This window comes from Felis catus, chromosome D4 (assembly GCF_018350175.1).
Source record: "Felis catus isolate Fca126 chromosome D4, F.catus_Fca126_mat1.0, whole genome shotgun sequence".
Taxonomy (NCBI): domain Eukaryota; kingdom Metazoa; phylum Chordata; class Mammalia; order Carnivora; family Felidae; genus Felis; species Felis catus.
This window is the reverse complement of record NC_058380.1, coordinates 45,744,492-45,815,955: the sequence shown is the minus strand read 5'-3', so window position 1 is coordinate 45,815,955 and position 71,464 is coordinate 45,744,492. Positions and strand designations below refer to the sequence as shown.

At 45.7% G+C, this 71,464-nt stretch overlaps 4 protein-coding genes across 5 annotated transcripts; 1 reads left to right on the top strand and 3 right to left on the bottom strand.

The window, feature by feature from the left end:
- Positions 1 to 5,546: 5,546 nt before the first annotated feature.
- On the bottom strand, positions 5,547 to 6,293 carry IFNA7 (interferon, alpha 7). Its single transcript, NM_001009197.2, is given in 1 exon segment — positions 5,547 to 6,293. A coding segment is annotated over 1 exon segment (585 nt). The 5' UTR covers positions 6,286 to 6,293; the 3' UTR covers positions 5,547 to 5,700.
- An 8,313-nt stretch (positions 6,294 to 14,606) lies between these two features.
- LOC111557596 (interferon alpha-like) lies at positions 14,607 to 15,755 on the bottom strand. The gene has a single exon (XM_023243269.2). It carries the CDS (start codon positions 15,493 to 15,495, stop codon positions 14,803 to 14,805), a length of 693 nt encoding a protein of 230 aa, XP_023099037.2. The 5' UTR covers positions 15,496 to 15,755; the 3' UTR covers positions 14,607 to 14,802.
- Positions 15,756 to 37,280: 21,525 nt separating this feature from the next.
- Positions 37,281 to 57,416, bottom strand: KLHL9 (kelch like family member 9). Of its 2 annotated transcripts, XM_045042844.1 has the most exons (5): positions 57,129 to 57,416; positions 56,506 to 56,585; positions 53,603 to 53,716; positions 42,979 to 43,124; positions 37,281 to 41,936 (listed from the first exon to the last, which is right to left on the bottom strand). In XM_045042844.1, exon 5 carries the CDS (start codon positions 41,085 to 41,087, stop codon positions 39,234 to 39,236), a length of 1,854 nt encoding a protein of 617 aa, XP_044898779.1. In that variant the 5' UTR covers positions 41,088 to 41,936; positions 42,979 to 43,124; positions 53,603 to 53,716; positions 56,506 to 56,585; positions 57,129 to 57,416; the 3' UTR covers positions 37,281 to 39,233. The 2 variants fall into 2 exon arrangements, with proteins under 2 accessions (XP_044898779.1, XP_044898780.1); XM_045042845.1 differs by having other exon boundaries at positions 37,281 to 43,124; positions 56,506 to 56,696.
- A 1,070-nt stretch (positions 57,417 to 58,486) lies between these two features.
- On the top strand, positions 58,487 to 63,279 carry LOC105259601 (interferon omega-1-like). Its single transcript, XM_023242362.2, has one exon. It carries the CDS (start codon positions 62,289 to 62,291, stop codon positions 62,877 to 62,879), a length of 591 nt encoding a protein of 196 aa, XP_023098130.2. The 5' UTR covers positions 58,487 to 62,288; the 3' UTR covers positions 62,880 to 63,279.
- The last annotated feature ends 8,185 nt before the right edge of the window (positions 63,280 to 71,464 follow it).

The following is a 71,464-nucleotide window of genomic DNA, read 5'->3' as shown; positions in this document are numbered from 1 at the left end:
TCAGGTGTTCATTCAGTCTAGGTATTTCTGTTTAGTTTCTTAGTCTGTTCCTCCCTCTCATGCTCAGAATGAAGGGGGTGAGGCCGAGGCTGTTATGTCAGAGAGAAATGTCTTTTTTCCTTTATTTATTCGTGATCTTTCATTTTAAAATAAATGAAGATAACAACAAAAAGAATTCTAATAACTTAGTTTTTACACAGTGGTGACATAGTCTGTCTTCCTCCTCCTGCGTCGTGTTCTACATCATCCTGAGGTTAATACAAAGGGAAGTTAAAGAAAGGCCAAGGGGCTGCCCCATTTTTCTCTATCATTTTCAAAACATCAGTTGTGTTGTTTCCCATTTCAACTTTCCTAGAAAGCAAAACATGACAGTTCTGCATGGGCAAAAACAAACAAACAAACAAACAAACAAACAAAAACCTCACAAAGGTTAAGTCCAAGTGTCACGAAAGTGAAAGAAGTGACCTTTCTGCTGACAAAACGTAAGTGAGCACGATTCGGTGCAGCAGAACCGGGGACTGGGAGCTCTGGCAGAGAGAACGAAGGCCACCCTGAGTTCCCCCAAATCAGCAAAAGAGGTGTGTCAGCCAGAGCCTCAGAGAAGACCAACTCCTGGATCCATGGACGGCCCTCAGCTCTGCAAGACCAGCCACCTGATTTTGCTTTCACTTAATCCACATATGATCAGCTCTGAGGAGAGACGACAGGGGTGGCATCAACCAGCTCACAAGAGACTGGCAAGCAGACCCCACCTGCTAACCCCGTGTGGAAGGATCAGGATCACAGATATTTGCCTTGCCTGAGCACGCTACCTCGTTAAGATAGCCACTCACTCAATGGCAGTATTGCCCTGAGAAAGGGAATTGGATGGTCCTAAAAGATTCTGCTCTTCATCTGCATAATAATAAGGATGATGATGTTTTATGATGATAACACCGGGGTTGACTGGATGCTAACTATTCTAAGATCTTTGAAATTATGAATTCAGTCTTCTCAATGGAACCATTGGGATCGCAGTCGTTTATACAACGGTTTAGAGAGAATATAAATCTGGAGGAATAAATTATCCTGATGGGACGAAAGATCCAAGGTCAAAACCGTAAGGAGAATTGAGGTAATGACTTGTCTGGAAGCGCCTCTTAAGGGAACGAAGGATAGAAATGGACATTGGAATTCAGAACCAGGAAAGGCTAGGGCATGAAATCAGTATGGCAGGGAGGGTGAGGTGATCAAGGATTCCAAATTCCACTTCAGATGCCAAAGGGTTGTCGTCTATGTTTTGGAAGGCAACAGGGGCTGTGGTATGAGTCACCTAAATGGACTGACTTGACATTCTAAGGACAAGTTGACAAAATCCCTATTAAATAGTCATAAGGCAGTAGATTTTTCTGCCAGTTGAGACAGAAGTTTGCATCTGGCACTGGAGTAGCCCCCCCTCCCTGCCAATACCCTGCAGGCTGCTGTGATGTCATCGCCACCCCTGCTGGGGACACTGCTATTGGCCACGTCCACACAGGAGAAGTCTGTGCTCCCAATGTCCACTTGAATCTTCTCAGGGTCCGGAACTGAAGAATCTGGAGAGTCTGGCCTCAGTGCTGCCCTTTGGTGTTGTTCCACCCCCTGAGGACATGTCACTGATCCCACGGACCCTTTTACATTTCTCTTCTCCTTCCATGTTCGCCAGTGGCTGCGGACTTTCGACACCTTTACGTTTTCAGATGTGCAGCTGCGGTTTTTTGAAGAAACGAGCCTCTTGCACCTGTAATCAGAACGCAGTCATGCCCAAACACAGGCCCGGATGAGCGCCTGGGTGTGGATGTGTGGGCAGGGTTCCCCGAGTTTTGTGTTTCTGTGCTGGACTGGGCATCTGGGGGCCTTGACCTCCGCAGCCCAGCAATCAGCCGGCAGAGGGTGGAGCTATGGCCCGATGCACACTCTGACTTCTGAAGCCGGAGAACGTTGGCTGCTTCCGCTGCTGCTGCAAGTGATCTTGCCAAGCCCATCAGTGGGCACCTGGCAACAGGCCCTGCCTCCTCCGTGTCCCCTGTCAGGTGGGCCAGAAGTGCCTGGGGATGGAAAGTTGGCTGGTGGGGGCTCAATCCCCTGGCCAGCGCCTCTGGCCCTGCAGCTAAGTTCTCCAAAACTTTTGAATATTTAATATTTTGAATATTTGAGTCCTTTAAGTCCTTTAAGTCGTAGCTTAAAGGGACAATTTCAGGAAGAAGTCGAATTTCTGCATGCATCCCAAACCCTTCCCCCAGTTTTGGTCGCCGCCCCAGTAGCACATGGCCACCAGGGGGCGGCCTTCCCTGAAAGGAGCTTCATTCGCCCACCCTTCAACGGGATCCCGCTTTCTGTTTCCTTTTAGCCTCAGTTGCTATTACATCACATTCAATGGAAATTAAAAGAAAGTCTCTCTTGCAGGTGTTTCTGCAAAACCTAGACGTTTCATTTGGTTTTTGCTTTCTACTTGTGATGTGCTGCTCTTAAGGGAAACTTTAAGCTGAGACCGCAATGGAACAGAAATAGGCTGACAGGTCAAGGGATTGAGCGACCACGGTGTGTGGGAACTTCCGTCTGGGACAGGGAGGAAACCCATAGGGCAGGGGAAAGTGTCCTGGAATGCTGGGGGAGAGGCAGGTGCCAGAATATTAAAGAAACATCATGTTCTTCTGAACTTCCACCTAGATGTTTATTCTCGACGCTCAGATATTAACACAAGCCACCGTTTCATCACTGAATATAAATACGACACTTTTTCGAAATGAGGAATGAATATAAGGTAGGACAGGAAAGCTTGCTAAGAATTGTGTAGAAAGAGACAAACGCTATTCTCATACATAGCTGTCTGAAGAAAACTAGGAAAATACCGGCCATGTTTTTAGTCATTACTCTCAGGAAGATGCAATGCTCGGTGCCTTTCATGTGCGTGACTTCATGCATAATATTCTACTATCATAAGGTTTTTTTTAATGTTTATTTGTTTTTGAGAGAGAAAGAGAGACAGAGTGTGAGCAGGGGAGGGGAAGAGAGAGAGAGGGAGACACAGAATCCGAAGCAGGTTCCAGGCTCTGAGCTGTCAGCACAGAGCCCAACGTGAGGCTCGAACTCACACACCGCGAGATCATGACCTGAGCTGAAGTCAGACTCTTAACCAACTGAGCCACCCAGGCGCCCCCATAATATTCTACTATAATTACTCCTGAATTATATACGACGCTCTTGTGCTCTATGGATTTTCCTTCTTCGTGTTGTATTTTCAGCTGATTTTAACTAAATTTTTCTTTGCCTTAAGCATTAACAAAGAGAATGCCTGACCCAGCCTCCCACTTTCATTTTAAGAAAATCTGTCTGTCTTTATGTCCATAATAATTTTGCTATTTGGGGATCCACCAATGATTGTAGTAGTTACAAAATTAGGGAAAATTACCGGTGAGTAACATAAGAGAATTCTTATCATATCAAACTCTCCTAGAAAATGGAACATGGCAGAAAACTGCTGCAGTAAACCAATGTCACAGTGATCAAAGTTAAGTAACTGAATTCATAAAGCCAATAATTCCAGGAAACATTATTGTGTCAGTGGTAACAGATGTTTTCATGAAGGGTTGAATTAGTTATCTATTCCTGCCCTAGTGAATTCTTAAAGATGAATAGCTTGCTGATATACAAGGTAGTAATAACTCAGGATAAACCATTGAAAGTAATTAAGTAAATCATGAATCAAAATAAATGCAATATTAAACACATTAACATGCCAGTGCATCAATGTCATGAAATCACCCAGAGGAAACCATATGGCATAAAAGGCAGAACGACGCACAGAAAAACTACCCCACAACATTTTCCAGATCCCACGCTGTCTTCTCCACTTCAGAGGCACTAACTTCTCTTATTAAGGCTTCCATCCACTCCGGTGTGGTTTCTGCTTATTAATTCCACCAAACCAGCTCTCATGAAGGTCACCGATGGTATCTATTTTTCTGACGTAGCAGGCAATTAAATCCACATCGTCCATGAATCCACTGACACTCTTCTAAGCACAATGTATTTCCTCAGATACGCTCCTCACCATCCTCTCTTGTTATCCTTCTACTGAATGGTCAGTATTCTTGTGTATCCTTTGTGTCTCTTCTCTCTCCTCCCTTGAATGCTTGAGGATCCATAGAATCCAGTTTATGTCTTTTTCTCACACTACACTGTCTCCCCCCATGTCCACCTCTGTTTCTGGCTTCCCATTGTCACATATGGACCTCTAGGCATGGCGTTACTTGTAAAATGCAAGCTCACTTGTCCTCTAACAATGGTAATTTGCACTCCGCTGTCTCCCAGTCAACTGTAGAGATGGACAGCTTTTATTTTTATTTCTTGACATACTTCGTTCTAGCACCAGGTGAGAGAATTCACTTATTTGCCTTCTTCATTATCACATTAAATATGATTATTGTTTTTATTATTTTTAATGTTTATTTATTTATTTTGAGACAGAGAGAAAGCATCAGCAGGGGAGGGGCACAGAGAGAGGGAGACAAAGGATCCCAAGCAGGCTCCATGCTTCCAGCCCAGAGTCCGACACGGGGTTTCATCTCACAAACCATGAGATCATGACCTGAGCCCAAATCAAGATTCAGATGTTTAATTGACTGAGCTACCCAGGTGCTCCTGGTTATTGTTTTTAGATCTATCCCTAGAAAAATGAAAGATAAAGACATTAGAAACTGTATCTGTGGGACGCCTTGGTGGCTCAGTCCCTTAAGCGTCCGACTTTGGCTCAGGTCATGATCTCACAGTTTACGAATTTGAGCCCCACGTCGGGCTCTGTGCTGACAGCTCGGAGCCTGGAGCCTGCTACAGATTCCGTATCTCCTCTCTCTGCCCCTCCCAGACTTGTGCTCTGTCTCTGACTCTCCAAAATAAATAAATGTTAAAAAAAAAAAATTAAAACAAAACAAAAAAAGAAACTGTATTTGTTAGGTCCTATATCCTCTGGACAAAGTACAACTTGTCTTATAGGCAGTCAGTTGCTACTTCTGATGTTAACATAATATAATAGGTAAATGCATTTTGCCATCCATTTTTTTTAATGTTTATTTTTTTTTTTTTGAAGGAGAGACAGAGTGTGAGTGGAGGAGGGGAGAGAGAGAGAGAGACACAGATTCTGAAGCAGGCTCCAGGCTCCCAGCTATCAGCACAGAGCCCGACACAGGACTCAAACTCACAAACCGCGAGATCATGACCTGAGCCAAAGTTGGACGCTCAACCGACTGAGCCACCCAGGCACCCTTTGCCATCCATTTTTAAATCAAGTTACAAAATTAGGTCTGGATTTCTTTTTAAACACACTTCCTATAATAAAATTGAATAAACAAAAAACAAACACTAAATTGACAAAATATAAACAATACATTTTATTATATTATCACAATGTAAGTGTGCACATATTATATGAAAAAATTTGATCTTACAAATAGTTAAATAAATAAATATATAAATAGACAAATAGACATCAGCATGGTCATTGATAAGTGGCTAGTGCTTGTAGAGTTGACATGATGTCATTTAATACTCCTGAAAACATTGGACAAATTGATTCCATTCATGTCACAGCAGAATGGAGAAATGAGAGTCTTTGACATGGCAGGACAGGTGGAAAGTGTGGTGTGATGAGTCAGTGAGAATCATTTCCATGTTGAACAGGTCTCATTTCTCGCTCCTTAATCTTTTCTGCAAGGCTGTTGATGAATAATACAAGGATCTCATGATTTCTGCTCTGACGATCTCCCAGGCACAAGGGCTGTATTTCTTCTCTTGCAGGTAGAGGGAGAGTCTTTGGAAGTAGTTCCTCAGGATGGAGTCCTCGGGATGAATGTCCTCGTTCGTCAGGGGAGCCTCTCCCTCCTCCACCTCCTGCAGGACACAGGCTTCCAGGCGGGTCAGCTGCCGATCAAGTCCCGTGCAAAATTCCTCCAGGAGGGTGGTGTTCCAAGCAGCAGACGAGGACGCCTCTGTGCAGAAGAAGTGGAAGATCTTCTGGTTCGTCACGTGCACCACCGAGAGGGCTTGGGCCTTGTGGGACTGGTCTCCACCGAACACGTCCTGGGGGAAGGCGAAGTCATTTCTGTCCTTCTGACAGGAGCTGGCAGGGAGTCTCCTCATTTGTCCCAGGAGCGTCAAGGCCCTCCTGTTCAGCAGGCCGTGGGTCTGAGGCAGGTCACAGCCCAGAGAGCAGACGGAGTTGCAGCCCAGCGCCACCAGGGCCACCAAGAAGGAAGAGGGCAGCGCCATTGGGGATCTTGCGGATGCTGTTGGCCTGGCTGGGGTGGGCGACTCTGTGACCCGTGGCTCTAGGTTCTCTGAACATCTTCCCTTGTGCGTGTGGCTTAAGTAGGGAACATAGCAGTTTTCACTTTCTGAACGTTGTCCTTACTTTCTACTTCTGTTTTTGCTTTCCTTTATGCACCTTCTACTTGGGTTTAGAGCATGGGTTCCACAACCATTTTTTTTTTTCATCATTACCTCTTGCCTCCAGAGTTTTTGTACATATTTATCTAACTGAACCTTCTAAGAAAATTTAATAACACAGATACACATTATGTGTAATTATGTACTGTATATTTAACTGTACTTTATACATAAAAAATCATAAAAAAGGAAATATAAAGTTTACTCTATTGATCCAATGCAGGGTTAAGAATTACTAAAAATTTTTAAAAGTTAAAATTTAAAGCCATTGATGCTTAAGTATGGACCTAATTTTGATTTTTTTAATGGTTGCATATTTATTTATTTATATTTTTAATATGAAATTTATTGTCAAATTGGTTTCCATACAACACCCAGTGCTCATCCCAATTGGTGCCCTCCTCGATACCCATCACCCACCCTTCCCTCCCTGCCACCCCCCATCAACCCACTGTTTATTCTCAGTTTTTAAGAGTCTCTTATGGTTTGCCTCCCTCCCTCCCTAACGTTTTTTTTCCCCTTCCCCTCCCCCATGGTCTTCTGTTAAGTTTCTCATGATCCACATAAGAGTCAAAACACATGATATCTGTCTCTCTCTGTATGACTTATTTCACTTAGCATAACACTTTCCAGTTACATCCACGTTGCCACAAAAGGCCATATTTCATTCTTTCTCATTACCAAGTAGTATTCCATTGTGTATATAAACCAAAACTTCTTTATCCACTCATCAGTTGATGGCAGTTAAGCTCTTTCCATAATTTGGATATTATCGAAAGTGCTGCTATAAACATTGGGGTACAAGTGCCCTTATGCATCAGCACTCCTGTATCCCTTGGGTAAATTCCTGGCAGTGCTATTGCTGGGTCATAGGGTAGATCTATTTTTAATTTTTTGAGAAACCACCACACTGTTTTCCAGAGTGGCTGCACCAGTTTGCACTCCCACCAACAGTGCAAGAAGGTTCCCATTTCACCACATCCTCTCCAACATCTATAGGCTCCTGGTTTGTTCATTTTGGCCACTCTCACTGGCCTGAGGTGATATCTGAGTGTGGTTTTGATTTGTATTTCCCTGATGAGGAGCGACGTTGATCATCTTTTCATGTGCCTGTTGGCCATCTGGTTGTCTTCCTTAGAGAAGTGTCTGTTCATGTTTTCTGCCCCTTTCTTCGCTGGATTATTTGTTTTTGGAGTGGAGTTTGGTGTGGAGTTTGGGTGTGGAGTTTGGTGAGTTCGTTATACATTTTGGATACTAGCCCTTTGTCCAATATGTCATTTGCAAATATCTTTTCCCATTCCGTTGGTTGCCTTTTAGTTTTGGTGATTGTTTCCTTTGCAGTGCAGAAGCTTTTTATCTTGATGAGGTCCCAATAGTTCATTTTTGCTCTTAATTCCCTTTCCTCTGGGGATGTGTCAAGTAAGAAGTTGCTGCGGCTGAGGTCAGAGAGGTTTTTTCCTGCTTTCTGCTCTAGGGTTTTGATAGTTTCCTGTCTCACAGTCAGGTCCTTCATCCATTTTGAGTTTATTTTTGTGAATGGTATAATAAAGTGGTCTAGTTTCATTCTTCTGCATGTTGCTGTCCAGTTCTCCCAGCACCATTTGTTAAAGAGACTGTCTTTTTTCCATCGGATATTCTTTCCTGCTTTGTCAAAGATTAGCTGGCCATACATTTGTGGGTCCAATTCTGGAGTCTCTATTCTATTCTAGACCTAAATTTAATTTGTGACTTATAACTTATTTACTTATATAAATTTTATATAAAGTACGTAAGTAAATTAAAATTTCTATAAAGACATAAAGATTTCAATGTACTTAAATATTTAAAATCATTCCAAATTGCTAAAAGCAACAAAAAATTGTAATTATTCACTTAAATTATTCCCTGATTTATTTTCAGTGTACTGAATTTTAATGTTGCCTCATGACAAAATAATTTTTTTCAGTTTATTTATTTATTTATTTGGGAGAGCACAATCAGAAGAGGGGCAGAGAGAAGGAGAGACAGAATCCAAAGCAGGCTCCGCGCCATCAGCACAGAGCCCGACACGGGACTCAAACTCATAAACCGTGAGATCATGACCTAAGCCGAGATGAAGAGTCAGACGCTTAACGGACTGAGCCACCCAGGCGCCCTGACAAAATAATTTTTAACTTAACCTGCTGCTAGATACTCTTGAAGGTATTGTCACAATATTTTTTCTGTTTCTCACTAGATAATTGCTGATGTGTTGAATGAGTTTTGTAGAATTAAATCATAAAATATAATATATTTGTATTTAATTCCCAAAGCCCATATCACATTGAGGCTCAGACAAAAGCAACATGCACAAGACGGCCAATAGCAGCTCACAAGTGAGCAAAGGCCACCTCTCCCAGAATGACTTTGAGATCCAAGAAACAATGGAGAGAAACTCTTCCAATCACAGAGACGGGTTAGCCCCAGGTTTGTCACACTGATCTTGCAGATGTTTTGTGTATATTCCACAAATTCAATGTCCGTACTTCTCATATGATACCCAAGAAAATCCAATGAGAGAAAATAAATATTAAGGAAGAATGTTTTGTTAGACTGGCCCAATGTTGAGCTTTGGAGTGCCACAGACCACTGCAATATATCAGGCTGCTTCACAACCCTAGGAACTTACTGTTATACCCTTGGAAGCAATTGTAACAACTATTCCACCTGGTGTGGCAATGCTGATAATGGGGGAGACTATTCATATACAGAACCGGAGAGTATGTGAAGCCTCAATATCTTGCACTCAATTTTGCTGTGAAGCTAACGGCTCTTGGGGGCTCAGTTGGTTGATCATCTGACTTCAGCTCAGGTCATGATCTCATGATTCATGAGTTCAAGCCCCACATCAGACTCTCTGCTGTCAGCACAGAGCCTGCTTCAGATCCTCTGTCCCCAGTCTCTCTCTGCCCCTCCCTTATGTGCTCACTCTCTCTCTCAAAAAAAAAAAAAGAACACTTGTGTTTTTTCAAAACTATATCCAAGGTAAGGAAATTGGCTTATTATGTTATTGGAGTCAGTTCTTTCCAGGAAAGAGTCATTTTTCTCTGTAGAAAAGACTCCTGCCTGGGAACAGACTTCTGTAGACCCCAAGCCAGGTCTCCAGATCCGGTCATTGTCTTTGTCCATCTTGGCCAGTAGGTGGCAATCTTCCTTTGTAAATATTTTAACAGACCCCTGACTAAAATGATCCTGCTTTCTCTTTCCTTTTTCCCTACAGCTAGTTGCATCATTGTAGGAGGAACATTCCCTCATGGCCAAAAAAGGTCACGAGAAGAAAAAGAAGAGAACAAGAACTCTCCTATGAGAGTTTCCAAAAACCTAGAACTTTCACACCACTCTTGATTTCAGTTAGTGACTTTTGTACTTGGCCGGAAACCACAGCAGAAAAGGAAGCAGCTGTGTGAATGGGCAGGGCAGGTTCAGGAGGAGAGACTGAGGAGAGCAGAGCTCGCTGGGGGTTTCTACACTGGGGCAGAAGGAAACACTGTGAGATGCACGTGAAGAATGAGATCTGGGGAAGCGGGAGGAAAGGGGAACGTGCTAGAGTCAGAATACATAGTGCACGTGTATATACACAGTATCTATGTGTACATAGTATATTAGTATGTATATAATTACATTGATGAGCCACTTGTTCCCAATTCTGTTTTTTTAGACTCTCAGCATTTTGCAGTCAGTTACAGAGAGAGGGCTAGGAGAAGTTACTTATGCTCTTATAGACCTCTATGAATAAATAAGAACATGATGGTAAGCCTTCATTCAGTGGAAAATACTCCCTAAGCACTTCTAGATGTTCTAACGTGACCACCCCGCTAAGGGACACAGGAAAGTTAGAGGGGCTTGCAGTTTTGCCCTTCCTGTCCCCCGAGTGGAAGAGGAGAGAGGGCTAGACTTCCCTTCCCCTGGTGGGGGCGGGGGGAGGCTCTAGGAAAATCATTTCCCTGGAGAGCAGGCCTTTGTTGAGGGGAACAGAAGACTGAGAGGATTCCCAGCCAGTGATTTCTCTTTCCTTTCCTCTGCTGGAAGCACCAGGAGTTTGTTTTCTCATCTTCACAGTGAGAACCTGGTGAAGGTTTCTCCCGAAGGTAACACTCACAAAAGCGTGTGGCCCCCAAAGACAGGATATCTTGCAGTTTTTCGATCTCAAGCTCGTCCATATGGACCTGCCAGTAATTCTTCCATTTCGGCTTCAGTGTTTCTACCAATACGAGCTTCAGCTGTGCTTTAAACTCTTGCATTTCTGCTCCCAGTCATCCAGGGTCTCTGTCTGCATCCCCCTCTTTCTGCAGAGCTAAGGGCGGCAGCTGGCACCTCGACCCCCAATTCTCTGATGGATCTAAGAAGAGTTGTTGCTTTTCAGTTTGTTTGGCACTTATGTTGTAGTTGATGGAAGGTCAAGGCTGACGACCAGCCCAGCTGATTACATATTGGATGGGAACCGGAACGTCCGCCAATACACGAATACGTATGTCACATCGTTAGAGGTAAGTGTCTCCCAAGGAAAGAGGCCCGAGAGATAATCACTGATGAAGAACATTGGAGCACACTTTTGAACAATTTAACTCGATGCATTCTAAGACGGAAGCAGAAATAAAGTCAGTGAAATGACTAAATACCTGGGAATGTGACTTCATGTATTAAAGAGAATCATTTTGGGGTCTCCTTCCTTCCTCCTTACTAATTGTTACGAATTTGAATATGCAGACAACGATCACGTGATTTGCACTCAGGCATCTTTCTAGAGGCACAATCACTCCATTGCTTCTCTTTAGACTGAGATGAAGTCCCCGGATGGAACTTTTGTCCTCTAGTGAAAGGTTCTTGCAGGAGTGTCTGGGTGTGTGCATTTGAGGCAGGTGTCCTGGGTTCCGGCTGTCCCCGGTGCCCCGGGCAGTTTGTCCAGCAGGATCGGGTTCTAGGCAGCAGATGGCACTTTGTGAGGAACTTAGAAGGTCTGCCGGAGCAGCTCCTGGGGACAGAGGTGGCCTGGGCCTCCTGCAACTGGCAGCCACCCACCCTCTCCCCGGGGGAGATGCCCCTCAGTCAAGAGAACTGAGACGTCCTCCTGATCTGTGTCAGAAGCAGTAGGTCTTCCTGTGAAGCCGCCCTTGGCCGGGAGGCAGGTCAGAGCCCAGAAAGGAGATGCGGCCACAGGGATCCAGCAGGAGGCCCGCCGAGGGGGTGCGCGCTGGGCACCTGAGGGGTCTGGTGGCCTGGGTGACGAGCGAGGGGGGCGTCTTGGGCCCTAGTTCCTCTCAAGTTCTTTCTCCGCATGTCTTTTTTTTTTTATTTAATTTTTTTTTTCTCAACGTTTTTATTTATTTTTGGGACAGAGAGAGACAGAGCATGAACGGGAGAGGGGCAGAGAGAGAGGGAGACACAGAATTGGGAACAGGCTCCAGGCTCCGAGCCATCAGCCCAGAGCCTGACGCGGGGCTCGAACTCACAGACTGCGAGATCGTGACCTGGCTGAAGTCGGATGCTTAACCGACTGTGCCACCCAGGCGCCCCTCCGCATGTCTTTTAATACAAAACCGTTTTCATTTTCTGAATGTTCCTGTATACGTTTTATTCTTCTTAAGTTTTGTTCCTTTCTTTATGTAAGCCTTAGATTAGAGTAGATTAGATCAGAAAACATTAACCCTATGAATTACTCATTTCACTATTTCAGTGAAGTTTAATTTGCCGCAGTGTTTCAAATGTTTCAGCGTAAAGGGATCCAAAGCTTTCAAACGACGGAAATCTTTTGTGTTACGATCAAAAGTAGGTAGCTGTTGTTCTCCTTGCTCAGGACATACTTTTACCTCCGAGCCTGAGCTCTGTGGTTGTGATTTTTATTTTTTGCGCATCAGTCAAGATGCCTGGTCCCTTTGGGTCAGCGTGCCCATAGCCCTGTGTGTGACACCTGGCTCCCCTCGCTCACTCTCTCTTTCTCTGTAACTGGCCGCCAGGAGTCAGCTCATCAAACTTCCAGCTTTGAGCAAAATTTTATTGGAGGGTGGCTGCTTTGTCCCCCAAATAATCAACTGTCCGCGACCCAGGCTTGTTTCTGTGACCAATTCCTTCTCTTTCTGTCAGGTGCTCAAGAGTCAGATTTTTCCATAGCTTCCAGAGGACACAAACGTTCTGCACTTCGTGTGTGTAGGGGGCACTGGTGTGGGTAAACGATCCTTTTTTTTTTTTTTTGTAACCTTAAGTAGCAACAGGAATTTTATTTTGCTAAATGTTGATTTCTATGTGGAGTTCAGTCTATTAACCTGTGGAGTCCTTCTCATGCTCTCAGTTTCTGAGGCCGCAGGGGACTCAGTGTTGATTTTCCTGCTGCTGGAGGCTTGCACTGAAGTAACTGATAAGGCTTCCTGGGTTAGTGAGTCAGTTCTTTTCTCCTGAGCTATTTGGTTCATCGTGATCCATCTCACAGCCAAGATGTGGAGCAGGGAGGCCACATACTAGAGAAAACTAACCCCTTTCTTTACTAGCTTGGAGTTTTTTTAATTGTATATGTTCTTTTTAATTTAGTAATTTTATAGGCACGGGTGGACTTCTCTTCTGAATTCCTTTCTACTTCATCTTGAGGTCAGTACCAAAAGAGGGAAGCAAGAATGAAAACGGGAAGGGCCCCTACCATTATTTCCCATCAGTTTTGATACAGCATCTTTTTCTTTCTCCACTCAGCTTTCCTAGAAAGCTGTCACGGCATTGGGATGCACCGAGGCACCAGGAAATCAAAGGCAAATCTGACCGTGAAGGCCATGGAAACACTAGGGTGGCTCCCAGGTGAGGGGAAGCCAGCGGGAGCCCTTGGCTTCTGCTACCACCTTCCACCTGCTCACTGTGGTGCCTGCTTGCGAATTCCACCCAGCCCTCGCTAAGGTCAGTTCCATCTGCTTCCCCACATACTGGATGGTTTCCGTCCACAGAACAGCTTCCTGACCTTCCGCATAGTACGCATCAAAATGATAATAGATTATCATGGTAAGGAATGAAAGGTGCCATGCTTTAAAATAAACACAACATTAAGCATATGAACAGGATTTGCCAATACATCCAATCCATGTATCTATCCAGAGACACACATAGCGCAAAACGGAGAACTCTGCAGGAGAAAAAAAAAACTTCACGTAATTCCCAATGCCCATTCTATTCTCCTGTTGCATTTCAGCAGGCACATCTCTCACAACTATTTGCTCCTTATACCTGAACTTCTCTTCTCTTATTCACTCATTCCCTCCCACCCTCCAATACGGTTTCTGTGAGTTCTTCCAAACCAGCTCTCACCAAAGCTTCAATGCCCCCTTCATCCCAGTGCGGCGGGCACTTTACATCCACATTTTACAATGATGCAATTCTTTGAAGCCATTTCAGTCCTTGAAATCGACTTTCACCGATATTCTCTCTTACCCTACTACCTCGTGGCCATTCCGTCTCTGTTTCTGTTGTGGCTCTTTTCTCCCTTTACCATCTGAAGTTTCGAGGAATCGATCTGAAGTTCTTTGCTCATGCTCTCCTCTTCCCGTGTGACCGCTTCTGTTTTAAGGCTTCCAGTTAATGGAGTTGCTTGTAAATTGCAGACTCAAATATCCATTTTCCAAAGAATATTCGCACTTGGAAGTCCACCAGTCAATTATAGGAGATATCTACGGCTTTTGTTTCTGTTTCCTGGCATGCTTTCCTGCAGATTCTGCTGAGAGAACTCCATTTTCCCCTTCTCCTCATTATACTGTTTAATATAACTGATATAAATTCAGTGTGATTATTGTCTTTAGGTTGTTTTCTCCACAAAACTCACTGGTGCAAAAGCAGAACTGGATTTGTTATGTCCACCCCTATCCTGTCAGCCGCATACAGACTGGCTTAGAGAAAGCCTATTTTTAATGTATAACGTGAATAATGTAATGAGTAAGTGAATTGCACAATCCATTCTTTCATCAGAGTTGTTTCTTTTTTAAATGATAAACAAAGACAAGAATTTTTCTATAGAAAATATTTAATAAAGAAAATAATAAGTTGAATAAATATAAAGAATATATTTTTTCTCTTAACCACAAACTGAAAGTACATCATTATTATTCAAATATGATTTAAATCTTATAAATAGTTAAGTAAATAAATAAATTGTGAAATAGATCAGCAAGGTCATCGGAAAGTGACTAGTGCTTGTAGAGTTGACATGATGTACTTAATACTCCTGAAACTATTGACAGATTGATGCCATTCATGTCACAGCAGAATGGAGAAATGAGAGTCTTTGACATGGCAGGACACGTGGATAGTGTGATACGATTAGTCAGCGAGAATCATTTCCATGTTGAACAGGTCTCATTTCTCGCTCCTTAATCTTTTCTGCAAGGCTGTTGACAAATACAAGGATCTCATGATTTCTGCTCTGACGATCTCCCAGGCACAAGGGCTGTATTTCTTCTCTTGCAGGTAGAGGGAGAGTCTTTGGAAGTAGTTCCTCAGGATGGAGTCCTCGGGATGAATGTCCTCGTTCGTAAGGGGAGCCTCTCCCTCCCCCACCTCCTGCACGACACAGGCTTCTAGGCGGGTCAGCTGCCGATCAAGTCCCGTGCAGAATTCCTCCAGGAGGGTGGTGTTCCAAGCAGCAGACGAGGACGCCCCTGTGCAGAAGAAGTGGAAGATCTTCTGGTTCGTCACGTGCACCACCGAGAGGGCTTGGGCCTTGGGGGACTGGTCTCCACCAAACACGTCCTGGGGGAAGGCGAAGTCATTCCTGTCCTTCTGACAGGAGCTGGCAGGGAGTCTCCTCATTTGTCCCAGGAGCGTCAAGGCCCTCCTGTTCAGCAGGCCGTGGGTCTGAGGCAGGTCACAGCCCAGAGAGCAGACGGAGTTGCAGCCCAGCGCCACCAGGGCCACCAAGAAGGAAGAGGGCAGCGCCATTGGGGATCTTGCAGATGCTGTTGGCCTGGCTGGGGTGGGCGACTCTGTGACCCGTGGCTCCAGGTTCTCTGAACATCTTCCCTTGTGCGCACCTCCTAAATGGGAACACATTAGTTTCCATTTTCTGAATCTCCTCTTCTTCCTACTTTTGTTTTCTGGTTTTCATTTTGCATTCTCCAAATGGGTTTAGAGCAGTGCTTCTCAACCGTTTTATTTAATTATTGCCCCCTTCCCCTGACCCCTGAGCCCTTTTAGATTGTTTTTGCTAATTGAACCCCTCATGAAATTTTAATGACACAGTTATACTCTATATCTATTTATGTACTCTCTCTCTATCTATCCTTTATACATAGAAAAAGAGAGTGCCAAACTTCTTTTTTTATCCAAGGCAGGGTTAAAATTGATAAAAATTTTAAGCTAAAAGTAAATTTAAAGTTATTAACATTTTATTTATCTCTATAGCTAAGTTTGCAGAGCAAATTTTAACATATTTACGTGTATAAATAGTAATGTATTAAGTACATATTCAAATTAATAATTATACAAACAATAATAATATACATGTAATGATATACTTAAAACGATTTTAAGAACTTCTAAAAACAATTGAAAAATTACAGTATTGTCTTAACATGTATTTTTAGGTCTTAACTTTTAATTTTGCTTCATATCAAAAAACAATTTTTAATTTCACTAGCAGCTAGATATTCATCAAGATATTCTCAACATCGATTTCTTTTCAGCAATTGACATAAATTATAAATGAGTTGAATAACTTTAGTAGAATTAAATGATCAAATAGAAACTACTCGCATTTAGTTTTAGAGCCCAGTTCACGCTAAGGCTCCAACGTAAGCACCGTGGCGTCTTCTGAGTAAGGGAAGCCCACCTCTCACAACACAGCTTTGAAATCTAGCAAATGATGGAGGGAGAGTCCTCTGGTGATCCATCTACTGGATGTAAGTTTTATTGCTCTTAACATGCATACATTTTGTATAACATCCATGAACTCAACATCAATACTTCACATAAGATACCCAAGAAACACCGAGAAGATACAAGGTGATGAGATCATAAATCCTAAGGAATAAGATTTGGTTGAATAGGGTTGATTTGAAGAGCAACGAACCATTGTAATACGTAAGATTTGTTCACTCCCCAAGAGCTAATTTTTGCACCGTTGGTAATGATATGGCCTATGAAAATAGGCAAGTAAGAAAACGTATTCGCAGGTGCCTGGGTGGCTCAGTTGGTTAAGCGTCTGACTCTTGGTTTCAGCGCAGGTCATGATCTCACATTTTGTGAGTTTGAGCCCCTCGTCAGGCTCTGCGCTGACAGTGCAGAGCCTGCTTGGGACTCTCTCTTTCTCCCTGTCTCTCTATTCCTCCCCGCTTGTGCTCCCTCTCTCTCTCAAAAGAGATAATCTTAAAAAACATATATATTCAATTTGAATTTTCTTTTATATTTGCATTTAATTTCAAATTTCCCAGAGGACTTTCAGAAGTCCCAAACCAGATCTATTCTTAAAAAAAAGAAAAGAAAAGAAAAGAAAAGAAAAGAAAGTTGTTTGTCCTAAATTCAGAAGTTTGTAAATATTGATTATTATCATGTGAAGAACTTTCTCTGAGCTCCCATCCTTAACTCTTTGGATTCTGCATAGGAAGTTACCCGGCCTAAGCCCTCCATAGACCAACTCTTTAAATGGAAGCTGTGTACCCATCTTGGACACACCAGCTCTTAGTCACGGACTCTGTTACATTCACTCTGTTGTCCTCAGCACCGGGCCCTGAATACTGGCTCAGTAAGTCACTTTTACTGCAGGCGTCTCACTGATTTTCTCCACCAACCAGAAGGCATTCGTGAATGACCATGCTAGTTTGCTTCATCAGGGCCATAGGTGCTGAGCAAGACTGTAGAGACAATGGCTGAAATTTCTGCTCTAGTCTCCTGCTACCCACGTGGCCTACTGAGATTATTGCTGAAGCCACTGGGATTTTATTTGCTTTCCTGCACACAGGGCTCTGGGATTCAGGCTGCCAAAACAGCACTATTTTCAGCCTTTGCCCAGCACGAGGAAGAACCCCCAGGTGTGGCCTCATCTCAAATCGCCCCTCAACGTGGTCATCACAGAAAACTAACCAGCCTGGTGTCCCACACAGCACAACACATCGAAACTCCAACTCTCCCGGACCCCAGAGCTCACAGTCACCGGACCGTTGATCCCCGGACTTGGTGGTGGGTCTTTACCGAAGCGCCAACGATCAAGCCTTCACCCTGAGCTTCTCTGGAGACAACTCAGAAAGAACATGAACCACTAGCTGCATGCTCCTATCTCCATCTATTTCTGTGGGAGAGTAGGCTCCGTTTCAGTTTGATATGTAGAATTCGGGGAGGGCAGGGTGGGTAATAATCAGAGCTTCCCTTCCCGTCAGAAAGCAAGGCTTTGGCTTCCTAATTCTAGGCGCCCTGTCCTTGCCTGCCAACCTGCCTCCTCACTCTTGTCACTCGGCACGGCTGTGTTCTCTCTTCTAAATGGCGGGCATGGAGCCTTTAAGGAGCCGCTATGGTCAGACTGTTTGGATGTTATCTGTTGAAGTCCTAACTCCAAAGTGATGGTATTAGGTGGTGGGGCCTTTGGAAGGTAGTGCGAGAACAAGAGTATAGCCCTCATGATGGAATTGGGGCCTTTATAAGAGACCCTCTACTCTTGGATTTCCAGCCTGTAGAACTGTGACCAGTAAATTACTGCTTTTTAAAAAATTTTTTTTAATATTTGTATTTTGAGAGAGAAAGAGACACAGACAGGGGTGAGTGGGAGAGAGACTGAGAGAGAGGGAGACACAGAATCTGAAGCAGGCTCCAGGCTCTGAGCTGTCAGCGCAGAGCCCGACGCGGGGCTCAAACTCACAAACCACGAGATCATGACCTGAGCCAAAGTCGGACGCCCAACTGGCTCAGCCACCCAAGCGCCCCAATAAATTACTGCTTTTTACAAGCTACCCAGGGTATGCTCTTTTTTTAAGGCAGCCCAAACAGATTGAGCCCTGACCTGCTCTGTTTTCTCCTTAGAATACCTCCCTCCAGGGGTCTGGAAAATACTTAAGGGGAGAGACATCATCTTAGCCGGCTGTTTTTCTAGGCACCCAGTCTGGCCCACATCATTTCCAGAGCACAATCAATATTCATGAGGAAAACAAGCATGGTAATTAAAGGAGAAAGAATACTACCAACAGAGGCTACAGAGATATGAATCATGTGATTTGCAAGGACAATAGATCTGAAGATCCTATATGAATTCCTCACGGTCCTACAGGGAACTTATAATGGAATAGCCTGTGAAGCATTTAAAAACAAAACAATACAAGAAGAAGAAGAAGAAGAAGAAGAAGAAGAAGAGAAGAATGAAAGAAATGAAAGAAAGAAAGAAAGAAAGAAAGAAGAAAGAAAGAAAGAAGAAAGAAAGAAAGAAAGAAAGAAAGAAAGAAAGAAAGAAAGAAAAAGAAAGAAAGAGAAATAAACATTTCTGTGTGTGGAAATTTCCTTCAAGTTTGTATTTTCAGTATTTAGAATATTAAGACGAGAATCACGGGCCTGGTCATCAATGGAAGACTCACTCTCCTCTTTTATTTCAGAGAGCCTCAAGTACCTGCAAGGAGCTACCTCATCATACCTTGCTCACCTCCCTCACATAATGATAACTGAATTTTACAAAGTGTTCCAAGACCTCATCTCCACGCTTATGGCCACTTTCCAACATCGGCCTCTGGCAATCGATTGCAATGCTTCTTTCAGTGGATCAATGATGCTGTTAAGTCTAAAGAGTGACATCCATTGGACTGAATCTCCCCCCGGTTTAAACTGTGAAGTCAGACTTTGGGTCAGTCGTTTTGAGCTTTTCAAGAAAAAGTGTGCTGCCAACATATTGGCTATTGTTCCCCTTGAGAAAAGCATCAGACAGGGGTGCCTTAGTGGCTCAGTCGGTTAAGCAGCTGACTTCGGCTCAGGGCATGATCTTGCAGTCCGTGAGTTCGAGCCCCGCATCAGGCTCTGTGCTGACAGCTCGGAGCCTGGAGCCTGGTTTTTCATTTTTTTTTTTTTAATTTTTTTTTCAACGTTTATTTATTTTTGGGACAGAGAGAGACAGAGCATGAACGGGGGAGGGGCAGAGAGAGAGGGAGACACAGAATCGGAAACAGGCTCCAGGCTCTGAGCCATCAGCCCAGAGCCCGATGCGGGGCTCGAACTCACGGACCGCGAGATCGTGACCTGGCTGAAGTCAGACGCTTAACCGACTGCGCCACCCAGGCGCCCCGCCTGGAGCCTGTTTTAGATTCTGTGTCTCCTTGTCTCTGACCCTCCCCCATTCATGCTCTGTCTCTCTCTGTCTCAAATATAAGTAAACGTAAAGAAAAAAAAAGCATCAGTACAAATAATGTAACAGTGAAAACTCACTTTCACTGAACTCCTCTCTTCCACAGTCACCAGAGTAGAGTCTGTTTCCCAGTGGACGCACTTGATATTGACACTTAGGCAGCCCATGAGAATACATTCGGACCAGACAAATGGTGGTGGAAGTGATACTGTCCTGTGGGGTCTAGACTTGACCCTTGAAAACCTCCCATGTGATCTTCCATATTGTCTCCCTTTACAACTAACTGGAATAGACTCAAGCATCCCACACCCATTTGGAGTCCTGTGCTGAATATGGTCAAGTCACAGAATGGAAGGGCCTCGTGTCCTTGAGTCACTGTTTGAAGATGAGCCAACCAGAAGAGACATCTGAGCTGGAACTCCTGCACGGTCTCTTCTAGTTTTCTATAGATCTGGTACAACAGCTGGCATTCACTTACTGACAAATGTCTTTCAGAAAATACTATCCCCAAACACCTCTCCACTTAAAATTTGGACTTTACATTTTGGAAATCGCAAATACGCCCCAAACCTTGATCAGATTTTAAAATTACATCACAAGATCATTTACTTATGGAAATAGATCATGTTCTTCTCCTAAACATGTCTTCTATACTATTTTTTTTTTTCAGTTCATGATTTTGGAGACCCTAGGTGGCTCAGTGGATGAAGCCTCCCACTCTTGGTCTCAGCTCAGGTCATGGTATCAGACTTGACTTCCAGGTCCCCCTCTGGCTCCGTGTGGGCAGGGCAGAGCTTACCTGAGATTCTCTCTCTCTCCTATTCTCTATGCCCCTCCCCTGCTCCCGCTGTCTCTGTCTCTCTCAAAATAAATAAATAAACTTATTTTTTTTTAAGTTCACGGTTTTGGTTTCAGATATTTCTCACCTGCTACCCAGGTAGAGCGACTGTGTGTCTTTTCCTTCATATACAGATGGATGCTTTAGAAATACTTCTAGGCCACAATTCCCAAACACGGGCCGGGTTGTCTTCTTCCGGGGGCTCCAGGTGTTCCAGGCTGCGATCCAGGTTAGACGGGAGAGTAAGGAGGTGGGCGTCGCCCCTAGCAGCGCGGCCGTTGTCTGTACTGAAGAGGCTGAGATCTGCTGGAGCATCTGATGGTGGAAACAGGTGGTTTGTGCCTTCTGCACTTGGGCGATACAGTCTCTTTCCCAAGGAAGCCTGAATCAGGAGGTTCTGTCATTCAGGCATGTGTGAGAGGGGCTCCTTTTCAACTGTCTCAAAAGTAGGAGGATGTCCCTGTTTCCTGGGCTCTGGAGCCAAGGCAGGTCTCCAGCAAGGGAGCAGGCAGGGATGCTGCAGAGCTTGGCTAACCACAGACCTGGGCAATTGACGATTTCGGTGGTTCTCCAGGCGGCCGGCAGGTGGCGCGCGGCCGTCCTTTTCGGAAGTGGCTTTAGGGCAAAGAAGCTGTGACTTTGAAACAGAAAGGGGAGCGTCGGGGCAGCTTCTGGGCAGCTTCGGGGGACTCCAGGCTGAGCCCTTCCAAGAGCGCCAGGGCAAAGCGAGGGCTGAGGCGCTGTGGGCGCCAACTGTGTGCTGCTTTTATAGTCCCCGCAAAGCCCTGCTTCTCCCCGCCCTTAGCGCCTGGCGGGCACCTCCTCTGTGCTTCCTCCGCCAGGAACATCCTCCACGGGTAGGGAGGCGTGGACCTTGAGTTTTCTGGGCTCCCTGTGTCCCGAACTCTCCTTTTGCGCCGAGAGTGCAGCCGGGCCATTTTTTCCAACAATCGTTTCCTAAACGAACTGGAGGCTCCGAACCCACGTGAGCGCGTTGAATCGCCCTGTCAGCCTAGGGTGGCATGTGAGCCTGAGGCCGCGGCCGAGACCGGCTGGGACAGGATTGGGGGTAAGAGGGAACGGAGGACAGGGCCCGAAGGCAGGAAGATGGGAGGGTGGGAGGAGGGGGCAATGGAGCGATGGGATGAACGGACAGTGGGACGTTAGCGCGATGGGACGACGGGGTGATCAGGCGTCGGAATCAAGGGACGACGGGACTGTGGGACGATGGGACGATGGTACGATGGAGCGATGGGGCGGTGGGACGATGAGGCGATGGGACGATGGGCGATGGACCGAAGGAACGATGGGCGATGGGGCGATGGGACGATGGGCGATGGCGATGGGGCTTTGGGACGATGGGGCAATGGGACGATGGGACGATGGGACGATGGGGCGATGGGACGATGGGACGATGGGCGATGGCGATGGGGCTTTGGGACGATGGGGCAATGGGACGATGGGACGATGGGACGATGGGACGATGGGACGATGGGGCGATGGGACGATGGGAGGATGGGCGATGGCGATGGGGCGATGGGGCGATGGAACGATGGGACGATGGGACGATGGGGCGATGGTAAGTTGGGACGATGGGACGATGGGAGGATGGGACGATGGGAAGATGGGACGAAGGGACGATGTGACGATGGAACGGTGGAGCGATGGGGCGATGGGACGGTGGGACGGTGCGGCGGTGGGGCGATGGGACGATGGGACGATGGGCGATGGCGATGGGGCTTTGGGACGATGGGGCGATGGGGCGATGGGACGATGGGGCGATGGTAAGTTGGGACGATGGGACGATGGGCAATGGGCGATGGGGCTTTGGGGCGGTGGGACGGTGCGGCAGTGGGGCGATGGGACGGTGGGACGATGGGACGATGGGACGATGGAAAGTTGGGACGAGGGGACGATGGGTAATGGGCGATGGGGCTTTGGGAGGATGGGACGATGGGAAGATGGGACGAAGGGACGATGGGACGATGGGGCGATGGAGCGATGGGACGATGGGACGGTGGAGCGATGGGACGGTGCGGCGGTGGGGCTATGGGAACATAGGACGATGGGGCGATGGGACGATGGGGCGATGGGACGATGGGACGATGGGACGATGGGGCGATGGGAGGATGGGGCGATGGGACGGTGGGATGATGGGACGATGGGCGATGGCGATGGGGCTTTGGGACGATGGGGCGATGGGAGGATGGGAAGATGGGACGAAGGGACGATGGGACGATGGGGCGATGGAGCGATGGGACGGTGGAGCGATGGGACGGTGCGGCGGTGGGGCGATGGGAACATAGGACGATGGGGCGATGGGAACATGGGACGATGGGACGATGGGGCGGTGGGGCGATGGGACGGTGGGACGATGGGGCGATGGGACGATGGGCGATGGCGATGGGGCTTTGGGACGATGGGGCAATGGGACGATCGGACGATGGGACGATCGGACGATGGGCGATGGTGATGGGGCTTTGGGACGATGGGGCGATGGGACGATGGGAGGATGGGGCGATGGAAAGTTGGGACGATGGGCAATGGGCGATGGGACGATGGGAGGATGCGACGATGGGAAGATGGGACGAAGCGACGATGGGGCGATGGGACGGTGCGGCGGTGGGGCGATGGGAACATGGGACGATGGGGCGGTGGGACGATGGGGCGATGCGGCGATGGGACGCGCCTGGACCAAAGCATGGATACAGTCGTGGGAGCCAGTCGTGCGCCGCCAGCATCTGGATGCTGTCTGTGAGGAAGTCGGGCGCCCAGTAGCATTCTGCTGACTTCCAGCAACAGTGGCCAGCGTCGGAATCAAGGGACGACGGGACTGTGGGACGATGGGACGATGGGACGAAGGGACGATGGGACGATGCGCCGATGGGCCGATGGAGGATGGGCGATGGGACGGTGGAGCGATGGGACGATGGGGCGATGGGACTATGGGGCGATGGGACGATGGGGCGATGGGGCGATGGGGCGATGAGACGCGCCTGGACCAAAGCACGGATACAGTCGTGGGAGCCAGTCGCGCGCCGCCAGAATCTGGATGCTCTCTGTAAGGAAGTCGGGCGCCCAGTAGCGTTCTGCTGACTTCTAGCAACAGTGGCCAGCCTCGGAATCAAGGGACGACGGGACTGTGGGACGATGGGACGATGGGACGATGAGACGATGGGACGATGGGCGATGGGGCTATGGGACGATGGGGCGATGGGACGATGGGGCTTTGGGACGGTGGGGCGGTGGGACGATGGGCGATGGGGCTTTGGGACGATGGGGCGACAGGGCGATGGAATGATAGGACGATGGGCGATGGGGCGATGGGACGATGGGATGATGGGAAGACGGGGCGATGGGACTATCGGAGGTGCCTGGACCAAAGCACGGATATAGTCCTGGGAGCCAGTCGCGCGCCGCCAGCATCTGGATGCTCTCTGTCAGAAGTCGGGCGCCCAGTAGCTTTCTGCTGACTTCTGGCAACATTGGCCAGCGTCGGAATCAAGGGACGACGGGACTGTGGGACGATTGGGCGATGGGGCGATGGGACGATGGGACTATGGGGCGATGGGGCAATGGAACGCTCCTGGACCAAAGCGCTGATACAGTCCTGGGAGCCAGTCGCGCGCCGCCAGCATCTGGATCCTCTTTGTGAGGAAGTGTGGCGCCCACTAGCGTTCTGCTGACTTCTAGCAACATTGGCCACCCGGAAGTCGGTGCGCAGGCGTCAACAGATTGCACTTTGCAAAGGAGGAATTGAGAATCTCGCACAGCACTGTCGTCAACTGGGTCACCATGACGTATTTCATAGTAAATATTACATTAAAATATTAGACATAAGATATTAAACATTCTCATATTAAGATATTCAACCGCTATTTTTGTTAACTTTTTGCAGTGGGATTGAATGCACACAATTGAATATAACTTTACTCTTCCACCATTGATGGAAACAAACTCAATAATATAGTGGAGATTACTTCTTCTTTTCAGTTGGTAGAACTGTACGTTTGACAATTTCTTGTGTCTCCCTGACAAACTTCATGTCATTTTTATTTAACTCCTGGTTAATGAAACATCTCTCCCCGTATTCCAACTTGACTCTATGGTTAAAGAGGAAGGCTGGTGTTGTGCACAAGCATTCAGCACATTTAGCAGGTGAGATCTTTGTATTTTCTTTGGCAAGAAATTCCTAGACTGAATGGAATTTGCCAAAATTTCATATGCACTGTGGCTCCTTTGAAGACTCAGGAACTTGCACGTGCAAGGTCAGTTCTCCTCTGTATTTAACATGTTGATATTTTGTACCACATGGATGTTCTGCATTAACTTACATTTTAAAGTATTGCATTAAGGTATTTATCTTGATTACTTAGATTTGGTGCCTCTTTAAATTTAGTACTTGAAGGAAGTACTCACCTGCTTTACCCAAATACTGACCCAAGAAATAGCTTTTGAATTAGGGCTGTGAATTTCAATGGCTGAAAATCTAGGAATGTCCCATTTCTCATCACCCTCTCCTTCATAATTTTTAAAACTGGTTTCCTCGTTTCTACAAATTTTGTCTTCTCCACTGTGCCTTCAAACTATCACCAGAAGTGGTCTGAAGGTGAGTGAGCCTGAGGGAAGGAGCTCTGACCACTTTATACTATTCACAGAGCAGCCATTTCTGTCAGACAACTTTCAAGAGGCTGGTTCCCCGCAAAGACCTTCTTTGCGCTGTGAGATCTCTCTCCTTTGTGTTCCAGGTACTGACCCCAGAGGGGAAACTTGGGCTCTGCTCCTTCACGGTCCTGCAGACACTGCCCTCTCCAGGAGTGTCCAGGGTGAGGGGAGGGGCTCCCCATGCACACCCCTGAGGGTGTTAAGGGAGCTTCACTGAAAGCTTGAGCTGGTTTGGCTGAGTGTGGACTCTACCCAGCATTGGATGTCCTACTAGCCCTGCAGGCAGCGACCATTTACTGCGGTCAGGTGGACTCTCATCTGTGATCAGCCTAAAATTTGCAAACTTTATCTCATTTAGTCTTTACACTTTCCTGTGTGACCACTACTAATGTCTCCACTTCTTTTTGAGGAGGAGATGAAAATCCGGTGTCATTTATCCTCCGGAGCCACAGGTGTCTTCAAAAGTGGGGCTTTCTGCCGCCCTCCAGTCCGTCCTCTTCCTCAGCTCTTAGTACGTGCCCTTAGCTGCACTGACTGTGCTGGTGCCTCATTAATCTGAACCATGCCTTTAATGTCTGCCTTCCTTGTTCCCTGGAGGGCAGTCACCATCCCTGTCTTGCCTTCTGTGAGTCCACATGGCCACACACTGCCTTCCACGTGTTGTGCAGGCGGCACCTTCTGGGGGACAGGATGCAGAGAACTCTGTGAGTTAACCCTTGAAGTTCACCTTTATGCCTCTATTATCTTCAGACTGTGTCAGAATATATGAGCCATGTCTCCTGTAAAGAGATAGGGGAGAATTCAAACTTAATGGAGAGCCCCTTACAAGGGAAATGCAGAGGGTTGGGGCAAGTTGTCTTCGAGTGCATTTGGAGAAGTGGAAGAATGGTACCTGGATCAAACCACTGAGCGTTCTTTTTAGAATTGAAAAACAGACATGGACGGAGAGTCGGGTTTTTACTTCAACCTGGGGTCTCATTTAGGTGAACGTATCCTATTGGACTGAGACTTCTAGGATTTCCATGCGTGTGTTTGATCTGCAGCGTCACAATACAAAGGAAGTGTTGAGGTCGTGACGTGGTCTGAAGCCCCGACAAAAAGTGGAAAGAAGATCGGGATAAGAACCGAGGCGGCAGTCCCGGCCTAATGAAGAACCTCGTGTGCAAGGTGTTCAGAGCAGCTGGGTAAAGTCTCCCCCGGGTGGACTTGCGCGTCATCACGCCCGCCTGGGGCCTGCCAGCCTCTTCATGATGACACTGGAGACGATGCTCTCCAGCTCTGTCAGCACCCTCCGCGGCGACCTCGCCCAGAACCGTGGCCTGCCCACGCTGGAGACCGTCACAGTTCTGCAGTATGTGGGGAGGATCATCCTTGCTGTCGTGCCTGGAGGACCGAGAACATTTTCAGGTTTCCCCAGAAGCAGGTGCGTGGCAGCCGGTTCCAAAGAGCTCAGGCCACCTCTGTCTTCAGGAGATGATGATCCAACTTCACGACGATCCAGCACGAACCGCTGAAAGTGCTCACTGGACTCGATGAGAAGGTGGACGACCCGGTGACCAGTTCGGTGCAGGAGATGAGGAAGGAAAAGACCCTCCCGAGCAACGAGGACGCCAGCCTGCCTGTGGGGAGCTAGTTGCAAAGAATCAGTCTTCTCTGGCAAGACAGTACATAGCTGCCCTGCCCGGGACGTTGTCAGACTGGAAATTCAGAAGCGGAAATCAAGAAGTGCTTTCTCTGTATTAAGAAGCTCATCAGAAAACCCGGGAAGTTGGAGAGGAGACTCAGTTCAACCTTCTGCAATTGAGTCTCATCTATTTCTGTGTGGCTTCAATTTTATAAATATTTACTGAAATATTTTTTGTCTGGGTCAGTTTTAAAATGTGGTGAGTCGTTTGCAGCACATGATGTATTAATAAGAAACTATACTTTTGGGAAAAGGAATTGCATTTTAACCTGAGTAATGAGAATTTAATATCCTATAATAATTTCTATTTTTGCAAATGTTATCATTTATATTATAATATGGTAAACTTTGCTTTCTGTTTATATTGCTTTGTGGGGGTAGTTAAATCTGTATTTTAATGTTTGGGTCTTACCCATACCTGTAAAGAGATACAAAATGTCCATACACCTTTAATCTGCCTTGAAATGCAAAAGGAGCATAAATAGTTTTATTAATTCCATTCACACCTTTGCCGACTTCGGTAAGAACTGGAAAGAATGGCCATTTGATCGTGCCATTTCCTTGCCAGAAACTTGAACTTGCCGCCATGGGAAACCGTCACCTCAGCTAGGAAATGTGGAATTTCCACACAGAGCCTGAATCTTTTCGCTTTTCACTTTAGGATTAACATGTCACACACATTGCTTCTGATTGGCAGCTGTATTCAAGTGCCCATGTTCTATCTGCAAAGGAGACTAGAGATGTCAATTGCATCTTCTACATTATTAATTGAGTTTTCCGTTGATGCATAATTAGTTATTAAACAACAATAGTTTTTTACCAGTTTTTGTGAATCAGGAATTGGAAAGCAGATTCAGTGGTCTCCGGGTCTCCCATGTGGTCGAGATATCAACTGGCCTAAAGTCACCTGACGGCTTCATTGAGACAGAGAATCTGCTTCTACCGTGGGTCACTTGTATGGACATCGGCAGGAAGGACGTGGAAGTTCCTCATCACAGCCACATGGGCCTCCCCATGGTGGTCTGGGCTGTCTGCTCAACATGGCAGCTGGCTTCAACTAGAGCGAGTGATAAAAAAAGAGAGGAGTGGAGGAGGCAGTAAATTGTTTTGTGGCATAGCCTTAGAAGTTTCCAGAATCATTTCAGCCAGATGTCGTGTATGCATTACAGGGGAGTCACAACATCCAGTATATAGTCAAGGGAAGGGACAAGGAAGAATATGAGGCAGTTTGTGGATGTATTTTAAAACAACCACAACTGGGGTGCCTGGATGGCTCAGTCGGTTAAGCGGCCGACTTCGGCTCAGGTCATGATCTTGCGGTCCGTGAGTTCGAGCCCCGCGTCAGGCTCTGTGCTGACAGCTCAGAGCCTGGAGCCTGTTTCAGATTCTCTCTGACCCTCCCCCGTTCATGCTGTGTCTCTCTCTGTCTCAAAAATAAATAAAACGTTAAAAAAATAAAAAAAAGAAAAAAAGAAAAAAAGAAAACAACCACAACTGAGGGGCACCTGCCTGGTTCAGTTGGTGGAGCATGCGACTCTTGGTCTCAGGGTGGGTCCTGAGTTGAAGCCCCACACTGGGCATAGAGATTGCTTAAAAAAAAAATAAAAAACAAAACCCCACAACCTGAAGACACAGGATTCGTAAGGTAGACTATCCCCTAATGTGGAAGGTTGTTATATAGAAGATGGGTAGCCGTCAATATGATAGGTGATATTATAAGTGCTCAAATGATAGTGTGAGGTTTCTTGGGTATGGGCTTTGAGGAAGTCGAGGAATCAAGGATGACGTCTGTGTCCCTATCTCTGGTAGCAGAAGGATGAATCCACTCACATAGAAGGGGAACACAGGAAGAAGACCAGATCTTAAGGGCAAGAAAGTTTGGAAATAGATGTTCCATGTTGGACCTGTTGAGTGGAGACGTTCTAGGGCAGCAGGTAGAAATACGGGTCTAATGTTTGGTGATAGGACTCTGGGTAAAGGCATACACATGGAAGGGGCAGCTGGGTGGCTCAGTCCATTAAGTGCCTGACTCTTGGTTTCAGCTCAGGTCGTGACCTCATGGTTCATGAGTTCAAGGCCTGCAACAGGCTTTGCGCTGACAGTGTGGCACCTGCTTGGGATTCTCTCTCTCCCTCTCTCTCTCTCTGCCCCCCACCCCTGCTCACTCTATCTCTATCAAAATAACTAAGTAAACTTAAAAAAAAAAAAAAGACCTACATGCAGAAGTCATAATCCTAGAGGTGACACTCAGGGCTATTTGGGAGGTTGAGACTGCATGTGCAGAGAGGATGGAGCGAGGCATCGAGCATAGAATTTTGAGGACCCCCAAGGACCCGGCACCCTCCCCTGGCAACCAGTGGACCTGGGGTCATTTCAGGACTGTGCTCTGATAGGTCATGGGCTGGGAGTTTTCGGATCTCCAGAGTAATTTTCTCCCCACCGGGTCACGTTTCTCTGGGCAAAGACTGAGCCTGCAGCCAGTGCTCCTGCAGTTCCCTAGTGTGCTAAAACTTCTTCTAGCCTAGGCCTGCGAGGCTCCCTCCCCTCCCCTAACCTTGGGAGGCACCCGGCCAAAAGGTTGGCCAATAGATCACCTAGGGAAAGAAAGGGATGAGACACTGAGCTAGTGGGGTTACGTGAGTTCCAAGGCAGATTCCCTGCCCCTAACTACTTACGTCAATATTTATTTTATTTCTTTACATTTTTAAATGTTTATTTATTTTTGAGAAGGACAGAGAGAGAGAGAGAGAGACAGTGTGAGCAGGGGAGGGTCAGAGAGAGGCACAGAATCCAAAGCAGGCACCAGGCTCTGAACTGTCAGCACAGAGTCTGACACGGGGCTCGAACTCGCAAGTTGTGAGATCATGACCCGAGCTGAAGTTGGACGCTCAATCGACGGAGCCACCCAAGCACCCCTGTAATATTTATTCTCTATCCATTCTCTTTTACTGTGCCTCTAACATGTGCAAAGGACATAATCGTGAGCAAGACCGTTTCCGCAGCCCTGCTCAGTGAGTGTCCTTCTCAATGTGAAGACCTACAATCCAAACAGAGAGGTTATGTGCATCACCAACACTCCCCTTCAAAATGAGAGAGCGGCAGAAAGCACACAGCAGTCCCTGGTCTGTTGTAAATCTGATATCCGTTAGGGCAGGCCAGCTCCCTGGGCATTGCTCTCCGTGGCTCACCTTTCTCCTCTGCGGTTCTTAGTTCTGCCTTTTAAATTATCCTTCCTTTCCCACAAGAAGCGGTTCGTGTAGCTGCCGCATAGTCTTCCCAACCTGCTTGCTTTCTGGAAAAGTTGGGGGCTCCAATGGCCTCTTTATTTCAAGTTATCTCTTACTCTCAGTCTAAACTGATCTATGACTTTGAACATTTAGTGGGTTGGCTGTGTTTCAATTGATAAAGCGTGTCATTGGATGATAGGTACACCCACAAATCTCTCCAAATCCACGCTTTTCCACTCTGGGCTTCCCACAGGGCTTCTGTGACACAATAATTTGGTCTCTCGGAATCCTCTTGCTGAATGGCAAGAATCTGTGAGGCACTCCCTTGTGATCCTTAGGGGCCTTATGTCTGTTTGAAAATCTGTAAGGTGCCTTAGATCTTCCTTAAGTGTTAAAAGGTTTTACAGTCTCAGGGCGCCTGGGTGGCTCCGTCGGTTAAGTGTCCAACTTCAGCTCAGGTCATGATCTCACGGTCTGTGAGTTCGAGCCCCGCGTCGGGCTCTGTGCTGACAGCTCGGAGCCTGGAGCCTGCTTTGGATTCTGCGTCTCCCTCTCTCTCTGCCCCTCCCCTGCTCATGTTCTCTCTCTGTTGAAAAATAAATAAACATTGAAAAAAAAAGATTTTACAGTCTCTTAGTCTGATCTGATAAACAGGGTTTGTTATTTATTTATAATTTGTATCACTCCACGCCCAATACAAAATATCCCCATTACTATAGCTTTGAAACAAATTACCTTAAAATGTATTATCCAAGGGGCGCCTGGGTGCTCAGTCAGTTAAGCATCTGACTTCAGCTCAGGTCATGACCTCACAGTTCATGAGTTCAGCCCTGCGTTGGGCTCTGTGCTGACAGCTTGGAGCCCGGAGTCGGCTTCAGGTTCTGTGTCTCGGAGTCGGCTTCAGGTTCTGTGTCTCGGAGTCGGCTTCAGGTTCTGTGTCTCCCTCTCTCTCTGCCCCTCTCCCACTCGCGCTGTGTCTGTCTCAAAAATAAACATTAAAAAAAAAAAAAGAAAAAGAAAAAGAAAAGGAAGAATGCTCTCTCTTATTAAAAGAAAGTATTATCCTAAATAACAATTGTCTTACTCTCACATGTCCTGTGAGTCAGGGATTTGTATAGGGTACAGAAGGAATGTCCCTCACAATGTCTGGGGCCTCAGCTTGGAACACACCCCACTGGATGGCTCGCCACCTCGCCAGAACGTCTCCTGGAGGCCTGTTTTGTTCTGACAGATCGGTGGAGTCACTACAGTTGCACCGTTTACATGGGGACCAAGGGCTCAAAAGTGAGTGACCCAGTGACAAAGCTGTATCACCTTTTATGACCTAGCCCAGTGATTCTCAGTGGGAATGATTCTGTCCCCCAGGGGACTTTTGGCAATGTCTGGAGACGGTTTTGGTTGTCACAACTGACGAGGACCGCTGCTGGCAGCTAGTGGGTATAGGCCAGGGATGGTGGTAAATATCCCCACAGGGCACGGGACAGTCCCCACAACAAAGACGTATCTGGCCACAAGCATTAGGAGTGTCAGGATTGACAAACTCTGATTTAATTCCAACCTTGAAGTCACACAACACTATTTCTAACGAATCTTTTTGTAAACAATTTCCAAACCTTCCCATATTTAAGGGGAGGTGAATTGGATTCAACTTTTCGAGAAATGGCAACGTTCTCAAGACACATGTGGGCTGGGAGATGCTGTGGTGGGTCATCTCTGGAAGACACACAGTCTGTCTCAGTCTCCCCGTGATTTCTCTTGCTCTGTAGCGATTTCGTCATACTCACCTCGCGGGTCGTGTTTTCTGCTCTTGGAATCCGAGCCAATCAAATCTGCTTGTAATCTTCCAGGAGGTCTTCAAAAGCAATGTTTTCAATCGTGCTCTTCTCATTTCAAGGGATTGTGGTGCACGATGTGATCGCATCACTAAATTTTTTTAACATTCAAAATATCTACACGATAGCTATGAGAATGTTATATGTATTATCTATAACAGACATATAAAATACATAATGTTATAGCTTTCTCTGTTATGGGTTTCCCCCATCCTCATTTTTTTTCTTTTCACATTAGAAGAAAGGTTTTTTTTCTTCTAAAATCTTTCAGATATTTTAACAATAGTTAAAAATGTTACTTACGTGTATAAAGTAAAGGGGACATCTGCCAGCCTCCTCCCCCCACCCCCAAATGAGCCCTGAATTATCCTCTCTCTGACCACTAACAGCATAGATGGGGCTGAAGATTGTGCTGGTTCTCTCTTGGGTTACTCTCACACTCCTTCCTTTTCTGGAGTTGTAATGAGGCACAGCAGGTGTAGACCAACAGCAACAGATCTATAGTCAACCCAGGTCAGATTTCTTCTGCTGTGAGAGCATTCACCATGAAGAATCACAAGGTTCAGTAGGAAGGGACAGAAAGGGGATTCTTACAGGGTTTGAGCTTGGGCTACATGATTCTAAGGGAATCAGGGAAAAGAATATCAGTGCTGGACCCAAGTGCTTGAGCTAGTATGTACTGGTTTTATCCTGGATGTTCTAGGAACACAGTGGAGCTGGGGTAGTCACTGGTAAGAAAGTAAAACTCACTCAAAAGCTGAGAGGGTTGTGTCTTATTGGCCACATTCCTTTGCCAACAGGTCTGAGAAGGATACCCAGGATTCCTCTTTCCTTGGAACCTATAATGCCAGGATAAATGTGGAATGTAGTGTATGAAAACCCACTATACGAAGCTTTGCAGGTGAGTTGGAAATTGGGTTGCCGGTCTGTTGGGTCAAAGTGGCCATGTGGCTCAGAAACTTCAAAAAGACGATAATCAGATATATCATATCAGACAAATAGATACTTGTCTATGATGTGAGAGGACAGTGCTTCTCAGTACCATGTCCTCAATATTAATAAAACCAGTTTTTATGGCTTGAATGCCCAATTCAGGTAGAATAGAATTATTGGGACTATGGTATAGGTTAGGTCTGGGGTGTGAAGTCATTCCGAGGGGGTGGACAAGGCTGTTACGGAGTTACGTTATTGCTGAGATTTTTCTCTGTGACTCTGGTCTCCTGAAAGCCAGCAGTGGGGCAGTTATACAGAAATGTGGACTAGAGGGAAATCACTCTTTCTATGCAGGCATGGAGCTGAGCAGTCGCAGGTTGTACATGTTTCTTGTGCCTGATACCACCATCTGTGGTCATCTCCCCAACAGCATCCTCAACATTTCTATGATGAAGTTTTCAAAAACTGCCCATTTCTTCAAATAGAACAGCTTGGTCCTGCGACATCACAGAAGTGTAATAACTACTCCAGGGAAGTTCTATTGTGGCCCAGAATCATCAGTTGTCTTAGTGATTTTTTCTTTAAATAGAACATCCAGCCAGCGACTTGTTTGTCATTCAGGACCGGTCTTAATAAGAAGTCACCTGTTTTCAGTCATATCCCTCCCGAGGAAAAGAATGCTTAATGTATGAATGTAGGAGGATATTTTAATCTGAGACAATGTTTTGGAGAATTAGAAAATGGGGAGTTATGTCACTCTTAGCATTCCCATAGCCAAGAAACACGCTTTCTCAAAGAAAGCCCATGGATGGTACTCTAAAGAATTTGGATATCTGTATTACACGTGTGTGTGCCTGTGTACATATGTTGCTGTTTAGGCTGAATGAAAGCTGTGTGGCTAGAGCAGTGACCTGATCCCTGGAATCCACATGGGCAAGCCCATATAGAAAGCTCTTAGAATAATATGTTTATCAGATTTACTTATACCTGGATTATTGCATATTATATCCTTTCTGCTGTTGAAAAGATTTACTGTGTAAGTGTCTTCATGATAAGGCTCTCTGCTAAAAAAAATTTAAGAAGAATGGGGAGTGTACTCCCCCGCCCACCCGAAAAAGGGCATGCAGTAGTGAATGTGGTTGCTTAGACAAAATGTTGCAAACCTTTGATAATAGTCATAATTATATGAATTTATCAATAAAATAACGATCAAAGCAATTTACATGTATATTTTTATGTGATGTCAAAAAATACATTCTCTTTGATAACTGTCCCACTGTATCCACCAAAAGTTACCATAGGTTTTGTATATTTAATTATGTAATGAGTATGATGTGAAGCCTTGAAGTTTCCCATATGCTACCAAAATTTCTCATGGCTTTTGTCATTACTGGTGTCTTGCTGTTGTCGTTTGTCTTTAAGGAGATACATTTTCTGCAATCTATCTAAAACGAGGACTTTTACTTTCAACCAGTAGATGGCAGAATAATATCAGTCCCTAGAAAGTGGGGACTGTTAGCAAGCAAATAGAGGAACTAACCTATTCTTGGTTAAGGAACTCAATTTCAACAGTTCTGCACTGTGTGCACTTACATTTAATGAGCAAAATCAAGAATGTCTCTCTTTAACAAATAAATTATCAAACTATAATTACCCCTATTAAAATCACCTGCAAGACACAATGCCTTGTGTCACTACTATAATTGTGCTGGAAGCATAAACTAATGTTTTTAGTTACGATACAGGTAATATGAAACAAGGTTTTTTATACTCTGCAGATAACATAATTATCTAAGGTGGAAACACTAGAGAATCAACCCAAAAATCTGTTACAAATCAATGAGAGTAACATTTCATCCAAAAACTTAAGAATCAATGACAGTAATGATGACAGAAAACCAGCATGCTCCAACCATGTATTTCCCACTATAACTGCAATAAAGTCTGGAATACAAGATGAAAACAAAATCTCATTCAAAACAGCAATCTATATACCAAAGACAATTTGAATAAAAGGTCATTGGAACTGAAGAGACCCTAAATGACCCATATAAGATTTTATTATACGATTTTAAAAAGCCTAAAAATTCAGTGAGAAAGTGAAAATTATTCAAAAAGTGGTGATGGGACAATTGGATAACAATTTGAAAACATACATTAGATTTCATACCAGAAGTCTAATAAAAAATCATATTCACAATATAAAATACTGGGATAATTGTACCATATCATGGAGGGAAAAATATGCAAGAAAATATTTAAAAATGACAAAGGAAAAAGTAATTTCACCACATTACAAAAAAAACCAAAAAACCTTGCATGTTAAGACATATACTCAAAGAAAAAAGATGGGGAAATACTATAATTAGAGACTAATATTAACATAAAAGGATTTTTATAAATTTGTTTTAAAAATTCATCTTCATTTCAATCAGAAAGAAGAACAGCTATCTGAACAGAAGATAAGCAGTGAATGCCACCTTAGCAAGTTAAGAATTAGCACTGATAAAGCAATAGGATAAAGGGCAAGAAATGTGACATCGGTACTATGTAAAACAAAACAAAACAAAAAAACAGCAAAATTATCACTGAGAGTTCAAAATGCAAAAAAGATGGACATATTTGGCTGTGTCAAATTGAATGGGTGAAGGTGGTCAGAGGGTTCAGATTTCTAGTTATAAGATAAATGAGCCCTGCAGATGTAACGCACAGCAAGTGACTACAGTTAATACTGCTGTGTACACGAAAGTTGCTAAGAAAGTAAATCTTAAAAAGTTCTCATTTCAGGAAAAAAAAATCGGTAACTATGTGTGGTGATGAATGTTAATTACACCTATTGTGGTGACCTTATCATAGCATATACATATTATCAAATCATAATGTGAACCTGAACTAGCATATGTTGATTATATAGCTCACCTTGAAAAGTTGAGTAGACCTGCCCCCACCAATTAAGAAAAAAAAAAGTCTTTGTAGCAGATAGGACATTTAAAGCAAAAGACAGGAAAAAATGACTCACAAGAATGCACCTGCTCAATAAGCAAAAAATTCAGTGTTGTCAGTAATTGAAAACATATAAACCCAAACCAGGAAGGTAACTAGAACTGCAAAGATTTCCTTTGAAATAATCACTAAACACATTCTGCTGGAAAATGCACATGGGCGCATCCTTGGAAATATTTTTCAAGAACCTAAACTATTTGACTTAGATTTTACTTCTTTAGAATTTATCAGAGTCAGACATGGACAAAATTTTATGTAGGAATATAAAATCTTGCTCAATTCATAATGGTGAAAACATAAGGTAGATATTTAAATACACACTTATTGGGAAATGGAAAATATATGAAGGTACATTCGTGGGTGGAAAATTGTACAGGCATTTAATACTTTCTAAGAAAATAACCTATAAAAATCAGTAAGATAAGGGGCACCTGGGTGGTGCAGTCGGTTAAGCGTCCAACTTCAGCCAGGTCACGATCTCGCGGTCCGTGAGTTCGAGCCCCGCGTCGGGCTCTGGGCTGATGGCTCGGAGCCCGGAGCCTGTTTCCGATTCCGTGTCTCCCTCTCTCTCTGCCCCTCCCCCGTTCATGCTCTGTCTCTCTCTGTCCCAAAAATAAATAAACGTTGAAAAAAAAATTTAAAAAGAAATGTTTAATGTACTTGGAGTTTATCCTTTTTTCATCTTTTCTGTAAAAAAAAAAAATCAGCTCCACTCATTTCAAAGCTACTGAAGTTTTCTTTATAAGCAAGGAATTCCGGATGTAATTAGTAGTATTTGAATAGCATCAGTCAGCTATTTTATGATTGCCAAGAGAGAGGTCAACTGCAGAAAATTATAAAGTGAAAGGATGAGAGGTGGGGTGTGTGAGGCTGCAGGCAGGGGATATAGGGGGAGCAGTTAGGCAACATTTAGCTAATTACAAAGCAACAGAGTCAAATGTAACAGAAGGCAGAAACCTGTTTTCAACAAGGCAAAGAGAAAAGCTTGTGCTTTTAGAAGGCAAACAGGGCAATACCATCTCAGCCTGTCAGAATTAGCGCCAAAAGAGTCATACATCAATACTAGGTAAAAAAATAAAGGAGGGATGCCTGGCTGGCTCAGTTGGTAGAGTACGCAACTCTTAATCTCTGGGTTGTGAGTTCAAGCCCCAGGCTGGGTGTGAAGCCTACTTAAAAAATAAACATAAATTTAAAAAATAATAATAATAAAGGAACTATAGCAGAATTATCCCTAAAAGGTCAAAATGCAAAAGGATGGACAAATTTTACCTCAAAAAAAACTAAACGGCCCTGCCTTTGTAAAACTGTAATAGACTGAGAAAATGAAATCGATGCAAGCAAATGCCAGTTCAATTACATTTATTATATAGAGAGCCTATAACTTGGTATGAAAAAACAAAGCAACTCCAATAGGTATCATCACAAGGGTAAAAGACATGAACATTCAAACACAGGAAACACAGCTACTCAAAAGAAACCACACAAATATTTAACCTTATTAATAAAGAAATGATTGGGATGCCATTTCTTGCTTATTCAATGCACAAAGTTTACATCAATTTCTACTTTCTCTATTTTCTAAGTGTACTCAATGTGCTACTTTTAGTAATAAAAAATTAGTCATTTAAAAAAACATAGAAAGTATGAAATTTTCTGCCAATGCAGAAATCATAAAAAGCATTAAAATGAATCAACACTTGTATGGGCAGTAAGGTTCAGATCCCTGGAAGCCAATTCCTCTTGTCTTGGTTCCTGAGTTTTATTATGGGATTGTCAATAAAAAGATTGTTCCTGGTTTATACTATGACAACTTCCCAAGTGTAGGGATATACATATTCATATGTATGTCAAAGTACATATGTAAATTTTTTCTTCGGGTAGGCAATTATTCTAGGAAAGTACCTCTCCAGAATCACTCACTACATAAAGAGGACTCCTTTTGCTGAAAAAGTCTCACTAGGATCTCCCCATGTGATTCGCAACCAGGAGGGATGCCCTTGGTATTTTAAAGGCTTAACATCGACTTTAGTACTGCCTGAAAGACAGCAGAGTCCTAAGCTTTCTGTAGCTGGCTTCTTAGGGAATCTGAAGTTGGTCCTGTTCTTTAGACATAGCCAAAAGGACATTATTCTGATTCGACACAGAACTGACTGTATCTCTCCTGCTCAAATCACAGCCTTGAGGCAGATCACACAAAGCTGGAGCAACCACCCCAAATCAAATGATCATGTTAGAATGACTAAGTTGGGAAACCGAACTTAAAATCCTGTAGTTTTGTTCAGCATATTCCTTTCTCAGCTGTCTTCATGTAAGTTTTACCGAATAAAAAGGTAGAAAATAGCACAGCTTACATTTACTCAGCTAAACCAATTCTCGGAAACCTGAACTTTGCTAAATAACCTGTATAAAAGCAACTCCACAGAATTCACAAGCAGAAGAAGTAAAAGAAGTTTCACCTGAAGTGACAATTTAGTCAAATGACAAATTTGGTGGTCAATTTAATATGTTGTAGCCCTTATCTGTCTCAATTTAGTATGACTCTTATTCTCTTATTCAGTACAGACACTTATTCTCTGGTACTGAATTCCCATTTGAATATACATAGCTGCTAGGTAGAACAAAAAATTAATTTAAAAACAATTTCCCTACAGATGAAATATCAATTTAAAAATTAGATGTGCCTATGTGTGGACATACGAACGTATATACACATGTATGTATGCGTGTGTGTGAGCACACGAGCTTATATTTTCTCTCTCCCTTTCCCTCTCTGAGAGAAATACAAAACCCTGACTTAGGGCTTTACTGTTTATTTCTAAGAAACTTCACATACTCTGAATGCACTCACATGATCTGGTGAATTGGCAACGATGTCAAAAACTATATGAAAAAAGGGACGTAGGTAATAGTATTTGGCGACCTTTTATTTTAGGTTAGAGCAGGCAGCCTCCCTTTGATGTTTCGAAGTCAAAGATGAAAACTCTCCACTTTGAAGCATAATGAACACAGTTACACATTTACTACGATCACCTACAATTTGACTTACACAACGCCACAAAGACATCTAAAACAGTTCGCTACCTATCTTCTTACATCTGTTAAAACAGCTGGCTATGTTGAATACATTTTCAGAATACATTTGTTAACCATATGATAAACACACTAAGCCAAACAATACAAATAACATCAGTTACCACTTATCTAATTAACTGTACCAATCGCTGTAAGAAGATAACAACTGAAGGGGAAGTGTGCGATCATCCATGATGCGCTGTAAAGGTATTACATGTTAGTCCTAAGAATGATCTGAAGGTGCTGAAAGAGGTGATTCTCTAGAAGGTGACCCAGGGTTTTCCTCAGGTGGAAAAACTGTGAGAGTACAAGCTCGAATGCCACCAAGAGACTCTGGAAGGTCAAAAACTTTATGCCACTCATCCTTCTCTGGGTCATATTTCTGGACAATTTCTACCATACAACGATTATTCCAAGAATATCCACCTACAACATAGATTTTATTTTCAAAGACGGCAACTCCAACATCACTTTGACCTCTTAACATAGCAGCAATTGGAGTCCACTGGTCCAGGGTTGGTGAATAGTATTCACAGCTTAGAACATCATCATAATCGCTTGTTCCTCTGAAGTGATTGCCACCAATGACATAGAGCTTGTCTCCAACTGTACACATGCAGTGCAGACCTCTGACTGTAGTCATTGGAGCCTTCTGTGCCCATTTGTCTGTATCTGGGTCAAAACACATAAGCTCATTTTGGAAAGTGTCATGAGTAATTCCTCCTGAAATATACATTAAGCCTCCATACACTGTTCCGGCATGGCCATAGTGCGGTTCACTCATCTTTGCAACATAGCTCCACTCGTTCATCCTTGGGTTGTAACATTCTACTGTGGCCAGCTCACCAGCTGCACTGCGCCCACCAACAGCATATAAATGTCCCTTGAGAGCACTCAAGTGGAAGAATGTGCGCTTTTCGTTTAAAGATGCAACCTGCATCCATTTGTTATACCGAGGATCAAATCTGAAAACTGTATCGACAGCAGTCTTTCCTTTCGTGTCATAATTACTTTGACCACCGACTACATAAAGAAAGTTTCCAATGACAGCAATACCATGCTGGTAACGAGGAGCATCCATGGGGGCTAAAGATCTCCATTCTTGTGCCCTTTCGTCATACATCCGCAGTTCTTTACTGACAACCAGCTGCTGCCTCAAAACTCCTCCTAATGTGACCAAGTGCGTCGAGTCAGATCGAATGGCAGTTCTATCTGACTGCATCACTGGCTGCATGTATGGCATCATTTGGTAATTGCTAGCTTCTAAAAGCAAATTCACACAGGTATTGTCTGTTCTCATGAAATCTACTGTCTGCACGTAATTGATGAGATCCTGTGGTGTCATCAATGGAAATCGAATATTCTTCATTAATTTTGCAGCATAATCCATCCGAGGGTCTTCCAACCTTAGCCAGCGACAGGCAGCCTTGAAGAGCTCAAGTTCAGTACAGTGCTTAAGACTATTACTGGAAAGCACAAAGGCAAGCCGTTCAAAAGGGAGTTTTAGAAACTCTCCAGTACTCAATAATGCAGGAAAATTCTTCAGGATGAAATTATTGACATACTTATCCACTTCTATGAGATTGTAGGTGTTAGCAATTCGTCCAACTTCAACGCAGTTATCTAAAGAGACTCCCGAAATAAGAAATACTTTACAGAAGTCCAAAACAGGTAAGATTTGTAAAAAGCTGGCAGCTTCAAGCGTGTCCTGAAGATTGTCCATATTAAGAGAAAGTTTTGCAGTATAAATAAAATCAATTATTTTCTTCAGACCAACCTTGTTCACCCCATGAAGCTTAATGCACATTAGATCTTGTTCTTTCATTCCCCCCGTGAACATAGCCTTGAAATAATCGCTGGCAGACGCCATCATAGCTCTGTGAACGGGGAAGATTTCATCTCCATCACCCGGTACCAGTGTCACATCGCAAAGCAATCCTTCTATTCTAAGCTGATCAAAGCCTTGCAATACCACCGAACTGTGAGTATTGCTGGTAAAAAAACGTGTGGTTCCTGCCTTGCAAGGCTGCAAATGGGCGGAGACGCCCATTTCGCCGTTACCAAGAGACACTTTCATGTGTGAAAGCCTTCCTTTTGCACAGATCTGTGCCGGAGAAAGAAGTTATAATCTGAAAGCTTTCAAGGAAACGAGGCCGTCCAAAGAGCCGGGGAGCTCGCTTTCCTTATCAAGGGCAAGCAGTCCCTGCGGCACCCCTCAGATCACACCAGTCAGTCATCCACTGAAAACTGTCCGATAGCAGGACCACAAAGGGCTGTGGACCTCAAATCTGACTGTCACGCAGATGATTCATCACCAGAAGGCTGTTAAGTGACCCGGTTCACCTGGTCCGTCCGGCCTGCGCTGCCGCTCCTCCAGCAGTTCCGCTCCGGGCCAAGGGGGAGGCGCCGCCACGTACTGCGGCTCGCTTGGCGGCGAGGCCGGCCACCTCAGCGAGCGGCCCGCGGCGCCCTCCGCTGTCACCAGAGCGTCGCGGCGGCTACGGAGAGCTGTGTTAGGACGAGGGCCTGGAACGAGGGCCTGGCTTGAGCCCGGGCCTGGAACAAGGGCCTAGCCCCGGACGCCGAGCCGCTCCTTCCGGAAAGGCCTCGTCCCAGGATCCCCAGGGCTAGGAGCGGCCGCGGTAGCTACTGCGGCTGCGCAGCCGTCCGACCTCGTCAGTGGGCGGACGTATGGGGGATGGGGAGGAAGGACGGGGGAGACGCAAAGGGCGGGGGTTGGGGAGGAGGAGGGGTGTGGTGTGGCCGCGAGCCGGGCCTCTCTGGGTCGCTGCGTGGGTGGGATTCAATGGGCCGGAACGGGTGACCGAATGTTACGCCGCGCGTGTGGTATAAACGTGTCGCGGCCTCCGAGCTCTCCTCCTCAATTCGTACTTTTTCTTTAAGATTTGTACTTCCTGGCTTCTGCCTTTGGAATAACAATGAAATGCGGCTTTTGTATGAATTGAAAAGAAATGGGGCAGTAGAGGGGGCGGAGGAGGAAGATGCTTAACACTGTGCCTCAAGAAAGCACGTTAGCTGTGATTTCTATCCGGCACAACATAATAACACCTCAATTATAACTTGGGTTCATATTTTCAAATTACTAATCACTTGAAACATACATCGTGTGTCTCTGAGTAACCAAACTGTAACCCCGCTATGTGAATAACGTAGCCTAAATTTTGTCCTCAGAATGCAATTCCATCATCAGTAATTGTTTCCCGCTCACACATCTTTACGTGGCTATACAACTTTCCAATGAATATACATACTATAGTTTCCTTTGCCCATTATTTGTTCCTGAATATATATAACTTCTTGTACTTCATTCTTTTATAGTCTCTAATAAACTTATAAAATCTAGGCACAAAACTTTCCCCCGTTTTTGGATAAATCCTAAGGATGGGACTCAAGACATATAAAAATGTTCCCAAAATGTGGTCACCAGCAATGTTTGTGCGTTTCCCCTCTATTCTTCCCTTTATGAATATTTTTATTAGCTTGAATTTCTTTCGTAGTAAACTTAAATTTCGGCATATGAATAAATGTACATTGTGACACAATTTCTTCCAACACTTTCCACAGTCTGAAGGGATTCATGTCTTTTAAATCTGTCTAGTTTCTTTATGCATGTGCAAACTAGTAAGAATATAACATTTTATTATACTCTATTTTCATGTAAAAGATAGCAACCTATAGTCACTGTTCTGCACCTACTTTTTTTTCACTTGGAGATCTTCCCATATTTGTAAGTAGAGAACTTTATATTGTTTCCCTATAAATGGCTGTATCATAAATTATTTAACCAATCCCCTACTGATGGACAGTTAGCTGGTTCCAATCGTTTTCTTTTGTTTCAGTAGATGGCAGCAAGTTCCAGAAGGTTCAGACTGCCAGTGGCCTCCACCAGATGCTCCAGCATATCTTAAACATGTTCAGCATAAGAGGTTGGTTGGATTGCGACTGACCTGAAAATATTCTTTACTGGATTTCATCAGCATTGGGAAGTCTTGGAAACCTGTTTGGTGCAGGAGTTGGCGATAGAAAGACTCCCCTGAGCAATGAAGACTCCATACTGGCTGTGAAGAAGGACTTCCAAGGAATCAGTCTCTATCTGAAAAAGGAAGAATAGAGCTACTATTTTGACAGTTGTCAGAGCAAGAAATGCTGAGATCTCTTATCAAGTTTGCAAGAATGATTAGGAGCTAAGGAAACAGACCTATGCTCTTTTATTTGTTTGTTTGTTTGTTTGTTTGTTTATTTATTTAAAGAGGAGAGAGCTAGTAGGGTAGAGGGGCAGAGGGAGAGGGAAAGAATCTTTAAGCAGGCTCCACACACAGCGCAGAACCCAATGTGGGGCTCGATTCCATGACCCTGGGATCATGACCTGAGCTGAAATCAAGAGTGGGCCTCTTAACCAACTGTGCCATCCAGGTGCCCCAGACCTGTGCTCTTAATAAAACAATTAGTATGGAGGTGCTTGGGTGGCTCAATTGGATAAGCGTCAAGACTCTTGATTTCAGCTTAGGTCATGATCTCAAGGTTCATGAGATCAATCCCTGTGTCCGGTTGTCTGCTGACAGCACAGAGCCTGCTTGGGATTCTCTCTTTCTCTCTGCCCCTCCCCAGATCTCACATGCCCTCCCCCCACCTCAAAATACATAAATGAACATTTAGTAAAAACAATTACTATGGACAGATACACTTCATCATACTCCCACATGTTTAGTCATTTTGAAAGATTTCATCATGAAATAAATCAAATGTGTCACATTTATTGATAGTATTAAGCAACTATAAAGTCAAAACACCCAGTTCATAGGAGGCACCAGCCCATCATAAATGACTTTATTCATGTATTTACCTATTTTATTATATTTATTGTTTTCAATATTTTTGCTTGTATGCTGTTATGCTCACCTGTACATTATACTAGTTATACAGTGGTCACCTTTATATTTTTAAATTATTCTCTTTGTTCTGTTTAAAGTTTTACTTTCAAATCTTTTTGTATTGGTTTATTTTTAATAAATAAATACCAAGACTGTTTTTGTAGCTTAATTAAAGGTACAGTTCATCCATTCATTTCATCCAAACTACACGTAATACTTAAGTCTCTAAATCATAGGTGCTATGCCTGCCTTCAAGATAAAAAGCTGAATAAAGAAAACCAAGTGCCATCCCTCTTGGAACTTTTCCTTTTTGTTGGAAGGAAACATGAAAGTCTTAAGCAATCAGTTAATTAATTTCAACTACATTATAGACTAACACAGAAAGCAAAAGAAAAGTAGCATCTATCACCAGAAACTGGAGGATGCAAAAAATACTGAGCCCTGATATGTGTTGCACAGTTCTAGAATTTGCAGAGTGCTATGGCTAGAAATGTTAACTTGGGAGCTGAAGTATACCTGGTCCCTAAATGCTAAGGAATGAATGAGGTCTTTTAGACATAGAAAATAGAAAGCCTACCACAAATTGAACCGTAGGGACCTTCACAATTTCACGGGGGAAAAGAATAAGGAGCCTGAGAACGACACTGGAATGGAGGCAGCACAATAGGAGGACAAGCAGGAGACAAGGGTGATGAGAGGTGTTTAAGGCAAGAGATATGTCAAAAGGTGATGTCTTGTCTTCAGGGAAAGTGAGGTTTGGCAGAATTCGTGCCCCAGAATCCAGATCAGAGTGTATTGACTGAGAGTAAATAAGATAAGAGGTATTGGAGACAGAGTGGATAGAAACTTTTCTTGAGAAGGTTTATCTGTGAAGGAAAGAAGAGAAATAGGGAAGGACCTGAAAGGAAAAAAAAATTGGGATAATATAAAGATAAATTAAAAATTTTTCAAAATCAGGTGCAACCTTTTTACAAACATTTTGGGGGACAGAGTTCCAGGAATGGGTGTAGTGGCACCAAGCGTATAAAATCAATATTTTATTTCTTTTAAATAATTGCTTATTTAATAGGCTAAAATGTCAGGCATCACTGTTCAATCATGTTTACGTACTCGTGGGCTAGAATGTTCTTTCATTTGCTTTGTTTGCTAGTTTTAGTTCTTTATTTGGGTTTCATTTTACAACATTAACTAGTTTTGTACTGTCCTGATGAATTTTGTTTTTATATATCCTTACTTCTGAAAAGCGGGTATAAACCTCATGCAGATTGTGGCTACAGTCCTATGATGTACCTCTTTGTCAGTTTCATATTTACAAATAACAGCCCATTTTCTTTATATTTTCTCTAAGTGCCGGTGTGTTGAATGTGTAGAACACCAGTACTCTCTGTCCTCATTCCTCCATAGATCTTATGAATTATCAGTTCCCATTTATGTTTTAAATACTTCACATTTCTTTCTTCTTCTTTTTTTTTTTTTTGAAGTCTATTTATTTTGGGAGAGACCACACGTGTGCACAAGTGGGGGAGGGTCAGAGAAGAGAGAGAGGCAGAGAGGGAGGGAAGAGAGAGAATCCCAAGCAGGCTCTGCCCCATCCTTGTGGAGCCCGATGCGAGGCGAACTCAGGAACCTCGAGATCATGACCTGAGCTGAAATCAAGGGTCAGATGCTCAACCAACTGAGCCACCCAGGTGCCCCCCTTCACATTTTTTTCTATATTCCATTAGAATTTTATTTTTATCTATGATTTGAGATGAGCATCTAAATCAATTTGTGTCTAGAGTGCCAGGCATTTATCCCAGTACCATTTACTGGAAAGCTCTCTTCTTCTGTATTAACATCTAATTCTAAACTTAATTACTACTGATAATATGACCATATCTGGGATTGTTTTCTTCATTGTTCTGGCCACCTGAGTTCCCTGACTGTCACCATGTTTACATGTGTTGTAACTGTATTATAATCCAATTCCTTGTCTGGTAAAGCTAGATATGTAAAAATGTTTCCTGTTCTATTCTTCGATATTTTTGCTTGGTTATCTTTCCTGATTAACTTCTGAATTGTTCTACAGAGGTCAGCATGGGCCTTATAAAAATCATGAAATTTTATAATGTTACCATAACCATCCTGCAGTGAATATAAAATTCTGAGAAACTTCCTTCACCAGATGGGCAAATGAAGCTGTATTAGAGAATTTCTCTTTCACAAAAATCTAAGGTAGGGAACAAAGAATAGATTAAAGCATCAGAAAGTACAAATGTAACCACTAAAAAGAGAAGCCCAAGGAAAAAGAGAAAGAATAATTTTTCAAGTAAAAAAAAATCGATTAAAAAACCAGAAATCCAACGTAAAGAATCACCCATAACTCACTAGGGGAGATTCAACTTGCAGATTCTATGCAGGGTTCTGCATGGAACACCCCTTCTGCTCAGAAACGACTCAGCTTCCCAAGTTGTGGTTTTCTCAAATGGAAAATGGAGTAAAAAATATTTGTAGAGCTGACATAAGTACATTTAAAGGCTCTTAGCCACCCCTTCCTTGGGGTTAGCACTTCATAAGTGGTAGCTATTTTCTTCATTTTCTCCATTACGTGTCTTTTCCTATAAACTGGTTTGAGGGGCGCCTGGGTGGCGCAGTCGGTTAAGCGTCCGACTTCAGCCAGGTCACGATCTCGTGGTCCGTGAGTTCGAGCCCCGCATCGGGCTCTGGGCTGATGGCTCAGAGCCTGGAGCCTGTTTCTGATTCTGTGTCTCCCTCTCTCTCTCTGCCCCTCCCCCGTTCATGCTCTGTCTCTCTCTGTCCCAAAAATAAATAAACGTTGAAAAAAAAAATTAAAAAAAAAAAAGAAAAAAAAATAAACTGGTTTGAAACTATGCCATCTCGCTCTTGATAGCTGACAAGTCAGCTGAGTTCTAGCAATAAACCTGAAGAAAATAAGCGGGCATCGCATCAAAGACGTGTTTGATTTCTGTGCAGTCAGCACAGTCAGCGTCTTACATCAGTATCTGAAATTGGGAGGAGGCTCCTAGCCCAGGATGGGGAAGATGTACCTGATTCTTTTGCTGATTCCAGCACCTGATACCTCTCCCTCTTTTTCTGGATCTATTATTCCCTTACTTCCATTTTCACACAAGTTTCCTTCTTCATTCAGCTCGTCAATTACCAGGGCGCCCTCCTCCTGCGCTCCCTTTCCTCACACTGCCCTTTCAGTACAGCAGCTCCCTGTTCTGTTGTGGTTTCTGGCTGAAACGTTTCCCAGATGAACACAAAGAAATAGTTGAATGATATTTCCAGATTTTGTAAAATAACATATGTAAGAGAAGTCTTCCTTTTTTATGTCGAATACGTTTGAAGAATGAGGGCAGCCAGCCCATGTAGTTCAAAGGAAACAGAAAGCACCATGCAGTCACTGTGTGGGCTAATAAAGCTCTGGCAGGAAGAGCCCGCGATGGCCAAGTACGACAGGGCCAGACACCAAGTCTGTGGAGGGCAGGCTTTTCTGGTCTGTGTAGATGTGCCTCTTTGGGGGAATTTTCCTCTGGAACTGGTAAGAGGCTCTTTCCTAGCAGAATTTGATCCTCATATTAGGAATAAGCCTCATGCCATAGCTTTCATTACAGAAGAGGAGTCTTCACCTTTAAGCAGGGCCTGGCACTTTTGGGCCTGAGGCAGCTATAGTGAGAGCAAGAGGGTGCAAAATGTTTCCTTTCTCCAACCTGGTGCGCGAACTCAGGGCCCCCGATTAATGACCCGCTCCTCGTACTGTCTGACGCTAGGAGGTGGGTACGGCCTGAAAACCTGAGGGTAAAAACTGCAAAGGTATTTTGAGGACAATCTCATATTTGATGGTGCATTAAATTTCTCAGTTCATACTAAATTCCCAGTTTCACAAATTCATTTTTTATACCAGATCTCTTGACTTTATAATTAGGAAAATCTATTCATCAAAACTTTGCATCAGGATTGCAACATCCCTTTCTAACTCTGACACAGTAGTAGAAGAGAGCAGTCCTGCTCCATGTTTGTCTGGAAACTTCCTAGTCACCCCTGGTGAAAAGCCCAGCTAATTATCACATCTTCACTGAACCCTGAAGACTAATCCCTTGGCAGAGTTCTTAACTCACAACGCTGAATGCCTACGGTTGCTGCATGGCTGTTTTTACGACACTAATTACCCTGTATTCCTCTTTTGTTGTGTCCTGTTCCTGGAAGATGAGAGCCCCTTGAAGGAGAGGACTTTACTTGTTTCATCTCAGAGTGGGTATTGACGAATGACTCTCATGACTGTTACCTGCTGTTCACTATGACAGCACCTAATTAAAACGCACTGAAACCTTCTGTTTGTCCTTGCGTTAAATCTGTTTCTTGGTAGATTCCCCAAGCGAAAAGTATGTTGCTATGAGTGAAACACAGAACCTTGTGATTAAGATAAAACACCTAGTAGGGTGCCCGGGTGGCTCAGTTGGTTGAGTGTCCAACTCTTGGTTTCGGCTCAGGTCGTGAACTCCTGCTTCATGAGTTCAAGCCCCGCCTCGGGCTCTGGGCTGGCAGCGCAGAGCCTGCTTGGGATTCTTTCTCTCCCTCTCTCTGCCCCTCCTCTGCTCACACTCTCCCTCTCAAAAAACAAAAAACAAAGATAAAACACCTAGAATGCATGCATTCAGTGACTGAAGAATATACCAAGACCAAATAACAGTTAAGGAAAATAGGTTTCAAATCACACTGGCTGCATCAGATGACTGGGTTATCTTTGTTGATGTGAATAAATAATATCTAAACCCTCCCTGGAGGGAGTATGGATGACTGGTCAGAGAGCTCATTTATCACACTATTCTCACATCGAACATGTTAATCTGCGAAAGTAGAGAAACCAAGGAGAGTCTAGACAAGGATGGCCTTCTCAGTAAAGGGCTGTGTAGCACCCTGAGCTGTCCCCATTCTGCTCCCGGATGCACTCTGAACCTCCCATCTCCTGCAGGGACCTGTACAAGTTCCTTTTTGAGGCTACTTTTCTGGAGCAGTTACAGCCACCAAGGAAGCAGGCATTCTTTCCCATGTGGGACCTGGGGAAGACTGTTCTGTTATCTTTGGGATCCACTGGGACGTTACTCTGATCTCTTTATCTCTGACCCCTCCCTACCCACTGGACCATTTTACCTGTCACTTTCCATTTTATCACCACCACCAAGGGGTGCCTTTCTTCCACCAAATCCATTTATCACTGGATCCCATAATATTCAAGGATCATTCTGACCCCACCACTTGCCTTTTACTTTCGACACAGAGCATGCAAAGCTACCAGAACCTACTCTCCACCATGTCTTTCAACACTACCCCCTCACTTGACCTACACTTCCCACATCCATTTTCCCCTCTTCAGTTACCTGTGTTTCAAGGACAAACTCTACGCCAAGGTTGCAGAGTCCCTGGGAAGAACCCCCCAAGCAGGTCAGAGAGAAGAGATTATCACAAGAAATTCAGTCCCTAAACTGGATAGCTCTTTCCCTATACCTTCACCTATGGCAAAGGAAGGCCACATGGCCATGTGAGGGGGCCCCTCTAAGACTTCTCATAGGTTTGTAGAATCAGGCCCCCAGCCTCCATCAGCCTTACCGGGACCTATGGAAAACATGGTAAACAGTATTCAGAAATGGTTGTCTGCATAGACCAGAACAGTCCACGAGAAGAGAAACTCCACATAGTCTTCTGCCCTATATATTACGTTACTGTACACACACACACACACACACACACACACACACACACATATGAAATCTCGCCATTTGCAACAACATAGATGGAACTAGAGTATATTATGCTAAGCAAAATAAGTCAGAGAAAGACAAATATATGATTTCACTCATATGTGGAATTTAAAAAACTTAACAGATGATCATAGGGGAAAGGAAGGAAAAATAAGATAAAAACAAGAGGGAGGCAAACCGTAAGAGACTCTTAAATACAGGGAACAAACAGAATTGATGCGGGTGGGGTAAATGGGTGATGGGCATTAAGGAGGGCACTTGTTGGGATGCGCACAAGGGGGGAGCCTCCTGGGTTCTCTTCCTGAGGCCAAGACTACACCGTATGTTAACTTGAGGGGAAAAAAAGCTGAATCTTGACATATATGTATGTGTATAGAATATGGATCTACAAAGATATATGTCAAATTATTTATAGTGTTTTATACAGGGAGTTTGGTGGCAGTCTTCCACTATTTACATACTGTTAAACATTTTTTATAATGAAAACATGTTTCATAATTAAAGAAAAGCTGAGCAGTTTAAATGCACTGGATGTGAGAGTGGGTCACCTAACACCATTTAAAGGAATCTTGTGATGAAAAAATATATATATATACGACCACGCAAACAAGGCTGACTGAGGAGCTGAATAAGTAAAAAGAATGTGATGGGAAAAGAATATTCTACCATCCAATCACTGCCTCCTTACCACTTGCAGCAATTAGCTCTTCAGTCTCTAGAAGATATTTGTTCTTCTTGATTGTACAAAAAATGGAAAAACTACCCTTTTACTTTATTATTCCTTCTTATAAAAGTTTTTTTCTCTTCCTTTTGCTTCTTTTGGATGGTCATACTCAAATTTTCATCCTGGTCCACAAGTTGCAAAAAGGCACAACAGGACTGTGCTGGGCAAAGTACACTTGGGGAACAGTGGCCCTATGATGTTTATTAGAAGCAATTTGTGGATGTGATAGTTGTCTCTGATTGAGGGCATCACAGTTACAGATGGGATCACTGAATTGGGCATCATTGAAATAGTGGGAATGGGAAAGATGTGGATATTGGGAAGTCAAGGGTGGAATGGAGTAGCCACATTATCTGTTTTCACAGCCCTTCTAGAACTGCCCTTCAGCTATGACATCAGGATCTGGAAGCTATATTGCTGTTGCCAATCAGATAGCTATTCTTAAAAAATTTGACTCAATGGGTGTCTGGGTGGCTCATTTGGTTGAGTGTCCAACTCTTGATTTTGGCTTAGGTCATGGCCCCAGCATCATGGGATTAGGCTCCATGCTGAGTGTGGACCCTACTTAAGATTCTCTCTCTCTCTCTCTCTCTCTCTCTCTCTCTCTCTCTCTCTCCCCCCCCCCACCTCTCTCCCCTGCTCACCTAATTAAAAAAAAAAGCATTCTCTAATTAAAAAAAAAATGACTCAAGAAAGCCAGAACCTTAGACTTAGGAGCTAAGTCACATTAATGACAATGTTCTGAGGTTGTTAGAGTTTATGTAGTTCCTACCTCTTCTCAAGTTTTACTGTTTAAACTTTACTTGGATTCTATGAAATATCATTATATTCCTGTAATTACCCTGCATATTGATACAGATTGTCACATTGTCCCAGGGGCATATTATGTGTATTTTTTGAGGACAAATCATGATGTCCCTTTAATAATAAAAATATAATTTAAAAATGTTTCATCATAGGGACTCCTCGGTGGCTAAGTTGTTTAAGTATCCGACTTTGACTCAGGTCATGATCTCACAGTATATGGGTTCAAGTCCCGCATTGGGCTCTGTGTGGACGGTTCAGAGCCTGGAGACTGCTTCCGATTCTGTGTCTCCCTCTCTCTCTGCCCCTCCCCCGCTTGTGCTGTCAAAAATAAACATTAAAAAAATATTTTATCATAGATTCTTATCCATCTTAAAATCTCTATTACAAACATACACTTTATAATATGCACAGTATTTTATAACTATAATATATATATTATAAATAAAAATAAACATTGGAGGTGTGTGCTCAACATTTTTTCTGAGGGGTAGAAGGTGAAACATCGAATACCTGTATCTCCATAACCCTGTGTACCCCACCTTAAAGACATGGTGGACATTCTCTGGGATTCCACATATGTGTGCAAAGTTGACAGCTTTGTTTTGGTCACAGGAATCGCACAAGATTTATATACACACTTTTCTGGACATGTTAAGCATACCCAGAAGAGCTAGATTGTGTGAGATTGTACGCCCACAGCACCGAGTAAATGTCACAATCCCTTCTCCCAAGGTGGTTGTGGGCTCTCAGGACAGATCAAGGGCCCATAAGTCACCCCTTCTAGAGCCTGAGTTCATAGAGAGTCCCTGCCCTGCACCCCTGGGCCTTGCTCTCCACCATCCACCAATTCTCATCTTCCTACATTATCTGCCTGGGTACCTGGCAAATCTCCTATCACTAACTAGCACAAGGGCAGTCAAGATCTAGCGCTCCCTCCAGGAAGCTGGGGTCAAGTATCATCCAAATATTCAGGACAGAGATGAGGCCAGTTTAGGACTGCACACAAGTTTAGCACGAACCCCTTGCAAAGGTGTTGAGCTGGCCCCAGTGGAGAGCAGGGACTGTAACTCCTACACCCCACCTGTGGAACTCAGAATTGCTGTAGTGAAGCCTTGAGTTCAGAGGGTGAGGGGGAAACATCTAGGACCATGAATGTATGGTGGGGCACAGTTTCCACCTGCCCCCAAGATCCCATTCCCTTCCGGATGACAGCTGCAGAAGTGGGCACTGTGACTCATTTCTCAGCCTCGGTGAAAGCATACTGCTGACCTCCCACCCCCACGGGACGTGCCCTGGGGCCAGTAGGGGACGCAGAACTTGGGGCTCTGTTCTGGTAAAGTGCTGCTGGTGGTGGTGGTCTGTCGGGAAGCGTGGACCACGGGCGTGCTGGGGTTGTTAAAGCAGGACGTGTTCTCCACTTTTCCCTCCTGATGGGGAGGTAGCTGCAGGCAGGGCAGCTGATAAAATTGGCTCAGCAAAGCCGGGAGGGAAAGGAGAAAACACTGTTTACAGGTTCGGGAAAGAAACGGACACATGTCTTCCAGTAACACGCATGTCACTCTCTAAGCCACTGGAAAGGAACTGGATGCAAAAGTAGGGACATGAACAGTGAGCCATGACACGGGTCACCCCCTCTCCTGCCCACCAGGCAGCCCAGCAACGAAGGGGGTCAGTACTGCAAACTAGGTGCTGAGATGGATGTGCTCAGGCCTGAGATGACAACAGGTGCTACTCAGAGGTGGGCATTGTCCGCAAGACCCATCTGTTTTGAAACAAACTTTGAACTCAAAAGTCAATTCTCCCTGCCATTTGGTCCCCCTGAGGCGTTGCCCGGCTCAACAACACCAAAGCAGGGCAAATGGGTCGCCCGGTCATCAGTGACAGGAACGTTCACACTGCAGACGCACAGCACCTGTAGCGAAGTGAGGAGAGCGTGAGGAAGGGTCAAGGGTTGAGTGGGTGAAAAGGAGGGACACAGACGGGTGGGAAGGAAGGAGAAGGTCTCTATCACCACGAATCAGGCCACTCCCATTCCTTGCTCTTCTCCCCCAGTACCTGACTCAGGCTCCACCTGCTGGTGGCTGCCTAGAACACCGACGAGGTGACCTGAACTTGGTGCCATCTCGGCAGGTGTGTGCACATGTTTTCTTGTGCGTGGAGCAGGTGGTGTAGAGGGGGAGGGTGTCTTTGAGCACAAAAGCAATGCCTGCCAGACCCCTTTATGGGCAAGTCCTTTCTTACAGCCATTCTTGATGACACTGTGCAGGATCGTGTGCTCAGTGCGAATAATTGGTGATCGTTGCATGCTTGGTAGAGTCATGGGGTATCTTCTTCAGGACCTACACCGCACCTGAACCACAGGCAGGTTCTGCAATTGGTGACAAGGATGCGGGTGTTCTGGGCTCACCTGGGACCACAATTCAGCCCGCTGAAGCCAACGTGGCCAAACATTCCAAAGGTCTCTCCACAGCCATCCACATGGTCGGGGTCAATGCCGCTACAGGGCCGAGTGGAGTCACTGCTGAAAAAAGAAGAGCCACCAAAAAGTGGAGTCACCAAGGAGGAGGAGTCCCCATGAAATGATAGAAGAGCGACTGGAGCCACCCTCTGTGCCATTTCCACCTGGAGGAGAGAAGAGGGTGGGGTCAATGTAGCTCATCCCGGCTCTCCTCCAGTCTCTTCACCTGCCTTGGCTCCCTCATCCAGGCCTAGAGAAGCAGCCTTTATCTCCTCCAGGCAGGTGCACACTTACACGGCAACTGAAGCCTGGGAAGATTCACGTCTGCTTTTCGTTACATAATTAAAATGGCGAACATTAATTTTTAAAATTGCTTCTCCTAACGTGGATTTCAGACAGGATGAGTAACCACATCGGTAGAAAACCCAGGGCTAGAGAGCTCCGGGAGGGGGTGACCCTCAGGAGTGACCCTTCTTATGCTCCCAAGGGCAAACACTAATCCAAGGAGAGGTAGTGGCTTCACGTGCTGAAGGACTGGCCGTGGGTCCCATAACAAGCCGCTTCTGACTCACAGCTCTTTGCTTTTCACTGGGGGCTGCTCTACGTTGTGAAGTACTAGAATCATCCAGTCTAGAATCCCACTCTCTGACCTCTGCCTTCGCTTTTTCCAGATTGCCCTTCATAGGCCCATTAGTCAGGAAACGACAGTCTGCTGGCTCTTACAGGTGTCCATCAGCAAAGACCTCTGGTCTTTGTTCTCTCTTCATCCACGGTAGATGTTATAGGCTGAGCTGTGTCCACCAGCGGCCCCGCGAAATTCACATATTTAGGTACCAACCCCCCAGTATCTCAGAATGGAACTGCGCTTGGAGAGAACGTCTTTAAAGAGGTGATTAAGCTAAAATGAAGCCCTCAGGGTGGACATTAACCCAATATGACCGGCGTCCTTATAAGAAGGTGTAGAGACACAGAAAAGGTCAAGTGAGGACACGGCGAGAAGGGAGCTGTCTACAAGCCAAGGAGAGAGGCCTCAGAGGAAACCTAATCTGCCCACACCTTGAGCTTGGACTTCTAGTCTCCAGAACTGCAAGATAACAAATTTCTGCTGTTTAAGCCCCCCAGTCCATGGTAGTACTTGCTACGGAGGCCCTGGCCAACGAATAGACTTCACGGACCATGACTGAAGCAACATTCTAAACACCCTCACCTCCTTCTTGATTCATCATTCCTATCAGGCAAAAGACCAAACCCTCTGCGTCTCCCCGCACCTGATCTGGCTGAGACTCGCTAGATAAGATCACCCAGGCAAGTATATTGTGCCACCACAGTCCTACAGTCTCCAGCTAAGGGACATCTCCACTACTACCTGGAGTTCGGACTTCCATTCATCCCACCTGTTTGGCTAAGTTCCTTCTCAGTGCATTTAAGAGACACGAGTGAACAAGACTGACATTGCTCCCTGCTCCTGGGACCTGGTATCACTGTTCCATGGTCAAGTCTCCTGTCCTTAACTATTTCCAACGTTCTCCACTTTGACAAACTTCTATTTCCCCAACCTCAACGCATGCATCACATGCCACAGGAAGCAGAAGCCACCAGAAGAGAATTTCTCTTCGCCAAACTAAAAAAAAAAAAAAAATTGTACCCCACGCCTCCTCTCCTCCTTTCCTGTTATAGTGAAAAAGGTTTCTCAAGGTGAATCCGTTGAACTTTCCAGCTGGGAAAGTTGCCTTTCTTTCCCCAGGCATACTCCTTTAGTCTATGTTATGACTTTTGGCTCAGTTGTTTATTATCGCCTTGCACAACCAGGACTCGCTGCTCGATCACCAGCATTAAGTGCTTAGCATTTAGCTGGTACTCAAGAACCAATGTGTTTTTTGGATCCGCTTGTATAAGCGTATACCAAAGGCATCACTGTATAGCTTCTATATAACATGGAGTTCTGCAGAACAATCCTGGCAATCTTTCTATGGCGGTTCACACAGATGGACCTAATTTTGTATTTCGGGTGCGACATAGTTCGACTATTGGACAATTCCACGGTTGTTGTTAAGCTTAATGAACAGGGGAGTCCCGCTTCCCAAATGGGAACCTCTCGTGCCCAGGAGCCCTGGGCACGAGAGGTTCCCTAGTGAAGCAGCAAAGCCCAGCCTACGTTGTTACAGCAGAGCACATATGAAGCTCTTTCTGGAGAACCCGAACCTCAGCAAGATGTCTGGCAAATTACAGCTACTCTGTGAAACGCGTAAGTAGCTGACATAAATAATCTCTTCCGGCATCTTCGCTTAGTTTCAGGCCACCTGTGGTGACAATCTTTAAGGTACAGGTAAAACAATGGTAAAAAGACAAAGACAACTTGTAAGAAAAAATATATATATATTTATATGTAAATATAAAATGAGAGAGATGGGAAAGGGGATGTTCTCTGATTTTCAGACATAATTTTCAGCCAAGGAAAATCACAACGCTTCACATCAAAAACTCTTTCCAGTGTGGCCATTCGGTTTGGGTGAGTTAGGAACTTGCCTCACACACAACCTGAAAGGGGGTGTCAAATGACTTAGTAATGAAGAAATGTTTCAAGGCAACATTCTTAACAACAAAAGTTAATGACAAAAAATCCCTGATGAACAAAATATCAAAATTTTAAATAAAGACAAGATCTGGCCTTGAATTACAAAAGCCTGAGAGTTGTACAAGTTGGGTGAAGGGGGCAGCCAAGTTCGATTTTGACAAATTCCATTTGGTCTCCCCATTTTTTTGTCCAAGAAACTCAAGTTCATTTACTTGCTAAATTTCCCGAACACTATTCACATGACACTGCCAGAAAGGAGTATGACTTGCTTACTTACCTCTGATGGTGAAGTGTATGTCTCAATGCATAGAGAAGCACTTGATGAAAATTTTGATTTAGTCAAAATGGAGACCGAGCCTAAAAATGTGCCAACAAGACAGTTATCACTGTTTTCAGCCGAAGAAAAGATTATCAAAATAATGGCCTGCCATAAAATCGTATTTTCAAACTGTGGGAAAAGAACATCACCTGGAACGTGGAAATGAGTTAGGGAAAGATGGAGAAAAGAATTAATGTAAATTAAACATGTGTATGCTATTTCTCCAAATACCGTTTCAGTACTAACGTTAAATTCTCTCAGACTGCAACTCTCTCAAATGAAGATAAATTGAGCAAAATAGTTAGTTCTGAAAATGATTCATGAGTTTGCTTTCACCGAAGCCCAGGAAATGATAAATTCTGGGTTTGGCATACATAAAATATTAAACGTTAAAATAATCCGAGTTTTAATACACCTACTGGTCAATATTTTTCCAACAGTTTAACGTTGCAGGAAAAAGTAACCTTTACATTTCAATAAAATCATACATATTGATTCGTGTCCAGACTGTAGATGCCTACTGCCTTTCCCTGACCTCCCGTCCTTCTCCCCCAGAAACAATCCTGGATCTGCAAACATACCCCACGAAGTGCAATTTCAGTCCTGCCCCGCATCCCGAGGAAATGAGCCCTTTGTAAACCGCTCTGGCTGAAACACTGCTCGACAAAGGAGAGGATCCACGCAGGGGCCGACCATGAACATGAAAGGCTCGGTGCGAAGTGCGGCTCAGCTCCCCCTCGGCGGTCAGGCCCGACTAGGGAGGGGTCTGCTCGCTGTCCTCGCGGCCCCACCCTGTCCCGGATTCCGGCGGCGCCTCTCCCGGGAGGGGCTCCCGCTGCCTGCGAAGCTGCGGCTTCCGCGGGACCTGGCGTTTGACGCCCTGGCAGGTTCCGCTGGTGGGAGATGCCGGTTGGGTCGTTACGTTGAGTTCGAGCGCCCACTTCTGGCCGTTGGGGCGTAGCGAGGGGGCCTGGGGCGCGCTGTTTAAGAGCTGGCAACCTGCGGTTTCACTGTGGTCCAGGTGAAGCTGAGAAATTCTCCACTCCTGGTCTCTGCAGACGGCAATGGTGATGGTCAGCGGTAGCTAGGTCTGTTCCTTTGGTTCGCGATGATTTTGGAGCCAAAGCCTGGAACATAAGGACACCTGCATTCTTTTCAGGCATCTGAAAAGCAATGCCTATAAATTAGGTTGGAATGCCAGAATCCAATTCAAGTTTCCTGAGGAAAGTAGAGATATCATCAAAATCCAGAAGGCATAAGATCTCTGTTTCTGCTATCAGATTCTCCAGCATATCTTCAGTCGGCTCAGTATGGAGACACAGCTAGTTTAGAGGAAGATCCTCCTGGAGAAATCTACCCTTTAGCCTTAACCACCAAACCAGGAACTCATGGAGGAAAGGCTGAATATAGAAATCCTTCAGCCCTGTCCTATGGGGATATTGCTGTCCAGAGATTCTTCCAGGGCATCATTCCCCATCTGAAGGACTAGGAAGTTGTCAGAAAGAAAACTGAAGTGCACTCTTCCCTTAGTTAATAATCCCTGTAGGAAACAATCAGGACACGATGTTATACTCAACCGATTTTAATCAATTATGTCACTGTTTGCCAGGCTGGAAAAAGCAGTTGACAGTTCTTTCCAGGTGCTTACTGAAAAGGCAAAGAGAAAAATGGAGACTGAGTACTCCAATAATAACCAGAAATTTGTTTCTCAATCTGATATTCTACATCTTACAAATACAGAGAAAATATTTTTGTAATCCATTAAATGGTGGTGGTTGTTCTTTTTAAAAAAATACTCTTGGGGCGCCTGGGTGGCGCAGTCGGTTAAGCGTCCGACTTCAGCTAGGTCACGATCTCGCGGTCCGTGAGTTCGAGCCCCGCGTCAGGCTCTGGGCTGATGGCTCGGAGCCTGGAGCCTGGAGGCTGTTTCCGATTCTGTGCCTCCCTCTCTCTCTGCCCCTCCCCTGTTCATGCTCTGTCTCTCTCTGTCCCCAAAATAAATAAAAAACGTTGAAAAAAAATTAAAAAAAATACTCTTCAAAAATCTTTTATAACCTCCCTTGAACCATAATTCACATTGTGTCTTTTGGTCATTTTTATATTATTCTCTCAAATCAACGATATATATTATGTGTTGGTTTTATTCTTTCTGTTTTTACGATCAGCACGATTATTCTCTTAACGTATATTGTTTTGAGATCCTCCAATGGTAGCCACTGGGCTAGATGCCAAGGACTCATGACTTGATAAGGTATTTTCTTGCCCCACAGCTACCTTGCACACTCCCGAGGAGCTATTCTAGAGGAAAGGGATAGATCTTCAAAGGTGCTTCTATGAGTGGCGGCTAGGAGCCGGGAGGTAGCCATGCTTACTTAGCCTGTAGACAGGGCACATTAGCAGACAAAAAGAGTGGACCGGGTGCAATGCTGAAGTTATTAAACAACATAATTATGAAACACCATAATTTTGGAAGTCCGTAATGGAATAGAGCTCACTATCCTGGGCTTGGAGGTGAATGAATGGAGATGAGAGGTACAAGGTCCATAGGCGAAAGTTAGTTAATTACATGTGTCCCCCAGTGGTGCAGACTTTCCGTCCACAGGGGCTTCTGGTCAACCTGAGAGGGGACTGGGGATGGCAGGGCTCGGCGCCCAGGTGCTCACGGATGGGCTGTGAGAGATCACCATGCAGCAGCAGCTGGAAGTAGCCAAGATTTTCCAGCGTCAGGAGCCAGAATGTGAACATGGCCACACCTCCACCCTCCCTGCCAGCCGATTCCTGCCCTGCATTGCTCAAGGACCTCAGGCATCCGGTCGCACAGAGCAACACACTAAATACAGGGAACCCTGCCCTCACATCTACACCCAAAGAATCCAAGAGTGGAGTTATCAACTAAGTAGAATGCTCAAGCAAGGCCAATAACCACTGTTCCTGCAGAGGGGGCTCCTTAGCACAATGCGGGTTCTGGATGCTAGTTTTTTTGGGAGCAGGTTCGCGACTCCTCCCTTCTCTCCTTAGAGCTCCTCACATGCCCATTAGTGAAAGCAAAATCAGGAGGCTGGTCTAGCTAAGCTGAGTACGGTCCTTTCACCCGGAAGAACAGCATACGAGTGGTTCTTGTTTGAGCCTTTGGCAGAAGCAGCCACCTTCAGGCCCTTGTATCCTTGAGTGCTGGTCTGCAGTCTTCCCTCTGCCATGGCCCCCAGCCCCCAGTTCTCTTGCATCGAATTTTCCCGACTTACACTTTGCTTTTCTGTCAGCGCAAAGGTCACTTCCCCTTTTCATTTTCATGACATTCAGACCTATGTTTGTTGTCTTTATGCCCGCACAACTGTCGAGTTTTGCTTTCTAGGAAGGTTGAAATGAGAAACAAAAACCTCTCGAGTCTTGAACATTAGAGAGAAAAACCGTGCAGCCCATTTCCTTGCTTTCACTTCCCTTTGTGTTAACCTCAGGGTGACGTAGAACATACATACTGGAGAAGCAGGAAGACAAACCTCGCCCATAGGCCAGTGCCTGAAAAGAAAGGTATAACATTTTTACATGAAAAATCACAAATGGGTAAGGAGAAGAAGGCTATTTCTCCCTGACTTACTAGTCTATCCCTCACCCGCCCCCCTGCACTCTCAGCATGAGAGAGTTGACCAAAAAGGAAACGCCATAGAATCCTGCAGACTGAACGAACAACGGAAGTTCACTATTTCCTGTAATATTAGCTTCTACCAGGAGATGTCACCATGGAGCGCAACACGTTTTTGGTGATTTCAGTAAGAGACTGAACCATAAAAGCTGCAGTGGCAACATCCAAAGCATGTGCTTACTAAAAGGTGAAATTGTTGGCAGAAAGAGTAAGGGAGCCCCAGATAAAGAAAGACAAGATACAGCTTTCAGGACACAAGAGAAATCGTTTCAGGCCCCAGCGATTTTTCCGATTTTCCGTGAACTCGGCCCCACTGGTTCTGCTTCCCCAAGCACCCTTCCAGGGAGGTGTCAGAATGGCAAAGGAATGGGAAAACCTCAGTAGTTAACCCACTTTAAGGGAACAAAGGAAGTGCGAAATAGTCTCTACCCGGCGTGGGAATAAGGAAATAACCGTATCAGAAGACCTAAATCCGGGATACAACTCCTAGCGCGGTCTCAAAAGTAAGCAAGACCCTGTTTTTCTCGTCCGCCATAAGGAGTCCAAGACCCCATCCAGTTTATACTGGTTCTCTGAGCTTGCCTGTAGTCCCTTCCCTAGTCTGACCTTCACCTCTGCTTCATTATAATGTTAAAGTGCCCATCCCACCTTCCCAGGAGGAGCACGAGCTTCATTAATGTAACACGGGATGCCTGCATAGGTAGGTTTTCTAAGTCACCCCCCCCTTTACACGTGATGACAAAGCTCCCCTAAACATTCATCATAAACCTAAAATGAAAGCACCCGCTCACCTCTGCTGGGGAGTCACGGCTTTGGAAGTGTTTCTCCTTACTTGATGCAAATACAGTTTCCTGTGTGTGACACCCCCACCTGATGTAATCTAGCTGGAACTCACCAAGGAGCGGACTCACCTTAGTTGGGTTACAAAATGATTACAACTGGGTCACTCCCCTACTTACCTAGACAAAACAAACTTTTGCCTTCAGCCTCTGAGAGGGCTGTTGACCCTTTTGATACCTGGTCAGGAAAGGAAGGGGTCGCCCCTGAGAATTGGGTCCCTCACAAAAATGCTCCAGGGACAAGGACAAGGATCTAGGGGCATTAACTGTTTTTGCTAACAGAGAAACCAGCGCCCCCACAGCAGGGGAATTCTAATGTCCTTGGGACAAGGTGAGCCTGCCCTCAGGGAGTGAGTCCAGGACAGGTTGGGTTGAGGTCACTCAGTCCCTCCAGAGGAAAACTGTTGCTAGAAGTGATAACTACCTTGTCCGTAAAGCGTTGCTGGGAAAATAAGATCATCTTGGAATTACAATCATCATAGCACAAGCACCTTAAAAGAACCAGGCTTCCTGCTGGGGGTACTGGGACAGCCTCAGAACTATAGGCCCCTGGTAAAACAAACAAACAAACAAACAAACAAACAAACAAACTGTGGAGGAAAATATATATGTTAGTCCTGACTTTGTGGTCCCAGTGAAGCATAGCCTCAACCCTGACTGAGGTTCCAGAAGGAAGAGAAACATCCGAGAAGCTCATTCATTAATAACCATCAACCTCTGCTGTGATCCAAATGGGAAATAAAACGTAGTCCTTGGTTCTAAGGAGCTTAATTGCCAAAGATGGTCTGGTGAATCCCTAAACAAATATAGAAACCCTAAGGACTGAAGGAGCTAGCCTTCCTGTGTAGAGAGTAAGGAAGATAAAAAGGAGCTAAAATTTTGTTCCTAGACAGTTAAAACAATAAAAGTGAGTGAGTGTGTCTCTGTGTGTTTACATACCTACTCACTTCAGTCTTTAGGGCAAAGATGATTCTCATTTGATAAGAATCCATTGGGATGGACACATGGGAAGTCTCCTGGGAAAATAAACTTCCGTTGTACAATTATTCACTTAGAATGATGACATCTTCTTAGACAACATGGAGAATGCATAAATGAAAACAAAAGAGGGAAGTAAAAGTGCAGAGGATGTTCAGAAAATGAAATTGTCCGCGTTCCCTATTTAAGAGCCATGCTTCGAGTTGGTCCTCAGAGAACCTCGGCCCTGAGGTCCCCCAGCCAGCCGCCCAGTTCAGCCCGGCCACAGCCCCCTCGGCTTCCCCATGGCTCTCCTGCGCCCTCTGCTGACCGCCCTGGCGCTGCTCACCTGTCGCCCTGGAGGCTCTCTGGGCTGTGCCCTGCCTGGGAGCCACGCGCAGGTTAGCAGGGACAACTTGGTGCTCCTGGGCCAGATGCGGAGACTGTCCCCTTTCTTGTGCCTGCGGGCCAGAAAAGACTTCCGCTTCCCCCGGGAGATGCTGGAGGGCGGCCAGCTCCGGGAGGCCCAGGCCGCCGCCGCTGTCCTGCGGGAGCTGCTCCAGCAGACCTTCAACCTGTTGCACACAGAGCGCTCCTCGGCGGCCTGGAGCCCCGCGCCGCTGCACGGACTCCGCTCTGGCCTCCACCGGCAGCTGGAAGCCCTGGACGCCTGCTTGCTGCAGGCCACGGGCGAGGGAGAGCGCGCCCCGGGGATGCACGGCCCTGCCCTGGCCATCAAGAGGTACTTCCAGGACATCCGCGTCTACCTGGAGGACGAGGGATACAGTGACTGCGCCTGGGAAATTGTCAGGCTGGAAATCATGAGAGCCTTGTCCTCCTCGGCGACCTTGCAAGACAGCTTGGCCATCAAGGATGGAGACCTGGGGTCACCTTGAAGTGATTCTCACTGCCTGACGTGCCACATCACCCCTGCACTATGTCTGCTCACCTCAAGAGACTCTCACTGCAGCCTTCATTACAGAATTTATTGGCTTTAATTCCACAAATATTTTATGAGTAGTATTAAGCAAGAATATGTTTAAAAAAAAAATCCGGCTTCAGGATCATCAGTCCTTAAGAGATGATTGCCCTGATGTTATTTATTGTTTATTATTTATTTATTTATTCATTCTTGTGACTAATTTATATTTATATTTCCCTATAAAGGTTTTTGTCTTTACATTGTGTTAAAATTTATAAAACGTATTCACCTTTTCATTTTATTAACTATGCATTTTGTCTTAATAAATTCTTATCAAAGACAACTTGTTGAGTCTCTTTATTCTTAAAACCTAAGTCCAGGGTGCCTGGGTGATTCAGTCAGTTGGGTGCCCAACTTTCACTTGGGTCGTGATCTCACAGTTCATGAGTTTGAGCCCAGAGTCGGGTTACTGATAAAGGCCCTACTCACTTTTCCACCTTCCCCCGCTTGATGAGAGAGCCTCGCTCTCCCTCATCCCAAGCCTCACCATGGTGCCCTTCCCCTGGGTGCAAAACCTCTGTGACCCCAAACAGAGGGACAGTTCCAGAAGGCTTAGCTTTGGACAGATTTCCTTGACGCACAGCAGAGAAGGCTCTAGTAAGATGCTTATACTTTATCAGTGACCTCTCCTCTCTCCTGACAGTATTTTCCTTCCCACGTAAAAAAAGTGAGCATCAGCCGTGCCTCATTTTCATCTTCTTCATCCCAGCCCTACAACCACCTGTAGGTATTATCTTGCTTCTGTCATTCTGTTCATACCCAGACTATTTGAAGTTCTCTGCGGCGTCTGTTCCCACTTCGCGGTCAGGTCGTCCTGCCCTCACTGTAACGTGGCTTCAGCCTCCCTGTTCTCCTGAAACTGCTCGGCCCAGGTTGACACTAAACCGCATCTTACTGAGGTCAGAGATTGCTGTCAGTCGGCCCTGGCTGCCATTTCCAAACATCGGAGCCCTTTGGCCACGCCTCCACTTTCAAGTCTGACCTCCATGTGGCTTCTGTGTCTCTACTGTCTTCTGCCTTTCTGCTCCTGCTCCGCTCTTTCCTTTGTTGACTATTTTCTCTCATCTTGGGGCATCTGGGTGTTCCTCAAAATTCCATGCTGGGTACCACACTCCTTCCTCTCTGCACATACAGACTCAACCTCCCAAATAGTTCCGAGTGTCATCTCTGAGATATGACTTCCAGGTGCGTGTCTTTGCCCAGAATCGTATCACCAGCATTAGTCATCATCTCCAGACTCTTATTTCTATCTGCGCTCCTACAATATCTCCACTGATCATGTTCAGAATTGACCATCATGCATTTATTTGGCGAACTCCTACAGATCCTTGGATGCCAGCTTGGCAGATGCTGCTTGTAGAGTTTGTGCCCCTTTCATGCTCCTTTGTGCTCCCAGCGTCCTGTCCTTTCCCTGTCCTGGCCACAGAATGACATTACTTGAAAGCTCAATGACCCAGAACCACCAGACTGGAAGCTCTGTGACAGCAGGCGGTGTGTCTACTATTTCGTTGTATCGGGCACCCACCGCAGCGCCTACGGATAGAAGATGTATTCACTACTTAGTTGTTGAAAGTGAAATTCCAAGATTCTGTAATATCTTTCACTTTGGTGTCTAGTTCATGCAATCGCTGAAATGGAATCAACAATCATTAGACATAATTTCTCCAAGAAACTTAAAAATTTTTTTTTCAACGTTTATTTATTTTGGGGACAGAGAGAGACAGAGCATGAACGGGGGAGGGGCAGAGAGAGAGGGAGACACAGAATCGGAAACAGGCTCCAGGCTCTGAGCCATCAGCCCAGAGCCCGACGCGGGGCTCGAACTCCCGGACCGCGAGATCGTGACCTGGCTGAAGTCGGACGCTTAACCGACTGCGCCACCCAGGCGCCCCACTCCAAGAAACTTTTAAGTCCAGTGGACCAGCTCCAGCTGCTATAATCTGTCAGAGTGTCCACTGCACCTCCTTCATCATTGTAGAAAGGATTCCTACGTAATTACTTACTCCTTATGGTTAGCCTTCTCCGCCACAGTGTTTCACTAAAGAAAATAATATTTTTGTTTTATTTCCCAACACATTCACCAACACAAGTGAATTACTGAGATACTTCAAAATATTTCTTTATGAGTCCATGAAATGAGTCAAACTGTTTATGTTCCCTTTGGATTTAAAGACACCTTAAGCACTTAAGCACACTTGGATCTCATTATGAGTAAGACGGAACGTTGAAGCTAGATTTCATATCCCTGAAGCAAATGAACACAGAAGACAAAACCGGTCATACAATAATATGACAAGTACATTTTGTAAATACAACACTTGCTGTGCATAAATGCATAAATTATAATTCTTAAACATGTAAAAATGTAGTGTCTATCCATTCCAAAGTAGAGTCCCCGTATTATTGAAAAAATGAAACTGTCAAAAATGACTGAACACAGTTTACAGCTGAAGAAAGAAAACACATCTTTGAATTGGGTGACTATTCACAAGTGGAAGCCACTTAGGCGTTGATGAGACTCAATTGTGGATGCTTGGCGAGACCCCGTTTTCTGCGAAGCAAGGGATCCTGAGACCATGCTGTCACTCCTGGGATTCTGCCCCTATTCACCGCTTGAGTACCTGTAAGCCATGTTCTTCCCCCAAGGTAGTGGACTGCTACAAGGTCGGATTTTGCTTATACTACTTGGCGAAAGCCTCCTTAAGCCAGCTCCCTCCCCACCGGCCAGGCCCAGGGCAATAGCTCTCCCAGTAAAGCCTCCTCCCCTCCTGCCTTCCAAAAGGTGGTCCCTTTTCTATATGGAATCTTGCAGTTTTTGTCATTCAGACCTCCGGTTGATTTCTTTGGTGTTCAGAATGATGTAATAACTATCTAGCTGTGTTTGAGGGAGTAGACAAGCTAAGGTCACCGTCTGCCATCTTTACTCCCAAGCTCAGTTGTGGAAGGTTGAGTCCGAGTCTCCTCTCCAACTTCCCGGCTTTTCTGATGAGCTTCTTAATACAGAGAAAGCACTTCTTGATTTCCGCTTCTGAATTTCCAGTCTGACAACGTCCCGGGCAGGGCAGCTATGTACTTTCTTGCCAGAGAAGACTGATTCTTTGCAACTAGCTCCCCACAGGCAGGCTGGCGTCCTCGTTGCTCGGGAGGGTCTTTTCCTTCCCCGTCTCCTGCACCGAACTGGTCACCGGGTCGTCCACGTTCTCATCGAGTCCAGTGAGCACTTTCAGCGGTTCGTGCTGGATCGTCGTGAAGTTGGATCATCATCTCCTGAAGACAGAGGTGGCCTGCGCTCTTTGGAACCGGCTGCCACGCACCTGCTTCTGGGGAAACCTGAAAATGTTCTCGGTCCTCCAGGCACGACAGCAAGGACGATCCTCCCCACATACTGCAGAACTGTGACGGTCTCCAGCGTGGGCAGGCCACGGTTCTGGGCCAGGTCGCCGCGGAGGGTGCTGACAGAGCTGGAGAGCATCGTCTCCAGTGTCATCATGAAGAGGCTGGCAGGCCCCAGGCGGGCGTGATGACGCGCAAGTCCACCCGGGGGAGACTTTACCCAGCTGCTCTGAGCACCTTGCACACGAGGTTCTTCATTAGGCCGGGACTGCCGCCTCGGTTCTTATCCCGATCTTCTTTCCACTTTTTGTCGGGGCTTCAGACCACGTCACGACCTCAACACTTCCTTTGTATTGTGACGCTGCAGATCAAACACACTCATGGAAATCCTAGAAATCTCAGTCCAATAGGATACGTTCACCTAAATGAGACCCCAGGTTGAAGTAAAAACCCGACTCTCCGTCCATGTCTGTTTTTCAATTCTAAAAAGAACGCTCAGTGGTTTGATCCAGGTACCATTCTTCCACTTCTCCCAATGCACTCGAAGACAACTTGCCCCAACCCTCTGCATTTCCCTTGTAAGGGGCTCTCCATTAAGTTTGAATTCTCCCCTATCTCTTTACAGGAGACATGGCTCATATATTCTGACACAGTCTGAAGATAATAGAGGCATAAAGGTGAACTTCAAGGGTTAACTCACAGAGTTCTCTGCATCCTGTCCCCCAGAAGGTACCGCCTGCACAACACGTGGAAGGCAGTGTGTGGCCATGTGGACTCACAGAAGACAAGACAGGGATGGTGACTGCCCTCCAGGGAACAAGGAAGGCAGACATTAAAGACATGGTTCAGATTAATGAGGCACCAGCACAGTCAGTGCAGCTAAGGGCACGTACTAAGAGCTGAGGAAGAGGACGGACTGGAGGGCGGCAGAAAGCCCCACTTTTGAAGACACCTGTGGCTCCGGAGGATAATGACACCGGATTTTGATCTCCTCCTCAAAAAGAAGTGGAGACAACATTAGTAGTGGTCACACAGGAAAGTGTAAAGACTAAATGAGATAAAGTTTGCAAATTTTAGGCTGATCACAGATGAGAGTCCACCTGACCGCAGTAAATGGTCGCTGCCTGCAGGGCTAGTAGGACATCCAATGCTGGGTAGAGTCCACACTCAGCCAAACCAGCTCAAGCTTTCAGTGAAGCTCCCTTAACACCCTCAGGGGTGTGCATGGGGCCCCTCCCCCCACCCTGGACACTCCTGGAGAGGGCAGTGTCTGCAGGACCGTGAAGGAGCAGAGCCCAAGTTTCCCCTCTGGGGTCAGTACCTGGAACATAAAGGAGAGAGATCTCACAGCGCAAAGAAGGTCTTTGCGGGGAACCAGCCTCTTGAAAGTTGTCTGACAGAAATGGCTGCTCTGTGAATAGTATAAAGTGGTCAGAGCTCCTTCCCTCAGGCTCACTCACCTTCAGACCACTTCCGGTGATAGTTTTGAAGGCACAGTGGAGAAGACAAAATTTGTAGAAACGAGGAAACCAGTTTTAAAAATTATGAAGGAGAGAGTGATGAGAAATGGGACATTCCTAGATTTTCAGCCATTGAAATTCACAGCCCTAATTCAAAAGCTATTTCTTGGGTCAGTATTTGGGTAAAGCAGGTGAGTACTTCCTTCAAGTACTAAATTTAAAGAGGCACCAAATCTAAGTAATCAAGATAAATACCTTAATGCAATACTTTAAAATGTAAGCTAACGCAAAACATCCATGAGGTACAAAATATCAACATGTTAAGTACAGAGGAGAATTGACCTTGCACGTTCAAGTTCCTGAGTCTTCAAAGGAGCCACAGTGCATATGAAATTTTGGCAAATTCCATTCAGTCTAGGAATTTCTTGCCAAAGAAAATACAAAGATCTCACCTGCTAAATGTGCTGAATGCTTGTGCACAACACCACCCTTCCTCTTTAACCATAGAGTCAAGTTGGAATACGGGGAGAGATGTTTCATTAACCAGGAGTTAAATAAAAATGACATGAAGTTTGTCAGGGAGACACAAGAAATTGTCAAACGTACAGTTCTACCAACTGAAAAGAAGAAGTAATCTCCACTATATTATTGAGTTTGTTTCCATCAATGGTGGAAGAGTAAAGTTATATTCAATTGTGTGCATTCAATCCCACTGCAAAAAGTTAACAAAAATAGCGGTTGAATATCTTAATATGAGAATGTTTAATATCTTATGTCTAATATTTTAATGTAATATTTACTATGAAATACGTCATGGTGACCCAGTTGACGACAGTGCTGTGCGAGATTCTCATTCCTCCTTTGTAAAGTGCAATCTGTTCACGCCTGCGCACCGACTTTCAGGTGGCCAATGTTGCTAGAAGTCAGCAGAACGCTACTGGGCGCCCGACTTCCTCACAGAGAGCATCCAGATGCTGGCGGCACGCGACTGGCTCCCAGGACTGTATCAGCGCTTTGGTCCAGGAGTGTCCCATCGCCCCATCGTCCCATCGTCCCATCGCCCCATCGCCCCATCGCCCCATAGTCCCATCTCCCCATAGTCCCATAGTCCCATCGTCCCATCGCCCCATCGCCCATCCTCCCATCGCCCCATCGCCCCATCGTCCCATCCTACCACAGTCCCATCGTCCCTTGATTCCTACGCTGCCCAATGTTGCTAGAAGTCAGCAGAACACTACTGGGCGCCCAACTTCCTCACAGAGAGCATCCGGTGCTGACGGCGCGCCACTGGGTCCCACAACTGTATCCGTGCTTTGGTCCAGGCGCGTCCCATCGCCCCATCGCCCCATCGTCCCATCGCCCCATCACCCCATCGTCCCATCGCCCCACAGTCCCATCGCCCCATCACCCATCGTCCCATCTTCCCACCGCCCCATCGCCCATCGTCCCATCGCCCCATCGTCCCATCGCCCCACAGTCCCATCGCCCCATCACCCATCGTCCCATCTTCCCACCGCCCCATCGCCCATCGTCCCATCGCCCCATCGCCCCATCGTCCCACCGCCCCATCGCCCCATCGCCCCATCGTCCCATCGCCCCACAGTCCCATCGCCCCATCGCCCATCGTCCCATCGTCCCATCATCCCATCGTCCCACCGCCCCACCGCCCCATTGCCCATTGTCCCATCGTCACATCGCCCCATCGTCCCATCGTCCCATCTTCCGATCGCCCCATCGCCCCATCGCCCATCGTCCCTTCGGCCCATCGTCCCATCGTCCCAACGCCCCATTGCCCCATCGTCCCATCGTCCCATCGTCCCACAGTCCCGTCGTCCCTTGATTCCGACGCTGGCCACTGTTGCTACAAGTCAGCAGAACGCTACTGGGCGCCCGACTTCCTCACAGACAGCATCCAGATGCTGGCGGCACGCGACTGGCTCCCAGTACTGTATCAGCGCTTTGGTCCAGGAGCGTTCCATTGCCCCATCGTCCCATAATCTCATGGTCCCATCGCCCCATCGCCCCACCGTCCCCCCGTCCCATCGTCCCATCGCCCATCGTCCCAACGCCCCATCGCCCCATCGTCGCATCGCCCCACCGTACCGCCGCCCCATCGCCCATTGTCCCATCGTCGCATCGCCCCATCGCTCCATCGTCCCATCGTCCAAAGCCCCATCGCCCATCGCCCATTGCCCCATCGTCCCATCATCCCACCGCTCCATCGCTCCATCGCCCCATAGCCCCATCGTCCCATCGTCCCATCCTCCCAACGCCCCATCGCCCCAACGTCCCATCGTCCCATCGCCCCATCGCCTCATCGTCCCACCGCTCCATCGCTCCATCGTCCCATCGTCCCATCGCCCATCGCCCCATCGTCCCATCGTCCCATCGTCCCACAGTCCCGTCGTCCCTTGATTCCGACGCCTGATCACCCCGTCGTCCCATCGCGCTAACGTCCCACTGTCCGTTCATCCCATCGCTCCATTGCCCCCTCCTCCCACCCTCCCATCTTCCTGCCTTCGGGCCCTGTCCTCCGTTCCCTCTTACCCCCCAATCCTGTCCCAGCCGGTCTCGGCCGCGGCCTCAGGCTCACATGCCACCCTAGGCTGACAGGGCGATTCAACGCGCTCACGTGGGTTCGGAGCCTCCAGTTCGTTTAGGAAACGATTGTTGGAAAAAATGGCCCGGCTGCACTCTCGGCGCAAAAGGAGAGTTCGGGACACAGGGAGCCCAGAAAACTCAAGGTCCACGCCTCCCTCCCCGTGGAGGATGTTCCTGGCGGAGGAAGCACAGAGGAGGTGCCCGCCAGGCGCTAAGGGCGGGGAGAAGCAGGGCTTTGCGGGGACTATAAAAGCAGCACACAGTTGGCGCCCAGAGCGCCTCAGCCCTCGCTTTGCCCTGGCGCTCTTGGAAGGGCTCAGCCTGGAGTCGCCCGAAGCTGCCCAGAAGCTGCCCCGACGCTCCCCTTTCTGTTTCAAAGTCACAGCTTCTTTGCCCTAAAGCCACTTCCGAAAAGGACGGCCGCGCGCCACCTGCCGGACGCCTGGAGAACGACCGAAATCGTCAATGGCCCAGATCTGTGGTTGGCCTTGCTCTGCAGCATCCCTGCCTGCTCCCTTGCTGGAGACCTGCCTTGGCTCCAGAGCCCAAGAAACAGGGACATCCTCCTACTTTTGAGACAGTTGAAAAGGAGCCCCTCTCACACATGCCTGAATGACAGAACCTCCTGATTCAGACTTCCTTGGGAAAGAGGCTATATCGCCCAAGTGCAGGAGGCACAAACCACCTGTTTCCACCATCAGATGCTCCAGCAGATCTCAGCCTCTTCAGCACAGACAACAGCCGCGCTGCTAGGGGCGACGCCTACCTCCTTACCCTCCTGTCTAACCTGGATCGCAGCCTGGAACACCTGGAGCCCCCGGAAGAAGACAATCCAGCCCGTGTTTGGGAATTGTGGCCTAGAAGTATTTCTAAAGCATCCATCTGTATATGAAGGAAAAGACACACAGTCGCTCTACCTGGGTAGCAGGTGAGAAATATCTGAAACCAAAACCGTGAACTTAAAAAAAAATTAAGTTTATTTATTTATTTTGAGAGAGACAGAGACAGCGGGAGCAGGGGAGGGGCATAGAGAATAGGAGAGAGAGAGAATCTCAGGTAAGCTCTGCCCTGCCCACACGGAGCCAGAGGGGGACCTGGAAGTCAA

Bases quoted from the DNA above. Each gene is read 5' to 3' on its own strand.
- KLHL9 (XM_045042845.1), bottom strand. From the start codon at position 41,087: ATGAAAGTGTCTCTTGGTAACGGCGAAATGGGCGTCTCCGCCCATTTG.
- LOC111557596 (XM_023243269.2), bottom strand. From the start codon at position 15,495: ATGTGTTCCCATTTAGGAGGTGCGCACAAGGGAAGATGTTCAGAGAAC.
- LOC105259601 (XM_023242362.2), top strand. From the start codon at position 62,289: ATGGCTCTCCTGCGCCCTCTGCTGACCGCCCTGGCGCTGCTCACCTGT.